At 35.4% G+C, this 72,089-nt stretch overlaps 2 protein-coding genes across 14 annotated transcripts in view; one reads left to right on the forward strand and one right to left on the reverse strand.

Moving 5' to 3' along the window:
* The first annotated feature begins 8,469 nt into the window (after positions 1–8,469).
* LOC144451988 (phosphoinositide 3-kinase adapter protein 1-like) lies at positions 8,470–41,562 on the forward strand. The gene is made up of 16 exons (XM_078142934.1): positions 8,470–8,734; positions 23,448–23,897; positions 27,459–27,589; positions 28,390–28,546; positions 29,223–29,495; positions 29,962–30,158; positions 30,722–30,869; positions 31,101–31,220; positions 32,088–32,282; positions 33,465–33,631; positions 35,449–35,650; positions 36,351–36,379; positions 37,568–37,625; positions 38,485–38,561; positions 39,359–39,765; positions 40,718–41,562. The coding sequence occupies exons 1-16, from the start codon at positions 8,719–8,721 to the stop codon at positions 40,938–40,940; spliced, it is 2,850 nt and encodes a 949-aa protein (XP_077999060.1). The 5' UTR covers positions 8,470–8,718; the 3' UTR covers positions 40,941–41,562.
* A 13,528-nt stretch (positions 41,563–55,090) lies between these two features.
* The window catches only part of LOC144451998 (rap guanine nucleotide exchange factor 2-like), a 53,417-nt gene continuing 36,418 nt past the window's right edge, over positions 55,091–72,089 (reverse strand). For 2 of the 13 annotated variants that reach the window (XM_078142963.1, XM_078142959.1), the window contains 18 exons: positions 71,968–72,089; positions 71,039–71,147; positions 69,216–69,468; positions 68,472–68,685; positions 67,739–67,975; positions 66,775–66,951; positions 65,879–65,978; positions 64,910–65,121; positions 64,327–64,473; positions 63,774–63,935; positions 63,383–63,491; positions 62,882–63,064; positions 60,758–61,054; positions 60,289–60,435; positions 59,596–59,754; positions 59,126–59,236; positions 57,637–57,681; positions 55,091–56,506 (listed from right to left, as the gene is read on the reverse strand). The exon at positions 71,968–72,089 is cut by the window's right edge and continues 10 nt beyond it. In XM_078142963.1, the coding sequence (XP_077999089.1) occupies positions 56,481–56,506; positions 57,637–57,681; positions 59,126–59,236; positions 59,596–59,754; positions 60,289–60,435; positions 60,758–61,054; positions 62,882–63,064; positions 63,383–63,491; positions 63,774–63,935; positions 64,327–64,473; positions 64,910–65,121; positions 65,879–65,978; positions 66,775–66,951; positions 67,739–67,975; positions 68,472–68,685; positions 69,216–69,468; positions 71,039–71,147; positions 71,968–72,089 (2,810 nt within the window). In that variant the 3' untranslated portion in view covers positions 55,091–56,480. Of the gene's footprint in view, positions 56,507–57,573; positions 57,682–59,125; positions 59,237–59,595; positions 59,755–60,288; positions 60,436–60,757; positions 61,055–62,881; positions 63,065–63,382; positions 63,492–63,773; positions 63,936–64,326; positions 64,474–64,909; positions 65,122–65,878; positions 65,979–66,774; positions 66,952–67,738; positions 67,976–68,471; positions 68,686–69,215; positions 69,469–71,038; positions 71,148–71,967 lie in introns of all 13 variants that reach the window. The other 11 variants (XM_078142966.1, XM_078142961.1, XM_078142962.1 and 8 more) reach the window with 11 other exon arrangements.

Below are 72,089 nucleotides of genomic sequence, written 5' to 3' on the forward strand. Positions count from 1 at the left end.
ATCAAAATGGCTGACATTTTTCTAAAAAATTTTAGTAGTTTAGTCTAAGATGGATAGAAATAGGTGAAAAACAGTGACAGTGTTATTGTAGCATGATTCAATTTGGAAAGGAGTATAGTTAGTAAGGTTAGGTAACTCTGGTGTCTGGTCTCCTAGTTACATGCTAAAAATCAAAATGGCTGACATTTTTCTAATAAATTTTAGTAGTTTAGTCTAAGATGGATAGAAATACGTGAAAAACAGTGACAGTGTTGTTGTAGCATGATTCAATTTGGAAAAGAGTATAGTTTGTAAGGCTAGGTAACTCTGGTGTCTGGTCTCCTAGTTACATGCTAAAAATCAAAATGGCTGACATTTTTCTATCAAATTTTAGTAGTTTAGTCTAAGATGGATAGAAATAGGTGAAAAACAGTGACAGTGTTATTGTAGCATGATTCAATTTGGAAAGGAGTATAGTTTGTAAGGTTAGGTAACTCTGGTGTCTGGTCTCCTAGTTACATGCTAAAAATCAAAATGGCGGACATTTTTCTATCAAATTTTAGTAGTTTAGTCTAAGATGGATAGAAATAGGTAAAAAACAGTGACAGTGTTATTGTAGCATGATTCAATTTGGAAAGGAGTATAGTTTGTAAGGTTAGGTAACTCTGGTGTCTGGTCTCCTAGTTACATGCTAAAAATCAAAATGGCGGACATTTTTCTAATAAATTTTAGTAGTTTAGTCTAAGATGGATAGAAATAGGTAAAAAACAGTGACAGTGTTATTGTAGCATGAATGAATTTGGAAAAGAGTATAGTTTGTAAGGCTAGGTAACTCTGGTGTCTGGTCTCCTAGTTACATGCTAAAAATCAAAATGGCTGACATTTTTCTAACAAATTTTAGTAGTTTAGTCTAAGATGGATAGAAATAGGTGAAAAACAGTGACAGTGTTATTGTAGCATGAATGAATTTGGAAAGGAGTATATTTTGTAAGGTTAGGTAACTCTGGTGTCTGGTCTCCTAGTTACATGCTAAAAATCAAAATGGCGGACATTTTTCTAATAAATTTTAGTAGTTTAGTCTAAGGTGGATAGAAGTAGGTGAGAAACAGTGACAGTGTTGTTGTAGCATGATTCAATTTGGAAAGGAGCATAGTTTGTAAGGTTAGGTAACTCTGGTGTCTGGTCTCCTAGTTACATGCTAAAAATCAAAATGGCGGACATTTTTCTAACAAATTTTAGTAGTTTAGTCTAAGATGGATAGAAATAGTTGAAAAACAGTGACAGTGTTATTGTAGCATGATTCAATTTGGAAAGGAGTATAGTTTGTAAGGTTAGGTAACTCTGGTGTCTGGTCTCCTAGTTACATGCTAAAAATCAAAATGGCGGACATTTTTCTAATAAATTTTAGTAGTTTAGTCTAAGATGGATAGAAATAGTTGAAAAACAGTGACAGTGTTATTGTAGCATGATTCAATTTGGAAAGGAGTATAGTTTGTAAGGTTAGGTAACTCTGGTGTCTGGTCTCCTAGTTACATGCTAAAAATCAAAATGGCTGACATTTTTCTAAAAAATTTTAGTAGTTTAGTCTAAGATGGATAGAAATAGGTGAAAAACAGTGACAGTGTTATTGTAGCATGATTCAATTTGGAAAGGAGTATAGTTAGTAAGGTTAGGTAACTCTGGTGTCTGGTCTCCTAGTTACATGCTAAAAATCAAAATGGCGGACATTTTTCTAATAAATTTTAGTAGTTTAGTCTAAGATGGATAGAAATACGTGAAAAACAGTGACAGTGTTATTGTAGCATGATTCAATTTGGAAAGGAGTATAGTTTGTAAGGTTAGGTAACTCTGGTGTCTGGTCTCCTAGTTACATGCTAAAAATCAAAATGGCGGACATTTTTCCAATAAATTTTAGTAGTTTAGTCTAAGATGGATAGAAATACGTGAAAAACAGTGACAGTGTTATTGTAGCATGATTCAATTTGGAAAGGAGTATAGTTTGTAAGGCTAGGTAACTCTGGTGTCTGGTCTCCTAGTTACATGCTAAAAATCAAAATGGCGGACATTTTTCTAACAAATTTTAGTAGTTTAGTCTAAGATGGATAGAAATAGGTGAAAAACAGTGACAGTGTTATTGTAGCATGATTCAATTTGGAAAGGAGTATAGTTTGTAAGGTTAGGTAACTCTGGTGTCTGGTCTCCTAGTTACATGCTAAAAATCAAAATGGCTGACATTTTTCTATCAAATTTTAGTAGTTTAGTCTAAGATGGATAGAAATAGTTGAAAAACAGTGACAGTGTTATTGTAGCATGATTCAATTTGGAAAGGAGTATAGTTTGTAAGGCTAGGTAACTCTGGTGTCTGGTCTCCTAGTTACATGCTAAAAATCAAAATGGCGGACATTTTTCTATCAAATTTTAGTAGTTTAGTCTAAGATGGATAGAAATACGTGAAAAACAGTGACAGTGTTATTGTAGCATGATTCAATTTGGAAAAGAGTATAGTTTGTAAGGCTAGGTAACTCTGGTGTCTGGTCTCCTAGTTACATGCTAAAAATCAAAATGGCGGACATTTTTCTAACAAATTTTAGTAGTTTAGTCTAAGATGGATAGAAATAGGTGAAAAACAGTGACAGTGTTATTGTAGCATGATTCAATTTGGAAAGGAGTATAGTTTGTAAGGTTAGGTAACTCTGGTGTCTGGTCTCCTAGTTACATGCTAAAAATCAAAATGGCGGACATTTTTCTAATAAATTTTAGTAGTTTAGTCTAAGATGGATAGAAATAGGTAAAAAACAGTGACAGTGTTATTGTAGCATGAATGAATTTGGAAAAGAGTATAGTTTGTAAGGCTAGGTAACTCTGGTGTCTGGTCTCCTAGTTACATGCTAAAAATCAAAATGGCTGACATTTTTCTAACAAATTTTAGTAGTTTAGTCTAAGATGGATAGAAATAGGTGAAAAACAGTGACAGTGTTATTGTAGCATGAATGAATTTGGAAAGGAGTATATTTTGTAAGGTTAGGTAACTCTGGTGTCTGGTCTCCTAGTTACATGCTAAAAATCAAAATGGCGGACATTTTTCTAATAAATTTTAGTAGTTTAGTCTAAGGTGGATAGAAGTAGGTGAGAAACAGTGACAGTGTTGTTGTAGCATGATTCAATTTGGAAAGGAGCATAGTTTGTAAGGTTAGGTAACTCTGGTGTCTGGTCTCCTAGTTACATGCTAAAAATCAAAATGGCGGACATTTTTCTAACAAATTTTAGTAGTTTAGTCTAAGATGGATAGAAATAGTTGAAAAACAGTGACAGTGTTATTGTAGCATGATTCAATTTGGAAAGGAGTATAGTTTGTAAGGTTAGGTAACTCTGGTGTCTGGTCTCCTAGTTACATGCTAAAAATCAAAATGGCGGACATTTTTCTAATAAATTTTAGTAGTTTAGTCTAAGATGGATAGAAATAGTTGAAAAACAGTGACAGTGTTATTGTAGCATGATTCAATTTGGAAAGGAGTATAGTTTGTAAGGTTAGGTAACTCTGGTGTCTGGTCTCCTAGTTACATGCTAAAAATCAAAATGGCGGACATTTTTCTAATAAATTTTAGTAGTTTAGTCTAAGATGGATAGAAATAGGTGAAAAACAGTGACAGTGTTATTGTAGCATGAATGAATTTGGAAAAGAGTATAGTTTGTAAGGCTAGGTAACTCTGGTGTCTGGTCTCCTAGTTACATGCTAAAAATCAAAATGGCGGACATTTTTCTAACAAATTTTAGTAGTTTAGTCTAAGATGGATAGAAATAGTTGAAAAACAGTGACAGTGTTATTGTAGCATGATTCAATTTGGAAAGGAGTATAGTTTGTAAGGTTAGGTAACTCTGGTGTCTGGTCTCCTAGTTACATGCTAAAAATCAAAATGGCGGACATTTTTCCAATAAATTTTAGTAGTTTAGTCTAAGATGGATAGAAATACGTGAAAAACAGTGACAGTGTTATTGTAGCATGATTCAATTTGGAAAGGAGTATAGTTTGTAAGGCTAGGTAACTCTGGTGTCTGGTCTCCTAGTTACATGCTAAAAATCAAAATGGCGGACATTTTTCTAACAAATTTTAGTAGTTTAGTCTAAGATGGATAGAAATAGGTGAAAAACAGTGACAGTGTTATTGTAGCATGATTCAATTTGGAAAGGAGTATAGTTTGTAAGGTTAGGTAACTCTGGTGTCTGGTCTCCTAGTTACATGCTAAAAATCAAAATGGCTGACATTTTTCTATCAAATTTTAGTAGTTTAGTCTAAGATGGATAGAAATAGTTGAAAAACAGTGACAGTGTTATTGTAGCATGATTCAATTTGGAAAGGAGTATAGTTTGTAAGGCTAGGTAACTCTGGTGTCTGGTCTCCTAGTTACATGCTAAAAATCAAAATGGCGGACATTTTTCTATCAAATTTTAGTAGTTTAGTCTAAGATGGATAGAAATACGTGAAAAACAGTGACAGTGTTATTGTAGCATGATTCAATTTGGAAAAGAGTATAGTTTGTAAGGCTAGGTAACTCTGGTGTCTGGTCTCCTAGTTACATGCTAAAAATCAAAATGGCGGACATTTTTCTAACAAATTTTAGTAGTTTAGTCTAAGATGGATAGAAATAGGTGAAAAACAGTGACAGTGTTATTGTAGCATGATTCAATTTGGAAAGGAGTATAGTTTGTAAGGTTAGGTAACTCTGGTGTCTGGTCTCCTAGTTACATGCTAAAAATCAAAATGGCGGACATTTTTCTAATAAATTTTAGTAGTTTAGTCTAAGATGGATAGAAATAGGTAAAAAACAGTGACAGTGTTATTGTAGCATGAATGAATTTGGAAAAGAGTATAGTTTGTAAGGCTAGGTAACTCTGGTGTCTGGTCTCCTAGTTACATGCTAAAAATCAAAATGGCTGACATTTTTCTAACAAATTTTAGTAGTTTAGTCTAAGATGGATAGAAATAGGTGAAAAACAGTGACAGTGTTATTGTAGCATGAATGAATTTGGAAAGGAGTATATTTTGTAAGGTTAGGTAACTCTGGTGTCTGGTCTCCTAGTTACATGCTAAAAATCAAAATGGCGGACATTTTTCTAATAAATTTTAGTAGTTTAGTCTAAGGTGGATAGAAGTAGGTGAGAAACAGTGACAGTGTTGTTGTAGCATGATTCAATTTGGAAAGGAGCATAGTTTGTAAGGTTAGGTAACTCTGGTGTCTGGTCTCCTAGTTACATGCTAAAAATCAAAATGGCGGACATTTTTCTAACAAATTTTAGTAGTTTAGTCTAAGATGGATAGAAATAGTTGAAAAACAGTGACAGTGTTATTGTAGCATGATTCAATTTGGAAAGGAGTATAGTTTGTAAGGTTAGGTAACTCTGGTGTCTGGTCTCCTAGTTACATGCTAAAAATCAAAATGGCGGACATTTTTCTAATAAATTTTAGTAGTTTAGTCTAAGATGGATAGAAATAGTTGAAAAACAGTGACAGTGTTATTGTAGCATGATTCAATTTGGAAAGGAGTATAGTTTGTAAGGTTAGGTAACTCTGGTGTCTGGTCTCCTAGTTACATGCTAAAAATCAAAATGGCGGACATTTTTCTAATAAATTTTAGTAGTTTAGTCTAAGATGGATAGAAATAGGTGAAAAACAGTGACAGTGTTATTGTAGCATGAATGAATTTGGAAAAGAGTATAGTTTGTAAGGCTAGGTAACTCTGGTGTCTGGTCTCCTAGTTACATGCTAAAAATCAAAATGGCTGACATTTTTCTAATAAATTTTAATAGTTTAGACTAAGATGGATAGAAGTAGGTGAGAAACAGTGACAGTGTTGTTGTAGCATGAATGAATTTGGAATAGAGCATAGTTTGTAAGGCTAGGTATAACTCTGGTGTCTGGCCTCATACAAAAATGTAGTTACATTTGTACATGTTTAAAACGAAAATTGCGAACATTTTTGTAATAAATTTTAGTACTTTAGTCTAAGATTGGTAAAGGAAGGTCAAAAACAAGGAAAGAGTTGATTTAGAATCCACCAGTTTGGAAAGAGCTTGTTTTGTCAAGAATGATAGCCCTGTGAAACTTACAAGTGTGTCTCTGAATTGTCTTTTATATGCTGATGAGTCTCTACCACTAGAAATTAAAGTTGAGTTGCAAAGTTGTTTATTTAAATTACATTATTTTGTACAAAGTAGAAAATAATAATCAACATTAAGAAATCAAGGTCATATGTAAATACAGGAAATCCAAATTTTATTTTTTATAATTTTACTCTCGACAATGTAAGCCTAAGAGAATACTGTTTTCTTGGTATCATTATTTCTTCTAACAGTAAATTTAAACAAAACCTCAATAACTTGAAGTGTAAATCCACGAGAGCTCTCTTAAGTTCATGTATAACTATTTCTTCTAACTAGAGTATTTCTGTTGATGTGGCTTTAGATCTCTTTGATTGTTTAATTGTTGCTATTGTGACTTACAGATGTGAAGTTTGGGGTTATGAAATTGAGAAATTTTCAGATTCTTGTTGATGTTTTTTTTTTCTTTTTATAGATTTCTACTTTGGGTTTCTTATAAGATATCAAGATGTGGTATTGTTGGAGAATTAGGTCATTTCCCCACTAATTTCACTGTAATTAAACTTCTGTTAAAGTATTGGTATAGATTAATTGTCGATGGACAATTTATTGTGAGCAGCCTACATTTGTTCTATGTGTTATTCAACATGGGGTATTTATATTTTATTATTAGAAACTTACTTGTTAAATATAATGAGAACAGTGTGTGGTCAAATCTTTGCAGGTTTAATTATACTAGGAAGGTTCATCATAATTTTATGACTTATGTCTAGAATTTTGTAATCATGGTACAGGGAATTACATAATGACATTAGAAGAAAAAAGTACTAATAAAAACAAAATGAGAACATTTAGATTATTTAAAACAGCTTTTGGTTTTGAGAAACATCTTCTGCAAATTAAAAATCCAGTTGGTAGAAGACTAGTGACTAAATTTAGAATTTTGGATTATAATATTTATATTGAGTTGGGGAGATGGTGTACTCCTAAGATTCCTGTACATGATGAAAGAATCTTTAAATTTTGTCAAATTATGCGGTAGAAGATGAATTTCATCATTTCATGCTTTATTCTCATTATACAAATTAAAGAAAGGCACTTATTCTTCTTCTTTTTCATTAGATAATTCAAATTTTCATTCAGTTTCTGCATATTTTGACCTCAGATGATAGACTTCCTCTTGGAAACTTTCTAGTCGATGTAAACAGTGCTCCATCAGTTGGTTAAAAGAATATATTTTAATCATTTTATTTCTGCATGTTATTTTTGTATGCTTTACCATGCATGTAAAGATTGACTGACTGTAGACACAGCTGAGAATACAGTACTACTACCAGTATCAATGTCTGTTGTTAAACTTCATGCTAGTCACTAGGAAAGCTCAGAAAACTGTCTATGTATACACAATCTTGCATGGTTCTCTTCAAAACATCGTTCATTCCAACAGCTGTGTTTATTCAAAACTCATTATATGGCCCATTTTAAACCCACAGAATGTTAATTGTACTTGTGTCAATTGCTTTGTACATTGTATTTTGAGCATAAAGATGCATTTATAATCATGTACGCATAATAAATGTTACACCTCGTTATCTTATCTTTATCTGTGTTTATGTGTTACAACTCAGAGTGAGACAATGCATAGGGATGGGTCTATACTAGCGACAAACACACTACTTTCTAAACTGCATGTCCTGCTTGATATTACGGGAAACGTTTCTGACAATGGAGAATCAGTCCCTTGTGACGTGAGCTAAGATTCTATTCAAGAATGCTATCTATGATGATCATACAAAATAATGACGTTATTTGGGTATATACAATATTCAAAGTTATCGTTGCCGGCGATTGCTCCGGAATATTCAGCTGCCAATATTGATTGTTTTGTATTACGGTCGAAATAGAGTAGAATATTGCCATCATGGAATAGTGTATACTTATTAGCACACAATTACAAGTTGTTGTGATCCAGACACACGCATAGTTTTTCTAATAATAGTGACACATGTACATTTTTGTCGATGAAAGAACAGGGGTCAACTTACCGTGAAAGTTCGCACCTCTGGTTCGCACTTGCACTACGCTCTCGCGATGTATACATCTAGACTGGAACACAGACAATTCTCTGACTTGAAGGAGCACTAGCACTGCACGTGAAGTACAAGTGACACATGTGCATGATGTGAATAACTATATACACAAACAAATTGTAACGTGTGCAAAATGCGCAGGCGTAAACCCGAATATGTATTAAACCAGACACAGGCGTTGTTTACCAGTCACATGCGTTACTGGCAACTCTCATGTCTGCAAACTCGACAACGCGCGTACTGCCTCTATCGAATGTGCACTGTGATGTTGAACCCGGAAACTTGATAAGAGTTTTCACACTACTTCCTCATCTGGCTCGGCGATGACGGAATCAGTCTATCACCAAGTTAAAAGCTTCGCCTAAATCATGAAAGACACTCGAAGAAACAGGAAAACTATTTTTCAGTCACGTTTTACATAAATATTCAGAAAGTGACAAGGAACGGATCGGTGGACGTACCTGAGGCGACGTAACCGCTGGGATCGCGAGGATACGGAAGCTCGTCACGGGGAAACACGTATACATAGTAATTTTATTATTTTATACCAGCCATGGACTCGTCAACAGGTGAGTGTCCATACGAGTGACTGCTCTGTTTTCTTCCGTCCTGTTTTGTACCTTTTTGCATTTCAGACAACAACTGTGCTTGGGCGAACTGTGCTAACGATTCGACTGAAGTCTGTACGCACACCGTCACGTATATTTCATCATGTCACGGGGCGGTTCACATTTGCAGCCGGCCAGGGATTTAAATTTTAACCCACAAGTTAATCACAAACAGAACTATCGGAGCAATAGTCTTGTAATAAATTTTAGTACATACGCGCTAATAAGTTTTCCCACCATTTAATTCCATGTTACTTTAGAGAAAGTACACTTTCAGAAGGCAGAATGACGCAACTATAAATTTGGCACAGGAATAAATTGTCGGAATGACCAGTCACCTCAGACGTTTTGCCAACTTAATTCAAATATGCCCTTATTCTTCCACCACCCGAGTCACCTCGATGAGCTATAGTATTTTGATTAAACAAAAATTAAAAGAATCTTTCCATCCCAAAATTATCCGTCATTGAAATGCTAACATGTCCTAAATTCTGAAGTCCCTGGTCGATGGTCTAGCAATGCTAGTACACGACCGCGTTTGGTCCGCCACCGATCGCTGATCTATTATGGAGTCATTATCATGATTATCAACGTAATGTTCGATACGAATGAATTACCGGCCAACCAGAGAATGTAACTAACTAACACTGGCCAGTCCCTCGTTTCAGCATGAATGTACTAGTTTATCTCCCTGATACATCCATGGTTTCACCGACGTGATACTTCAATGGTTTCAATGACATTTCAAAATGATTTTTCGTATGGCCTCCAGCTCGTCAAACGCTTTCACTGTTTAGTTCTCATTTTGCAGATAGCTCTCCGGAGACGTGTTGGAGTTTTCTGAACATGTATTTCCAGAGTGGTAAACTTCCACGTTGAAACCCCAACCAACACAAACTAAAATTAAAATTCAGAATGAAAAAACACCCGGTTCTCATTAAAATTGTGACATCAAAGTTGGATGAAAATAGTATGGTAAAAGGCCAGAGATTTATTCCAGGTTCTAGGGTAGAATCCTTGTGTTGGAACAATAGTAACAGTCCCCATATGACTGGATTTTAGTATAGACAATGCAGAGAGATGTCTATGATTCTAGACCACCTAGGTGCTTGCATTTATATTACAAGTATAAATGTTATCTTATCAATGGAACCATAGAAATATAAAACAAAAGCAATTTTTTAGTCTGGGTCAATTATTTCTATATATAGCTCTGCTAGACTACTGTGTTTTTTTAAGTTAAATTTTAATCCCATGCTGACCTTTAAATTATAAAACACTGCATAGTAAATTAAAGTACTGCTGTATATTAGTCATCATAAAACATACCTTTGTAAATATTTATTTTGAGCAACTTACAAGAACATGTACCATATTATATAAGAAAGGTATGCCATAATTTTTTTTTTAAAAATATGAACAAAAAAGTAGTTAAAAATAGAAGCATATATGTCTGCCATTTATTTTATTTCCTACCTTTGTAAATATTTATTTTGAGCAACTTACAAGAACATGTACCATATTATATAAGAAAGGTATGTCATATAAAGACTTTTGAAAAATGTGAACAAAAGAAAAAAAGCAGATCTGTCTGGCATTTATTTTATTTTGCCTGTGTAATACTGTGTAATAATATGAATTTGAAAACTTTGGGTAATCATTTCCAAAGGTTATCAGTACTTTTGTTGGTATAACACTCAAAACTGAGGCCATGAAATGGCCCAACTGTCAACAGCACAGATTATTTAGACACTCCAAATAATATTTTATCTACAGAAAATCATAGATGTCTGCATGGTGTCGAAAAATGTGCTCAGACACAAAGTTATGTCCGTGCTGCACTGGTGACCTTTTTTGACTAATTTTGCGCCAGGGCAGACTTTTTCAAGATGTTTATTTTTAAAATTATATGTATAACACTTATAATCTGACAATTTGACAGAAAAAAAATAATTAATTGATTGAGAGTGTCACATCTTTTGCAATTAAATTCTATCGACCTGCCAAGTTTGGATGTCTTATGTCTTATGCTTTGCTAAAACTATGAACAGTTTGTGACTTGGTAGCTTGTAAGAATTAAGTTATAACTTTACGTTGGTGCAGAACTGACATAACTCTGCATGTCTAAACAGGACATGACCTTTTTTGACTAAATTTGCACCAGGACAGACTTTTTGAAGAAGTTTATTTTATAAGTATAATGGATAACACTTATAATCTGACAAATTGACAATCCGACGGAAATAAAACCCCATTTATCTATTGAGAGTGTCAAATCTTTTATCATAATATTCCATTCATAAAAGTCAGTTCAGTTTTGAAGAATGATAAATCTCAGAGAATGTCAAGATATTTAATTTAAAGTTATTCTATGTGTCGTGTTTGTGATGGTTCATAATTATTACAGGAGAAATGAAGATGCCTTGGTTTTTCACTCATGAGACACAGTTTCTATGCACGCTTGCAAACACACACACACACACACACACACACACACACACACACACACACACACACACACAAGCAACACAGACAACTTCAAAGGCAAAAGAAACAGTTATAAAGGTGCCATGCACAGTGGGGATGTAGAAGTAGTCAAGAAAGTAAACAGTTGAAATTATCAAGTCCAAGTGAAATTATTTCAGCAGAAGCATGTTTGTACTGTACTGTAAAAGAATAGCAATGCCTTATCACTTTTCAATGTGATTGGGTAAAGGATCCTGCTGTGTGTGTTGTCTCTCCGGTATTGTTAACCTAGCCTCGAATTGATTTGTGTCTATCTTTGGCTTAAAACATCATGTCACATCAGTGAAACACCAAAGCAACTTTATTTCTCCTGTAATACGTTTGCGTGTGTATGTGTTGGAGTGTGAACCCATTGCATCAAGTTTTGGATTAAAAAATCTCCCTGTTACATTGTAACATAGACCCAATAAACGGTAAAATTACTTCAAAAGTGGTGAAAACTGATGATCGATGAGGTCCTCATTGAACGCATTTTACATGATTCATTAATTTGCATATTATTCTAATGAAGGTCATGTGATATTTCTGTGGTGTTTTTGCATTCAGTAAAAGGTGAAAAAATGATATAGCATCGGAATTTGGACAAATTCTGGGAGTAAAGATGTCACACATTTTACTCTGTACTTATTTATTTATAAAGAAACACAATGTGGTGACAAAAAAGAATCATTTACTTCCCGTCTAGATACATGGGTAAAATATGATAATGAGTGTATCTCTGTGTAGGTGTAATTGTCTTTTCCAAATAATATCATTAAATCTATCTGCTTTGAAATTTGGGAAATTTTATGAGCTAAATTTTTATAAAAATAGTAGAGATTAAACTTTCATTAGAAATGATTCATTTTAAAGGAAACATAAAATAACAAGTTTAGGAAATGATATATTTTCAGGAAATCATCATACTGATCCAAAAACAATGACACATTCAGAACAATGGCCTGTTGTGTTTTATTGATGCATCATATGTGACCTTTGACCTATCCATAACACTTGATATCTGTACTGGTATGGTTGATATCTCTGCATGATGTGTGTGGTTTGAATTATGTGGATGTTTGGTCTGGCTGGTTTATGCAAATCAATCTATGAATATTCATAAACATATTAATCTTATTCCAAACATATTCCATGTCAGAATTCTACCTTATCATGCTTATGTAAAGATATCTGTCTGTTTATAGTCCCCAAGACCTATAGAAGTCTTTGTTAGCATACAGCAAAGATGCTGTAAGTAAATACAGTAGAAAGTAAAAAAGAGGCAAGTTTAATTCAATTCCTAATTTTGTAGGACATGCATCACCATACAATTAAACTTACAGGAACAGGCCTAAGATCTCCACACCCCCCCCCCCCCCACCCACCTTTTGTGCCCTAGACTAGAAGAAAAGGTGATTCTTAATGTTTAACAATTATCGTGAACACTTTCATCCATTCAGTTTCTAGGAGGTATGTTCAGGAAGTTTTTCTCTAAAATAAAAAATTCATTGATTTAATACTACATATATATTATATATAAAGGTTGTAACAAATGTCTAGAGTTTTTTCAATAAAATTCTTAATTCTTAAAAGTCTTCAGATCCTCATATAAATGTGAAGTTTCTGAAATAATTATTGAATATTAACATTGGTAGATATCCTTGGAATTCTGTGGTCTGTAAGGAGACGTTTTAGTTAGTCGCTGACTTAGTATCAGTTGACAATAAAATCAGTTTGCTTGGTTACTCAGCCTACTGCTGACAAGATTATTATCCTTGTACTTGGTATCACCTCATCTTGACTACTTCATAGATATCCATCGATATCTACAAGTCTTTTCAGGCTGTATTAGTCTAGAAACAATATGTGTGGGCTCGTTTTCTACAATTTCTCTCTCCAAGTATTGTCAAATGGACAAATGCTACTGATTAAATCTATAGCTATATCTCCTGCTGGGGAAAGGCTGAACAGCACGTGTCAGTAGTATGCCATCACACATTCTGACAGGCAGTTGTAATTCAACTAATTGGTGACTTCGTTCAGTTTACCACAAACTCAACCTCCAGTTTGATAATATGCCACATGAAAGCATGATAACTTCTGTCAAGTTTACACCAACGCTCTAAACTACCACTGTCTGTAATAAAACAGAATGTCATGTTAGAGAAAGCCATTTGACTCTACGCTGGAGAAAGTCAATTCGTAGAAATTGAGCCCACATGTAGTCTGCAGACTAAGGCTGTATTTGCTGACCAAGTATGGGTTGCCCATGATTAAAATCAGCTGTTTCATGGTAACCACTGACACGCATTCTCTGAGAATTCTATTGTTGTCCTGGTCAATGATCTCATCTTGAACACTTCCATATCCATGTTGGAAGTGGATCTAGTTTCAAACCTGATAACCATAAATGTTGTACGAAAACTCCTATGATAACTGTGTGTCTTAATAAATTGATATGGTATACTCAGGGTTTTGACACACGTGCTTGGGGGTGTTGTCTGTCACTCTACTTTCACAAATAAAGTAGAGTGAAGGAGTCTAATTACCTCCCTAAGTATATCCCGGCATTTATACCTCATATACCTGAGTATACACTTGCACTCGTACATCATATACCTAAGTATATATTGGCACTCATACCTCATATACCTGAGTATACACTTGCATTCGTACATCATATACCTAAGTATATACTGGCACTCATACCTCATATACCTGAGTATACACTTGTACTCATACCTCATATACCTGGGTATACACTGGCACTTGTACCTCATATACCTGAGTATACACTTGCACTCGTACATCATATACCTGAGTATACACTGGCACTCACACCTGAGTATTCATACTTCATATACCTTAGTATACAAGTTCATATGTCATATACCTGAGTATACACTGGCACTTGTACCTCATATACCTGGGTATACACTGGTACTCATACCTCATATACCTGGGTATACACTGGTACTCATACCTCATATACCTGAGTATACACTGGCACTTGTACCTCATATACCTGGGTATACACTGGTACTCATACCTCATATACCTGGGTATACACTGGTACTCATACCTCATATACCTGGGTATACACTGGCACTTGTACCTCATATACCTGGGTATACACTGGTACTCATACCTCATATACCTGGGTATACACTGGTACTAATACCTCACATACCTGAGTATACACTGGCACTCATACCTCATATACCTGAGTATACACTGGCACTCATACCTCATATACCTGGGTATACACTCATGCCTCATATACCTGGGTATGCACTCATACCTCACATACCTGAGTATACACTGGCACTCATACCTCATATACCTGAGTATACACTTGCACTCATACCTCATATACCTGAGTATACACTGGCACTCATACCTTATATACCTGAGTATACACTCATACCTCAGTCAAAACAGCAAGTTTCACCAAAACACAACCTTGCATTGCAAGATTTTGTGTTCATGGACCAATCCTGCATCCCTTTGTATACAAGTTTATCAGTATTGTACTGCAGTGCAAATACCAGTAATCTAGAAACTAGGCCATCTGACCTGACATACTGGCTTGAAGTCAAGTTGTACAACTAGATTAGAATAGAAACGAAATGGCAAGCCTATGGGCTAAAATACCACGCTGTATGTGTACACATCAGTGTAAGAAATCACCAGTTCATATATGTATGTAATAATAACTATAAGGAGAATTTGAAATAGTCCCCAATAAATAGTGAACATCGTAACTTTGTGGGAGTATTCTGTTAGAATTTTTTATCTACTTTTTGACAAGGTAAAATATGATGTTTGTACCAAGTGAACGTTGTCAAATATTTGACATTTCAACCTGATATATAATATATTGTAAAAACACCTGACCTGTCAACTGCATGTTAGTCATTGTCTGAAATTCATGGTGGGAGTTTTTAGTAACCTTGTTTTAGACATATCTAAATTAACCAATATACAAAGGTGATGGCAATGCTACAAGCATAGAAAAAAGACCGATATGTTTGCTAGAATGGAGTTAAACTGTAGGAAAGATTTATCTAAATTAACCAAATTACAAAGGTGATGGCAATGCTACAACCTATGAAAAAACACCGGTATGTTTGCTTGAATGGAGTAAACTGTAGGAAAGATTTCTAGTACGCAATGACAAAATTTGGTAAAAAGAACTGTTACAAACAAAAGCCAGTGTCTCTGATGTAGGGTCATGCAAAACTTTTGTCAGTTGGTTTATGTCTATGGAAAAACTAAAACTTAAAAGTCACATTCAATTGCATTCTATCAGTAAACAGAGTTACAGATCAAAGTTCCTGTGGTGTTTATACTTTGATAAGTTACCAACACTAATTACATTGCATGTCTTTGCATGAAACATGTCTCATTCCTGCTTACCATGAGCAAGCAAACATACGCAAGCAAACAAACAATAGTTTTTCCGCTGTATATACAACAATAGGAATGGATAAGCAATCGTAAATCTAAGGTTTCATGAGGTTAATCTCCTAAATGCTAGCCTTTTGTAAGTTGAGGGAACAAACACAAACAACCAACCAAACAAGCAAATAAGGACACAAAAAAACAAATACATATATACACAAACAAACAAACAATCTATGTGAAAACCTTGTGTCCTCCTTCTAGATCAGAAATGCAGTAATTCTACTAAAAAAATGGTTCTGGTAATATCTTATTGTAGGTGCAATGACATGGATTTTTTCCTTAACTGGTATGTCACCTCCCCACCTACGTATGTAGTAGTGTCCATATTACAATGGTTTCACAGGCTTTAGTCATGTTAATGGAATATGTAGAAATCATTAACATATCTATTCCTCAGACTGAGCTTCGTTAAATTTTTCTTTTCTCCACAGTTGAAAAAAAAAAAATAGTTTTTTGAGATAGTAACACCAAAACAAGTCTCTTGGCTATAGTCTAGGTGATCATACATGATTGATCAAGTATATCGTCAAAAACTCAAATTAAGAATAAAATTCACTATTGAAATAGTTTAAGTTCCAATCCCAGTGGCAGTTACTGGGGCAGTAAACAGTAATGCCTGGTCGTTTTTTTTTGTTTCTGAACAAAGCGGAACAATGTGGCACAAAAAGTTTGTGATTAATAATGTCCTCCTTGACACAGAAATGTCAAGATGTAGTGTCGTAGTCATGAAGGCATCAAAACATAGAAATAAATCATGTGAGATGTTACAAAGTAGAAGGAACAAGATGAAATTAGTTCAGTAAAAAAGACTCAAAACATGGAGTGAAAATAGATTAAATAGTTAAATTATGTAAAACATAAAACTGTGTAGGAGACTACCTACATTTAGACAAAATGACAAAACAAATATCAGTTTTCAAATGAATACCCCTAAATTTCGTGATTTTCTTTTCATGATTTTTTTACTGAAAATTTCAATAATTAGAAGATCGTTAAAAGTTTCTTTTCACATTAAATTTGTTTTCGCTGTTCTACCCTTTTTTCATCATCGTAAACAACATGTTTTATGATCTCACTATGGCAACAATATCCTAGTAGAATGGTCCTCAACTCAACAAGTGGTTCTTGAAAGTGAGAAACTTATTTTGGCTCATACAAATTTTTTTATTTTTTTTTAAATCTCACCAAAAGTTTGTTTGCTAGATTTCTTTGTGTATATATCTCTTTTCAAATACACATTTAAATGTTTGGGTTATTCAATGAAAATTGGTTCTAAAGTCCTCGCAAAAAAATTTTTTGATTCAGTATGTAACTTTTTTCTTTGTTAGGTGATATTACTCATCGTGCTATGACTTGCAAATTAGTGACCAGGATATGAGTCAGATTGATTGTTCAACTTTGAAGATGATGTGATTGGAATATTTCTGGCAATTAAATCCGCCAATTAATATCTCTACATGTACTGAAATGGGTTTAGTATTACAGTTTCACTGATGGGACACAGTGGGTTGATTTTTTTTTTTTTTTTTTTTTTTTTTTTTAGAAGGAAAAAAGAATACATGACAAAACAAAGTACAAACAAACCACAATTTTTTTTTTACACAATGGATGATTGCATAATGTCGCACAAGCTCAAAACCCTCCCCAAATGGTTTGAAATTTCCGGCATTCTGACTTTAATTGTCATTTCTAAGTCATTCAGACAGTTAAAGTATGATTACAAATTTAAATTATCACCATACACTCTTATTTTTTAAAGACACTTTTTAAAAAATTTATTTGGCTGACCAACTGACCGACCGACCAATCATTTTTAAGGTGGTATGATATGAAACATAAAGAAATTAAGTATAGGCACACATATCTAGTGGACAATATCCTATATTTGGAGCCATATTCATTTTTAAATGCAGGACATAGATAGGTGTAGAAGAGGATTGCACTGATTATTGGCTATAAGAACTAGTGATTAGAAGATTATAGAATTACTGCAATCACTTGATTACGTAATTCACTTGGAAGTAGGTACTGCATTGTTTACTACTACTCTGCCAGTCCATGGATGTACATGTATTAGTGAGTCACTAATACATCCATGGGCAGTCGAGGTCTTGGTGAAGTTATAGACACAAACTAAAACTACTGTTAAAACATCAAAAATCTATTGAATGGATATTGGTTTACGTCACAATAGGGTGGCATTTCTGATGACATCCATGGTCTTGCAGAGTACATTTTGGGGACTTCACAATGTTTACACTATCTTGATAATAAGGTGATTACATGTATATTTGCACAACAAGGGCACCTGTGACTATCACCCACTTGTTTAATCTACCATATTGAAGAACAATAGTTTTAGTTTGCATCTCAGTGTCTTAGCAAATTAAGATCTTGATTGCCAGAGTGATTAGCATAGAGTCAAGCCATGTGGGGTTTTTGACTATCATCTCATCCCCATTCTCACAAACCAGAGTTATTATTTCTACCACTACATTTTGAAGGCTCGTGAAGAACGTTGCCATAAAACAGGCCATGGTTTGCGACGATGCTCATCCCCTAACCTTAAAATCCATGCGGATGTTGATTTTAAATTTTGAACAAAAATCAAAATCCTTGATAGCATGGACTCTAGGTTACTCATCCCCACAATCCCTGCATGACTTGACCATTACATAATGAACCACTGAACTCTTAATGGGGTAGTAACATTCTGAAACCCCCCCCCCCCCACCACACACACACACATACACATACACACTTCCTGATTTTTTTGCAGGAAGATTAGAATTACCCCAAGTAATTACAAATTTGTTTAACTACAAGTTAATGTGATTGTCGTGATAGCAATTAGACCATGGCTAGATAGGGAAGAAAGCCAAGAAGGCTGTTGTCTATGAATTACTATACGCACTATAATCATCTCCACCTGTAGATACAGTGATGCAGAAAACAACTTCACATGTATAGTATTAAACTAGACCACAAGACTTTAGTAATCCCTTGTAGTACTCATGTACTGGTCCAGTCTAATTCTAGAGTCAACAACTCTGTTTGCTTGGATAACATGCTTGGTTTGGTGTTGAGTGAACGGTAGTCCTGTTGCAGGCAATGTAATTTGGGACTTGATTCTGACAATTGTCTCTCCCCTTGTGGGTCACGCATGTCAGTTTATCTAGTCCAACCTGTACGCCGATTAAGTGATCCTTTTGAAATCCTGATTCCTAACAATTCTTCCTATTTTAAAAGTTGTGTATGATGATGCAGCAGAGTCCTTCAAACCTATGGAAGTGTCGACGACATCATTCTTGTAAGCTGGAGTAAATACTCCAATCATTAAAGTTGGTAGCATGAATTAGCATTATTGTGAATAGGCCTATAGTAGTTTACAAGGCTATTCAACTTTCAGAGCAGTTGCCTGAAAATGTCATAACAGTCTGCCATTTCATTTGGTAACAGTTAACAGTAAGGTGTAAAACAAAATAGTCCACATACCAGCCATTTTTGTACTTAATTACCAGTATAAAGTACAATATATTAAACATGACAACATCAGAATGTTTACAATGGTAAAATCCAAGATTTGCACCCCCCTCAAATTCGCCCAGGGCTTGTAACACTCAATTTGAATGCTAATTTATAGTCTGAGGGTTGGAATTTCCGATAACAGAGGAGGAAATCTGGTAAACTTTCCACAGAATCCTAGTAGGTGTAGTCAGACTATAGACATTGCTATTTGACTTGACATACTGGATTGACAGTGAATGACATTTTCATGCCAGATAGCCACATTTCTGGACTAGCTAGTACAGGTCGAGTACCACTTTAGTGGGAAACCCCAGTAAAACACCTTGGAAACTGTCAAAAAGCTACAGCAGTACTTCAGTTTTATGGCCATTTTACCTACTTATGATTGACAAAAATACTTGGTTATCTACCATGGCTTGACAGTCATTTCTCATAATTGTAAACACAAAAAAATCATGGTACTTATTTTTTTTCTCTAGAATGCAAAGAGTTTTAATAGATCTGAAATTGTTTTTTTTTGTTATATTTGTTTCATGAAGAATAACTGTTATTTAGTTATTATACTTGCACTGTTGTGTGTGTATACTAGTGGTATATGCTCTGCATTGCAACACTGAAAACATATTGCATACCTGTATGCAAATGATATGCAAATGAGTATGAATGGACATTCCTTGTAATCGTTGATCACACAGTGGAAATTTGATATTTAGGATTAAAACATAGAACCCCGTGCGGTGTGAGTGTCAGTGTGGGTACATAGGGGTATTTGCACACCATGTTTGCAGTGCTTTCTGCTCTACTTTCACTTGCTATACTCGTGAAAACATGGCCACAGAGAACACTGCAAGCACTCATACCCCGAGTACGCCACACACGCAATTACATGTCATGGCTTAAACCCATCTATTAAAAGTAAATCATTTTAAATCCAAAAACCAAAAGCGAATTGATTCGAAGTCGTTACTCAGTTTTCTCATGAGGAACTGATTTACCTGGATTGATTCGGTTTTAATCAGTTTTGAAAGAATTGAGGTGGGGACAAGGTTTTACAGTATTTGCGTAACCCAATATTTATATATACATTGAATGTGTCTAGTAGGATGAGCAATCTTCAAATATGAAAAAACCACAACAATGCAGAAAAACTTTTAGAACTGAACTATGCCCCTTTTAAAGGCTAGGGTTTCAATCCCAGGTTCTTGCATCATTGCCATTGGAGCCGCAAAGATTATACAGGATCATTATTCTGATATCCTGGACCAACTTATTTTATAGCTCTGTAAGACGACTATTTTTCACACATGAATTTTAATCCTCGTCTGAATTGGACTTTTAAAGTTTCAAGGACTGTCTAACAGCAAGACGTCTCTCATAGCATGGGTAGTCTCTAACACCTCACCACTCCTCATTCTGATAACTGGCTGTTTATAGTTCAAGCGTGACACTGGATAATGATAAAGAAAGGTGAAAGGGAAGGTGATGTTATGCAGTCGACTTTCTATAAAAGGTCTGTGATTTGTGTAGACATCACTTTGCATTATCTGCATGTGAATGCAAATCCTTCAACAGGCCTATTGGCAATTCACTGAATTAGCCGGAAATACAAAGTCAGCTTGATGTGTTTTTGAGGCATCCCTCCCTAGTCTGCTAGTGCAGTTTAATACTGTGCTGTGTTAATCTCAGCTCAGAATGTTCAGGGTTGGCTGAAAGGGTGTGACCACCACGACACTGTCATGATATCTTGGAAATACCAGGATCCATCTTGGAATTACCAAGATCTTAAGAAGGAAAAGGAAAACATCCCATCATCAATTCTTTACTGGCATTAAACAAGGAAAGAGGTGTAGGAATGTATCAAAAGAGAATTTTTGTTTTTCAAAAAACGATAGAATTTAATGCTTTTTTTTTGTCAAGGGTTGCATAGGTAAAATTTGCTTGAAATAAGTTCTTCAGGTATTCTTGGGGTTTCCAACTAAACCTGTATGATCAAATACAAGGTATTGAAATATATATGAAGCTTAATTAAAAATATACCATAATTTTTCTACATTTAAGTGTTACTGGGGTTCCCATCCAAGTGATGGTGAAGGCTGCTGCACTCTATAACTGTTTCAAGTTTTACCAGATTTCCACTCTCTGTTACCAGGGTTACCCATCAAAAGTATGGTACAAAGTGTGGAAATCCATGAAAGTTTACCAGATTTTCCAATGTGGTTCCCCATCATAATTTTGGTAAAGGCATGCAATCTATAGCAAGTTTTACCAGATTTTTCAGATCAGGGTCCCCGGTAAAATTATGGTAATGGAAGTCCAAGTAGCATATTTTCTATAATTGTTCCCATCAAAATAGTAGTATTATTTAAGGCACACAATCTGTATGCAAGCCTTACTGGATTGCATTCTATGATTCTAGATTCTTAAAACCTTTGAAATTAACAAAAACTCTGAAAATAGTCTTTAGAAAAGTCTAAGTTAAATGTGAAAATAAAGCATCAAGAAGTTGAGTGTTCGTTCTAGGATTTCATGATTGGGGGGCATTTTCGCCCCTCAATGCAAAATTAGGGGGTCCTTTCATTATATTTAGGCGCCAGTATAAGCAACTATGTGTAGTAAAAAAAATTAACTTACATATCACTGTTTTCTTAAAAGTATATTATAAAAGTACATTTATGCTTTGTAATGACAATGACTTAGGAATCATCCTATTGTCATAAGGAAATTGGTAATAATCTTTTATTTGCTCAATAGAGTTAAAATGTTCGGTGGCCATATTGGATTCTAAAATGACAGCCATATTGGATTCAGCCGCCATATTGGATTCTAAAATGACTAAATTTTGACATCGTTTTGACCTCTATGTCAAAAACATGTATGGTGACACCAGATTTTTTTTATTGATTTTTAATAGGTTGGAGTTTTTTGGGACAAAGTGACAGCAAAATTTTAAAGATTTTATTTCTGAGGTGCATCTTACATTAATAATATCTATTTTATAACAAATTAGCACTTGTTTAAGTATGCATATATCTATTTCATATTATACCACTGTGGTGGTTTGAAATATGATACTTTCAAAGTTTCACTATACCTTGTGAATCTCATGATTAGTTTCTGTTTCACATAGATGTTGAATCACTGTAGATAATATTTCACCTATTTCTGGTACATTGATATAAGCTTATTAGCTTAATGATTGTCAGAAAGAATTATTTGCTGTTATTTCCGAGATGAACATATTTTTCATTGCTTCTGAGCTGAACCACCTTCCAGACAAACTTTCCAAAAGTTGACATAATTGACCAAGCAATGAAGATACTGCCCATACAAACAGTAGAATTATGGTTTATTTGAAAAAAAATAACACATAAACTATACAGTTGTGCTACAACACCATTGATGTTTAATATGTGTTTAATGTGTTTTTGTTTTGACTTGAATCAACTTCTGAGATAGGGAAATTATCAAAAGTGCAAATCCTATAAAAACTCCAGCTTGGCCCAGATCTCGACACTTAAGCGATTCCAGTTGAAAATGTTGTTTGCCAGATTATTATGCCATGATAGGTAACAGTTCTTTGGGCTAGGTCAAGATCTGTTGTGGTACTACTAATCTAAGGCCAATGTGGGTGGCATCTGTAGCTGTGACAGCAGTAGGTGTGCCCCCTTCCACCCCCCACCCCCCAAAAAAGCCACAACAAAACACAAAACAAGCAAACTAACTCAAAAAAACTTGACAAGAACACACATTGGCTCTATAAACAAACAAACAAACAAACAAACAAACAAAAACTTTTATGGTTAGCTTACCATGTGGTGAACTTTAACCTTTTTTATTTTATTTGTAATAATTTCATGTATTCTATCACCGTAGTATGTTTATTAGTGTTATTATTAATGTAAATATCTGTTGTTGTTTGTTTTTTTCTCTTTAGAAGTTTCCGATTTTGTGTTATTTTATTTGAACAACTGCAGTCACCACAGTATGATATGCAATTGACACTTTTGAAATCGAGTGATAGACTCGATTAGTTTTCTAGTCTCTCACCCACAATTTTAAATTGTTTTCCTTTTTGGATGTTTCTGTTTACTTGTTATTTGTATGTTTATCTCTTTTGTGGGAAATGAATTACAATTCTGTTGACTTATGTCTTCCTGTTTTTTATTCTTTACAGGTGATTCTATGGATCTGAGTATTCTCTTTGTAGACGACGGTATTAGTTGGTGTGAGTTTCTTTGTGGTCAGTTCTCACAATACGACAACGTCAAGTTGTTCTGGGAGAATATTACTGAACTACCACTCAAGGAGCAAGCTGCCAAAACAGTCAATAGATCAAAAGCGCAAATGATCATTATCACCCCACAGTACATTGATAATTGTAATGCCCTTGTGGAGGACCTTCTTACAAATGTGATTGTTTTTCTATGTGGTGTGGAGAATGATTCAGAGGAGACTGCTGTACTTGAACGAGCTTTATTGAACTTCAAATCGTGGTATCAAATATCTGCAACAGAAGACTTGAAAGACATTATATCCAAGACCTTTCGGATTATTGATGGTGTCAACATAGATCCAGACTATGTCCCAATTCCTTCCACAGGGGAAATTGATTTTGGCAAAGTGGGTAAGTAAAGCAAAATGGACAACATCAAATTCATAGCAACCATGCCCTTGCCCATAGCAACTATTCAATTGAGGCACTTTGAGAGACAAACATGATTTAAAAAGTTGGTCAGAAAATGTCTCTAATATCGTTTTCAAAACTACACAGCTATCCCTAGTAACCATGCCAACTGCTCAACCGAAGTGTTTAGAAACACAGATGATTATTAAAGTGTCATTCAGAAAATGTTTAGGTCATCACAACATAAAATCCCTAGCAACCATGACCATAGCAACTGATTCACTGAAATGTTTAATGACAAATATGATTATACATAGGTAGGTAGTAAAATGTTTGACTGAGTCAAACCACACAATTATCTGTGGTAACCATGACCATGTCCATAGCAACTGGTCAACTAATGCATTTTGGAGACAAATATGATAATGGATAGGTCATAAATGTCTATTTCAAAACAATTAAAAAAATCATAGCAACAATGAAAGACCTTGCCCATAGCAACAGTATTGCATCACCTGTGGGTAAACACACTGTTTATAACTGTATACATGGTAAATCAAATTTAAAAAATATAAAAATCAGCGCCCTCAACGACAATGATGATTTCAACCACTGACTAACATGTCTGTGGTTGTCTGGTTGAAAAATGATACGCCAGCTATACCAGTACAGTTTTTAACATGGTGACAGATTCAACCAAGGTTTCGCACAATATTTAAACTTGTCACTACATGCCTACAGATAACATTGACCACATACATAAAGTAACTGATACAATGATTATGTCTTTTTACAACTGACCATTTTTCAGTGAATATATCTCTGTTACTTGATGAAAAAACATGCCCCAGTTGCACCTAGTACAGGTTAACTAAAAGCCAGCATAATGCATTATTAAGTAAAACTAAAAGCAAAATTTGAAGCCTTTTATTTCTAAGGTGCATACTGTACATATATAATAAACCAACATTCTTAGTATCAGTAATACAATATATATATACATATCTTGTTCTATTGCATAGTTTGTCCTGTATGCATCTGTCTGAAAATGAGATGACCTTGAAAAAAAAGCCATTTTGTTTTTGGTGGAGATTCTGAATTGACACTTTTTGAATCTTAAACTCAACAAGACACGCAATATTATATGCGAGTTTTAAATTCAAGTGGCCATATGGATGATGATTGAGTATTTATTTTGGGTTTTTAATTTATAAAATAATTTGATCATGGTGTCCTACTTGAATGTACAACAACATGGACTTAAAGTCTGTGTTTGTAACTTATTGCATTGCCAAAGGTAAAAGTGTGTAAAAAGTTTGTCATTGTATGTACAATAACAAACGTTTTACACATTTATTAATCTTTTGCAAAATATTGAGTTGCAAACAAGGGTTTTGGTATATATTTCACATTGATTTTTCAAGTAGGACGCCATGATAAAAAAAAAATTATTATAAAAGTGCAAAATAAATACCCAATCCTCATCCATATGGCCACTTTATCTGTTCTGTTCATGTACTTGAGCCAAAATGTTTATACTCTGTCATCAAAATTCTGGCTTCAGGAGAGCTTCACAAGAACAGGAAACCCTTTGTGTAAACAAAATCAGACATTTCTAGGTTTCAAGAATTTTAGCATATATTATGCATATAGTTACTGCAAAGGGACAGAAAAGGGGATTCCCCAAACCTAGCCCTACATTGTATCTGAGTAATGATGTCATAAGTATGCATTCAGATTGGATAGCTTCCTTGTCAAAATGCAGGGAAGTCGATGGCTCATTTCCTCATCTCAATCCATGCCTTAGCGTAAATCGGTATATAGTTATATGATTCAAATAAAGCAGAAGTTTTATCCAAACTTGGACTTGTCCTTTTATTCAAAGGAATGGGCTATGGTTTGGTGGTGGCTATGGGGGTGGGGGGGGGGGTTGGGGTGGGGGTGGGTGGGAGTGGAGTGTACAAGCATTTTATTTAGAGCTAAATTGATCAGTGTACTTAAATTACTGTTGAACTTGAAAGTACATGAAAATTAACACAGTGTTATAAAACTTGACTGATTGTCTCAACATGTCTACAACCAGGAAGGACTGAATTTTAAAATGAACAAAAAGAGTAAAGATAAACGTAAACATGGTCTTACAGGGAAATTGAAGTTGACTTGGCATTTCACTCATGGGCCATAATGTTGTTGACATAAACATAGACACATTTTAACACCAGATTAATATAACAGAGACATCACACACACAAGGATCTCTTATCAAATCAGTGATAACCATTGCTATTCTTGTATAGTGAAGTAGAAACAGGCTTCTGCTGGAATAGAACACACAGACTTGATAATTTTACTTGGAAAATGAAGTTGCCTTGGCATTACGCAAATGGGACATTATATGTTTTACATTGTAGACATTTCAACTCCAGACTAATATAACAGAGGCACCACACACAACAGGTTCCCTTAATACTGAATCACAGTCATAAACATTGCTATTCTTTCACAATGCACTGGACTTGATGGCTTCAATTGTTTATTTTCCAACTGATTGATAATCAGAATGTTAACATTTCTATTTTTATATCCCTACTGTGCATGGTAAATCTAGAATTGTTTGTTTAGCATTTGAAATTGTCCAAGTGTGTGTAAAAAAAAATATGTCACAGGAAGGATTTGCCAAGGCAACTTCATTTTCCCTGTAATAGTGTTTGCTTGTACGATGTTTATCAACATGACACAATGTAAAAAATTCAAAATTAAAGTCTGGAAATCCAACAACCATGCTGCGTGTATGGTACTAAGATGTACAAATTTAAGCGAAGTGATAAAACCTTTACCACAATTTGTTATAGAAATCTGTTAAATGATATAGGCTATATTTTTACACATTAGCAAAAGACTTTCAAATAAAATGTAAGCAAAGTGCAACTTTCAGAAGACAATTAAAGGAAGTAGGTTTGGCTGTTAGACATGTAGGTCGGATTGGTGGACATTTGTTGGAAATCAGATAAAGAACATGAGAGTATGTTGCTATTAGTATTTGTTGTATCCGATTTCAATATGTGCCCTGCCACATGCAGAAGTCAAAAGCCTCAATTTCAATTGCAAAACATCACACCTCCCATTCCAAGAGATTAAAATATTCAAATATACAAAAATTATGTGTCTGTGATTGGTCAAAAATCAAATCTGCGTCTTTTCATTGTCAAAAGCTTAACTTTCGAATACAAAAAAATCACATCTGCCAGTTCATTGGTCATTGGCTTCACTTTCATCTACAAAAAATAATCAAACCTGCATCTTTTCATCGGTGAAAGGCTTCACTTTCAATACAACAAATAGAATCTACCTCTTCAGTGGTCAAAAGCTTCACTTTCGTATCTGCCACATTTAGAACTTGAAAACTTTAAGTTTCAAATGCCAAAAAATCAACAACAAAAAACCATTCAGAGGCCAACAGCCTTGCTTCCAAACACAAAGCATCATATTTCTGCATTTTCACAAGAGAATCAAGTGCATTTATTACAAATACTAATTTCTATTCTTTGTATATTTTGCCAGGAGAGACTGACGATGATAATGATGGTGGCTACATTGAAATAAAACAATTTGAGAAGGAAGTGGAGCAAGACTTTGTAATACAGCCAGATAAATACACAATGCTCATACAGCCAAAGAAAGTCATATGTGGGGTAAGAGTAAAATGTAACCCCATGACGCATGAGTCCAAGTGTGGCCAGTGTGCCCTCTAAGCCAATTTGATGCACCACTGACGCACATAATTTCTAGTGACACACCAAAATTTGATGTTCCCCTATTTCTTCACAAGAAATGCTAGTTTTTATCATTTTGACCCAGAACAACAAAATTTGGCTATCATTAGAAGGCGCACTGAGTGTGGCGTACTTGTGGTATTTGCATGAGCGCTTGCAGTGTTCTCTGTGGCAATACTTTCATGAGCGAAAGTGCAGCAGAAAACACTGCAAGCTTGTGAGTTCTCCTGAGCGCCCTCAACCGGTTATCCTTCCTCGTCCCCACTCACCATGAAAAGAGTCCTTTTTCATGGTGAGTGGGGACGAGGAAGGGTTGCCGATTGTGTGCACTCAGTAGAACTAACTCATAAATAATTAACAAGGTAGTTTTAGTAAAGTTGGTTTATCACACCACCAAAGGAAAAGTTAAAATTGATTTAGAAAAAAACAACACAACACCAGCTTTTCAAATCATTACTTTTTTACATATTTACATATTTTAAAAAGAAAAAAAAGGAAATGATAAACAAAAAATAAATATTTGTAAACAATTATGGCCAATCCCAATCCCCTGTGCATGTAAGTCACTTTCATCACCTAAGTTCTGATTGATGCCAGCTCCAAACTCAAATTTGTGAAAATGAATGAAACCAGCATTTTTTTTTACTGTGAATGGACAAGGTATCTTTTCCACATTAAGTCATGTCTGTTAGAGTTGTAATGATTCTATTTCATTTCAGTCAAAGGAACCACTTTTAATAGTCTTCAAGGCTGCAAATCTGACTGATACAACAGCTTACTATAGAGTGAAATTTACAAACAAGAAGACTTCCATAGAAAAGGACATGGAAGGTGTAAGAATGAATGATTATTGCCTTGCTGTCAGAACTCCCCCAGGTATGTTTTGACACCAGCCCAACTCTTAGAGATGGAATATGTACTTTAATATTAGTTTTTCTCTGCATTTTGCATACATGTATGTTTGTTTTTTCTCTACATTTTGTATACTTTGCCTTTGTTTTTTCTCTACATTGCGTATACTTTGCCTTTGTCTTTTCTCTACATTTTGTATACTTTGCATATTTACTTAGGAAAAATTACGTGACCAGATTGCATTTATATGTTACACCTAAATACCATGTTTGATTTCATTCAATTTGTAAGTGAGGGTAAGTATGCTTCAGTAAGTAGAATACTATGAGTGATTTTTCAATATGCAGCATAAATCTTGCTCCGAAAATGTATAAACTCAGCTTGTGCCCCTTTAAATGCAATGTAAGACAGTGCACTTATAAATAACACTGAAATGGTGTTTTATTGATTTTAAGTGAAAAATACATCTTGAAATTTTAGACTAAAATGGATGAAAATGCCAAAATAATGTTACAGAGAGATTTGGAGTGGCCAATGTGCACTTGAGTGTCAGTGCAGACACTTTAGGCATTCACACTTGTACCGTGGTGGCGTTTTCTGCTTCAATTAAACATGGGGCAGAGAATACCACATTCATGGAAATGCTAGGCCACACTTGCACTTGTTTGTCATGTGGTTCTGTCCTATTTTTTCTCCTTAGATTATCCACCTGGCAAGGTAACCGTATCTGTCTTCAAGCAAGGTGTCTTTAGCTGTCTTGGGGAGTGCCGTTTTAAATTTCAGGATAAATTACAACATATATCTGAGATGTTGGCAAAGACGACAAATCCGATAGAGTTACTGTCCCAAGCTCTTGATATATCTCCCATGGATGTCAACAAATTGGATGAGGTATTGACTGCCAGCTACAAGAGGTCAATGCCCTTAGAAGGTTTAGACAGACTGACTGCTGTGAGACACGAAATTGAAGCAGGTGTGTTGGCTACTGTCAGATATAGGGAAAGGGGGGAAGAACTACTTCTATAGTAGAATATTATATCAGAATATAATACTCTTAGGCTAATACTTTCAGTATGTGTGCCTATCTGGACATTATTGCATGTGATATGTGTTTGATGCCTTCTATATGTATGTATGTATGTTTGTGTGAGTGTGTGTGGGTGTGTGTGTGTGTGTGTGTGTGTGTGTGTGTGTGTGTGTGTGTGTGTGAGTGTGTGTGTGTGTGGGTGTGAGTGTGTGTGTGTGTGTGTGTGTGTGTGTGTGTGTGTGTGTGTGTGTGTGTGTGTGTGTGTGTGTGTGTGCGTGCGTGCGTGCAACTCAAAGTGACAAAGCCCCCTTAGGTCACTCTTATTTTCCTTGGCTGAACGAAGAAAAATATTGGGAAATAACATCTAAATGTCACCATCATCAACATGTTCCAAATTTGTATTTTCCTACAGTGGCAAAGACCAAAGAAACACCAACCCTGATCCACTTTGCTGCAAAGTTTGGACTTCAGGATCTGACTTCACTTCTGATGAATTCTCCAGGAGCTCTCATTGCCTTTGAGATTACAAATTGCAATGGAGATTATCCCAATGACATTGCTAAAGAAAATGGACACTTTGGACTGGCAGACTTTCTAGAAAGTTTTGTGGTAAGACAATTCATTTTTTACCAGTTAGTAATACTCTCTTTTTGATATTTAAAGGCCGGGGTTTCAATCCCAGGTTCTTGTAGATTAGGTGGAGTTAGATAAACACAAGCACTGAATAGGACCTGTTGTGAGGATTATTTTGATCGTAAGATAAACACAATAAAGAAGGTGTGAGGGAGTAACATTCCACTGCCTCTCACAGAAAACTGAAAGACAGCTTTGGGTGATCCTGAAATGGACCTAACATTATGGATTGTTAATCGCATGAGGGGGACTATTACAATGTCCGTCCATCTGTCTGTCCATCCATCTGTCTGTCTGTCTGTGCATCCATTAGTCCAAAATATGTAATTTCTCTGACATGCAATATTAGATTTCTTTCAAACCTGGCACAAAGGTGACATGTCATATGGAACATATGCACATCACTTTGTTTTGTGACATATGTAAATTTGACCACATGGCAGCCATATCTGTAGTAAAATAAAATATTTACAGCAAAAGTGAAAAACTGTAATACATAGAGAAGTTATGATGAAATGTTTTTTCATCTTTCATTTTAGGAATGTGGTGCTTTGATGGAACAGATGTTTGGTCAGCGAGTAGTGTATGATCAAATAGGATACCAAGATGGAGGAGGCGTAGGAATAGGAGGAGGAGGAGAAGATGAAGGACTCTACATGGTGATGAACCCCACACGTCAAGGATATTGTAAGTATCCTTCTGTCAAGCAGTCATAAGTGAATGAATGAAGCCTGTGTGTCTATTATACTTTATACTAATTTAGGGGGTGGTCTATGCAAACTCCTTTGATGAAAATTTGTTTTTTGTTTTAAATATGTACAACTTGGCTTGTGTGAATGTTATATCCTGCCCAGGGGTATTTTTGTACTTGTTTTAATAGGCACACAAAGTTAATATTTATTGATTTTTATATTTCAGACAACATGGGGCCACAGTTTGCAGGAACAAGAGAAGGCCATTATGATGTACCTTTTATACCGATACCAGCAGATCCAATCATGTTCATGAAACCTGAAAAACTTAAAGAGTTAATCACAGGTAAGTTATTTGTGTACGCTGTCAACCATTGTATTAATATTCGTTTATTCCCAGAAATATAGTTACATTTATAACAGACATTAATGATCATACATAATACCAGGAAAAGGGGGGTTAGAAGTAGTTGACTATCAACTAATTGAGTCCAACCCCCTGTAAACATATTTTCAAGTTTAGACAAAATATGAATGTTTGAATATTTAATTTAATCTTCGTTTAATCTTCTTTTCTTTTTGTAAGAGTAGCCAAAGTTGTTAATTATTAGTACGCCGACCACCAAACATTTAGTGGTCTGAGGGCCTAAACACAATATGGGCTGTCAAAATATTGCATCAATTTAAAAAATAAGTTGCACCCTACCATTCATGTTTCTACTTATACCAGTTACAATACATAGATACAATCACAAGCACAGAACAAACATGCAAATAAATGAAAAAGGAAGTGTTGAGTTGTCTACTGGTGACGAAACTAACTAGAAAATTGTAGATGTTGTTTGTGTCTTTGTTTGAATTCCGACCTGCTGTGAATATTCCTGGTATCAGTATTCCTTTGGAATATTTAGATCGTTTCTTAATAAAGTCACCATGTGGATGAGAAATGGAGTTGATAACTTAACTATTACTTTTCTACTGGAAAAAACTGGCAGTGCGAAATGTACAACATAGATCAAGCCTGTGTTCGTACTACATTAATTAAGTCATTTTATCTAACTAAACAGTTTAAAAAAAATTTCCAGTTGCAGCTAGCGCAGGTTTAAGTCAATTTTCGTGGTATGTAAGGGTTTTCATATGCTTTGATAATCCAAGCAATTTCATGATTTGATCCAATGTTTTATCTCTTAAATTCAATTTTTTTTACTTTCAGGAGATGAAGAGAACATTGAGAATATCTATGATACCTTGCCACAGCCTGTTAAGGCCAGGTCTGCTGGAAGATATGAAGGCTTTCAACCTAATGTCGATGATGATGATATTTATACTCACGTTCAAATACCATTTCAGCCTTCATGTACAACTCAGCGAGAACCATCAAGGAAAAGACGTGAAGATGATATACCAGGTATGTTTTTTAAGAAACTTAGGCATTCCTACCAATTCAGTGAGCTGATTTATTTATTTTGTAATTAAAGCAAATGAAACAGTATACTTAAATGAGTGTAACACATAGCGAAAGTGCTGTACTTCAGTGTTACTTGTTGTATTAGCAATTGAAACAGTATACTTTTACACTTGACATGAATGCTATAAATGAGTGTAGCAAATAGAGAAAGTGCTTTACTTCAGTGTTACTTGTTGTATTACCGATTGAAATAGTATACTTTTACACGACATGAGTGCTGTAAATGAGTGTATCACACAGAGAAAGTGCTTTACTTCAGTGTTACTTGTTGCATTAGCAAATGAAACAGTATACTTTTACACTTGATATGAATGCTATAAATGAGTGTAGCACATAAAAAAGTGCTTTACTTTAGTATTACTCATTGTTTTAGCCATTCAAAAAGTATACTTTACACATGATATGGATGCTATAAATGAGTGTAGCACATAGAGAAAGTGCTTTACTTCAGTGTTACTTGTATTAGCAAATGAAATGGTGTACTTTTACACTTGATATGAATGCTATAAACGAGTGTAGCATAGAGAAAGTGCTTACTTCAGTGTTACTTGATGAAGCTTTTCACAACAGAGGCCCTGTTATCACATACATGTGTAATTTACCACATCGAACAACAATAGTTGTAGTTTGTGTTTATCACTGTAAACTGAGACCTTGGTTGCCAGAGTAGTATTTGGACAGTATAAACTGTTCAGGAATATGTAGTAAATTAACATAATATCACTTATTTATATATCAGTCGATCATAATACAACATGCCATAGCAATCACAGTAAAGCATACAAATATAACATACAGAAATAAAGTGAATACAATACAATCCTTTAGCCAACTGCTGGAGGACTGTTTACATCAACAAGAAATTTTCCAAGAGGAAGTTTATCATCAGAGGTCAAAATGTGCAAAAATTTACTTTTGTCATTTAAGAATGAAAATTTGAATTATTTAATGATAAGAAGAAAAATGACTTTCTTTCATTTGTATAATGAGAGCAGAGAATTAGATGATGAAATTCATCTTCTACCATATTTTGACAAAATTTACAGAATCTTTCATCTACAGGAATCTTAGAAGTAGACCTTCTACCCAACTCAATTTGAATATTATAATTTCTATACACAGAGGAAGCCAAGATAGTTCTGGGTGGATGTAGTGATGCTCAACAAAAACTGATTGATATCCAGAAACAGGTTAAAGAAGGAACACTGACAATTGATCAAGCTGTTCACTTATTTGAAGCATTCAAGCTAAACCAAAAAGATAAATTCCTGTCATTCAAGAACCAGACCGTAAGTGTGATTTTTTGTTTATCAGAAAATTATAATTTCAGATTTGGTGGTAAAGTTCGTCTTCTAAAGTGATTGTATTCCAGCAAGTTATAGTTTGAGACTTGTTTAGATTGAAACAGATTTGCATTCACTTTCAAAAATAAATAGACCTGACACACATACACACACACACACACACACACACACACACACACACACACACACACACACACACACACACACACACACACACACACACATATATACACACATGTGTATACACACACATGTATACACACATATATATACATATAATTACATACAATTATATAAAAACCTTTTTTATTTCATTACATGCTTTCAACTGCAGACACATAAACCTGTTTGTGTCAGGCACCCTACTTACTTTGATAAGTTGCGGTTTGTGTACCGTCATCTTGAAACGGTAACTGTACTCGTTTTCTTCTTGCCAAAAGTTATTCCCACGCACCAAAATTCATAAGCAGAACAAATGTTATTGAACACTGTTGTGACAGACTACAGAGATAGTCATGTAATTCGTCATCTGGTTTGTTTTTAAAATACAGTGGCCCCCTCGCTAAGTCGTGGGTCATGCTGTCTTTCGGAACAACTGCGAATTGTCATGATTCGCGAGTTAATGAGCATATGTGCAGAATCACAATGCAAATGAAACAAAACAAAAACCAAACTAAAAAAATGGGAGTAACAAAAACTTGGATCCGAAGTGACATCTGTGACTTAGCCGAAACCGTGAGTTAGTGAGGTGTGAGTTAGTGAGGGTCTGCTGCCATGGTATAACTGTGAATCACATAGTGTTTTGTATTAATTCACTGAGACTTCTTGACAGAACCATGTACATGCATGTACTTATGATATGAGATTTGTATGCATGTACCTATGGTAGTGTTCAGTAAAATTTCTTCAGTGTCAGATCATTCTGTTGTGTACTTTCCTCTCTTTGGTCAAGAATTTTGTGACATTTTACCCTAAAATGATAAACTTCCTTTTTTGTTTGTAAGTAAACAGAATTGCTGGATTGCATATTTGATAGTAATCTCCCCAGACTTTGGTCATGATGAATTTAACTTTTTTTTTCAAAACTGCAGGATTTGATTGCTTGCTTTCAAATTGATATTTGTAATTTATGCATGTTGATTGGATTGGGTTCATTCAGATATGTTAATTATGTAATTTATTCAGTATTTTCCTTTTAGTATAATAATTATTTGGTTAAAAAGCCTGCACTACTATGGACTTCTTATCTGAAACTTAATCATGCACACCCATATACATGCATACTCACACACACACACACACACACACACACACACACACACGCACACACGCACACACACACACACACACACACACACTCACACTCTCACACGCACACACACATGTGCACACATGTACACACTCATATGTGTACACACACATACACACATACACACACATACACACCTACACACATACACACATGCACACATACATACACACACCCACTCATAAGTATATACACATATACACACATACATGCATACATACATACATACATACATACATACATACATACATACATACATACATACATACATACATACATACATACATACATACATACATACATACATACATATACATGCACACACACACACACACACACACACACACACACACACACACATACACACACACATTTCTTCATACTTACATACCACACATGTCTTACTTGATATTATAGTCAGGAGAAGGACGTACAAAACTGAAATAAAGAACAAAAATGTGACATTCATTCTTAAATCATTTGTTTGTCATAGGAATTTATCTCGGTTGCAAAACAAAGTTTGATGAAGCAAAAGGAAGAATTTGAAACTAAAAAGCAACAAGCAGCAGAAGCACCTGCAGCCGAGGCTGATGTGGAGCAGATGAGGGAAGAAGGGAAAGAGGAGGAGAAAACAAGCTGGCAGGGTCTGCAGAGGAAAATGACATGCAAACCAGAGATGCTGAAACGAAGAAAAGGTAAATGATGTATGCTTTACAGGAAAAGTTGCCTTTAGTACACTTGTATTGATTACTGCTATCAACTTAGAGGAAAAGTCCAGTCAGACTTATTTCTGTCTTTAGTACACTTGTATTGATTACTGCTATCAACTTAAAGGAAAAGTCCAGTCAGATTTATTTCTGTCTTTAGTACACTTGTATTGATTACTGCTATCAACCTTACAGTATAGTCCAGTCAGACTTATTTCTGCCTTTAGTACACTTGTATTGATTACTGCTATCAAGTTAAAGGAAAAGTCCAGTCAGACTTATTTCTGCCTTTAGTACACTTGTATTGATTGCTGCTAGCAACTTAAAGGAAAAGTCCAGTCAGACTTATTTCTGCCTTTAGTACATGTGTATTGATTACTGCTATCAACTTAAAGGAAAAGTCCAGTCAGACTTATTTCTGTCTTTAGTACACTTGTATTGATTACTGCTATCAACTATGATTTTGGGTGCAAAAAATAGCACCTTGATAATTTATTCAACTTTGAAATCTTGTAAAGAAGTCCTACTGCACTTAACATGTGTTTGACCAATTTGAGGATTTCTTGCAAGGCTTTATGGGAAACCTCTGTTGATGGCATCACATTTACTGTAATCTCTTGACAAGAGTCATAAATATATTTGATGAACACTTTCCTGATATTTCATTTATTTTTTTCTTTCACATTAGGCTCTAGGGGTTCAAGACCACCATCTGACGTAAGGAAACTTTTTTATTTTTGTAAAAAAAGCAATCATTTTGGGGATCTAGCAAAGTGTATCCCATGCACTACTCTTATTAGCCCAGACACTTGTCATTGGCTTGTAATCCAGCGTTCTGACATTAACGCCAAGCACTATGAATTTTTCTGCACCGAAAGCATCGCTGGATTTGAAATGATCGTCATCAGCTTTCTTAAAATCCAATTGGAGCATTAGTATAACCCAGTGATGTCATTGTGTCCACACATGACTTATGTTTTCACTGGAGGGGAGAGTTAGGTTGTAAACAGAACCGTTTGAATTAAGTAGCCAGTTACAAGTGGCTGTCTATGCGTGACAGGTTACTACTGACATATACCCTGTTGTTAACATGATTTATCTGGTGCTAAGGTGCCTCAGCCATATTAACATGATTCATCCGTTACTAAGGCTCCTCAGCTTTAATACCATGATTCATTTGTTTCTGAAGTCCCTCAGCCTCATCACAATGATTTGTTCGTTACTAAGGCCCCTCAGCCTTATGTCCAAGTGCTGAAAACCCAGTGCTGTCACCAGTGATATATATAATGTATATATGGGTATTGAGGTGATAAGGCTATGCAGTATCACAAACACAGCATAACATTACATGTACATCACATTCACAATCAACATTCCTTATCACAACTTTCTCTGTTCTGTTCTGTTCTGGTCTGGTCTGTTCTGTGGTCTCTCTGTGGTCTTTCGTTATACTAAAAATTTATTTCTATTTCCCCTCTTTTCCTTGCATAAATGCAATCGTATTATTTTGAATTTAATTCCTATTATTATACCTCACACACAAGCCAAGTTGAACATGTTCTGACAAAGAATATGGGATATATATCATGGTTGTTCTACGTAATAGCAACTAGCTTCTACACCATTGGTCCTACAGTGGTCAAAATCTTTTATTTCCCATAGAGTAGTTGGCAGCCATATTGGATTCTTATGTGGGCTAATTGTGATATCATTTTACACAAATTGTACGGTGACCCCTCATTTTTTTTCCTGATTTGAACTGATTTGACATAGAGTTTGAGTTTTCGTGAACAAAGTAAATGAAAAAATTAAACAGTTTATTTCCGAGGTGCATGCTATGTTCAGAAATATTGAACGAAAAACCAGAGAAATATTTAATTTTTGATATTTGATTTTGAATTGTAGGAATGTCAGAGTCCATTCCGTAGAGGTGACAGACTCAGTACAGACAGTACTAGTAGCAGTGAGTAAAAGTCTTTATGTGATCCGTAAAAAACCTGAATGAATGTTTCATTTCTCAAATCAAATTGACTTAAACAGTTTTGTACTTGATAAACAGTAGGTGTCAGATCCGAATCAAACTTTTGTATTCATACCGAAACTTTTATAGCATGAAACTTTCATAAGCAGAGTATTTTAATATTGAGAACTACAGATAAAATGATGTCGGCTTGGTGTTTCACTCATGTAACATGGCATTTAATACACACCCTCAGACAACTAATGCAAAAGAAACAATTACATAGGTGCCATGCACAGTGGGGATGTAGAAGTAGTCAAGTTGAAATGTTGATTATCAGTTAGAAAATAAACAATTGCAGCCATTAAAATCACCAAGTCCATGTGTAATGTTTTCATTAGAAGCCTGTTTTTACCGCACTGTCATAGAATAGCAATGCTTATCAGTGTTCAATGTGATTGGGCAAAGGATCCTGCTGTGTTTATTGTATCTCTGAGTCTAGAGTTGAAATATGTCTATCTTTGTGTCAAAAACGTAATGCCCCATGAGTGAAACACCAAGCCTACATCATTTTAACTATAATGGTCTTAAAATGACTCCAAAAGGTTTTCTTCGAACCCTTGTGTAAAGATAAAAATGTAGTATCCATACTGGAAATTTGTTTGGATAACACAGAGTGAACAATTCAATTGAGAAATAAAGGCAATCAAATCATCAGAGAGTGTGTGAACTTGTTCTGGAAAATTCAAAGTTACATTTTATGTCACGAATCAAAATTTTTTTGCTAAATACATAATGTTTGAATTATCACTATATCTGTCCACAACCTAGCAGATGATGACAAGTTTTGTACCTTTTTTAGGTGCCTCTTCAAGACATAGTCGTGCAAGTATAAAGAGCACTGACAGTGGTTTGTTTGGAAGTGATGACATGAAAGAGGTGGGTTCCAGTAGCAAGGGCAAAGTTATTTTTTTAGACTACCCAGTTCTATCCAGTTCCATCCAGTTCTATCCAGTTTCAACCAGTTTTGTCATGCGATGGATACATGGTGTGTCAAAATAAATGTAAACCAAATGGCCTTGGGTCTAAACTGGTTTTGGCCAGTTTCTCTGAAGGGAATAGTAGGCCGAACCGGTATGAACTAGATATCCTTGGTCATAACTGCCTTGAACCAATCAGTCATACAAATGTGCACCTGTAGATGTGAAAAATTTAGTGTCAACTTGCTCCTTTGAGTGTACTATAATGTTATGTTATGTTGTATAATATTAATAATGGATTCCTACAACTATCATCAAAACCTGAAGTACCACACCACTTTTAATAACACTAACATTAGCATGATCCAAAGCCTCCCTATCTTGACCAAAACTCAAACCCTCCCAACTGAACCACCTAACTCATTGATCTATTGATCGTCTCTCGCTTCAGAATCATTTCTGCTGCTCTCACTTTCAGAATAATTAAACTCACCACCTTAGCCATCACAAGCACTAAAAAGAAGAAATATGCTGATTTTGTGAATCTTCATATCACTAACTGTATTGCTAGCAAGAAATACCACATCATAAAATAATCTTCACCTAAATCAAGCTATGAACATAACCATAGAGTATAATATATTGACATTTTTATTTTGTACCATGACTGTTGAATCTGTCCGAGGTGTTGTAATTGTGGGAAAATAAGATTTTCTAAGCTGAGAATTTTTTTGTTTTTTTGTTCATCATTATCAGGAGGAGAGTACAAATCAACAGTCACAAGTTCCCAGACGACAGGGTAGACGTCCCCAGCCTGTCGAACACCGGCTGTCAACCAATCTAGAGTTCAGCAAACAATATCTTGACAGACCAGTGCCTCCAATACCAGGAAGAGCAGCTGATGTGATAGATGATTCTGACTTCCCAAGCTTACCTCTTCCCCCTACACCTTCCACAGGTCGGAGGGACATTGTAGGTCCACCGCCAGTTCCTAGTCACCGGAGGGAATCTTTGACACCTCCTCCCCCACCCCCAGTATCATACGGAGTGAAGGACGATGTACAAGGAGATACAAACCCTTCTACTCTTCCAAATGTGTATTCCCCTGCACCTACTGTAATTCGCCAAGAAGAACCACCAGAACCTGCTCCCCAACTAGTAAAGTAAGTAGGAATCCTGAGTGGCAACCTTGCCAGTGGTTTCCACAAGGCCATTTCGTTGTTTTCATGCTTATACTGAATATAAATATTAGTTACTGTAACAATACCTTGCAGTACTGAATTCAGAGTATAAATTATTCATCAAGTCTATTTTGGATGAGTCACTTGGCTTTCTTCAGTGCTTCAGTATGTTGCATAGGAGTCAATACCTAGAGTGACAGTCCAATAAAGTGAGGGGGTGAAGTCCAGTAATGTGAGGGGGTGAGAGTTCAATAAAATGAGGGGGTGAGTGTCTAATAAAGTGAGGGGGTGAAGTCCAGTAATGTGAGGGGGTGAGAGTTCAATAAATGAAGGGGCGGGTGTCTAATAAAGTGAGGGAGTGAAGTCCAGTAATGTGAGGGGGTGAGAGTTCAATAAATGAAGGGGTGGGGTCCAGTAATGTGAGGGGGTGAGAGTTCAATAAAATGAGGGGGCAGGAGTCTAATAAAGTGAGGAGATGGGAGGCCAATTAAGTGAGGGGGGGGGGTGAGAGTCCAATTAAGTTAGGGGGGTGAGAGTCCAATAAAGTGAGGGGGGAAGTCCAGTAATGTGAGGGGGTGGGAGTTCAATAAATGAGTTCAAATACCCCTGAGTATTAAACCACACAGGCACTCTTACGGCGTGGGATTGTTATCCCGAACAACAAATTTCCGTAAAAATGACACTATGTGATCACGTGCTTTTGTGTGTAATGAACATTTGTGTCCTCATTTGCATATCATTTGCATGCAGGTATGCAATAATATTTTTGGTATTGCACTACCATGCAAATACCAGTAGTATGTGGGTGTACCAGTGCACGTAATCTCTAGTACATAATTATGTTATATTGATATCTATAAACTGGCATTTTCATACCATATACTAGTGACATTAAGTATTATTAATATATCTTTTTGCATATTTTGAATTTCAGGATACCAGGAATGACGCCATTTAACGCAGCTTTTAAAGCACAACTTGATAAGGCCACAAGGCAAAGACAACAACCTGCCCAACCCCAACCAGTTGCAAAAGAACCAGAACCAGTAGCTGTTCCACCAGAATCTGGGGAGGCATATGATGATGTATTGTTTCCACCCAAACCACCACAACCTAGACCAAGACCAACACCAAGACCCAGGCCCCCTAGAAAGTAACTGTTATGTATTTGGGATACTGTAGACAGCTAGCAGGGTTTGATTTACATCTCAATATATGAACTCTAGGTCCTTGCATTAATCATCTGTATCAGTGAATCAGTGAATCAGTGAATCAGTGAATCAGTGAATCATTGATAACTAAAGAATTAGATAGGATCTTCAGGACCAGGTTTTTTAATATGACTCTGCCATGACAGTTAGCTAGGATCATTAGTTGAGGACTAACTTTATTTTTAACATGTCTCTGCCATACAGGTTACACTAGAATTGTTAGTTCGGGACTAACTCTTTGCTAGAGCTCTGCCATAGGCTGTAAGGATTATGGCCATTCTTTTGTGTAGGGCCAACTTCAACTCTACCAGCCAAATGAACTATTTACTGAAAAACACTTTTTTTTCTAACACTTTTATATCAACCCTTCCAGTACAAGAGAATTGTACCAGAAATACATAGATTTTGAATTCTTTATTTTATGTAAAAGTCATCATCTAGTGCACAATCTGAGGGCAGTTGATATTTATTTATGTGAAGTATATCAGAGTATTGTTGCCAAATGCAAATTTTATGCTAATGACTCATTATCAAAGGAAAATATTCATCGACTTCTGAGCATGCATTGTATAAAGTTGTACATTGTTGCAAGTTCTCCCAAACATGCAAATTTTATGCTAATGACTCATTATCAAAGGAAAATATTCATTGACCTCTGATCATGCATTGTATAAAGTTGTACATAGTTGCAAGTTCTCCTAAACATGCAAATTTTATGGTAATGATTCTCATTATCTATGGAAAATATTCATTACCCCTCTGATTGTGCAGTATTTTAACTTGTACAGCCACCTGTTCTCCGAAATATGTAAATTATATGATTTATTATCAATGGAAAACTTTCATCGCCCCCAGATTTTGCACTGTACTTTAAAAATAATCACAAAATATGAAAACTTGAATATTTATCCATAATTTAGATTGAGTTTTGTAACTTCAGCCCAAAATATTATTGACCTGCGAGGAAAAGTTACAGAAATCTAAAAAAAATTGTCACGGTATATTTGGCGGGATTTTTTCCCCCTTGCTGGGAATTGCTCCCTGCAATTGCTAGGTATTGAAAAAGCGTTGAAGGTAGTGGTATTAAAAATAATACAGCATTGTCTAATTTTACAACGTGGTCTGTAGAAAACAAAGAGTTGGACTGACCTGAATCTGCAGTGGTTTAGCAAGAACCTATAAACTGTAGCATGAAAAACAGTAGATTTGATTGGTAGTGAAATTTGACTCCATACTGTGTGGATTGACCATCAGTTTTGCCAAATAAAAAAAACACCAGTGTTTCCAATAACCCGACCGACCCTAGTTTAAGCTGCCGACTGTAAACATTGTTTACATGCAAAGAGGTAAAATTATGACAATTTACTTCTATTTCGCCATATATTTGCTTGCCAAAGTATCTTCGGTTACTTTTTTCAAAATCTCTTTCCAGAGAGAAACGATGTCATTTCAGCCTATAACAGTACAGTCTACATATTGTGTTTGTCTACTTCTGAATCACATAATTGTCTTCATTTACTTCTTTTACACCTCATCAACTGTAACGGAAGTATTGTGACCAATGAGTATCTTGTCTTTGGGTCGAAGTAATAAAAAATTAAAAAAATTAAAAAAAATTTAAATGTAAAATCAAATCCCAACCTTCCTATTTTCTTAAGTCATGTTATCGGAGACAAACGTTTTATTTTTATTTTTGCCTTATTATCAGCATATGCAGAATTTTATTTATATCGTAGTAATAGAACAACATCGTCAAATAATCATGAAAAATATATCATTGAAATTCATACTAGTGAGTTATTGATGTCTACCAAGTAATAACTGATCTAAAAAAAAAATTTAAGGGGGCAGAGTTATAATTTTCAACAAACCCACATATACAGTATCATACTATGAAACCTGATATTTGACATTATGCAAATTCTTTTTCTTATTTCATGGTGGAAAGTGAAATATAAGGAAAAGTAATCATCATTAAAACATCATGTTAGTTATTACCATATTTTACATCAATACATTGCACCAGACTTAAAAAAACAACCCCACACATATTAGGCTCTAGAAACAAGTTGCAGACCAAAAAATGACAAAAATGTGTAGTCCAGAAAATATCGGTAGTACATTTTTATCGACTTTCGGTTTTGAAAACGATCTCATGTCTACGTTCTACGTGTGTGTTATGCCATTGTTATAGTTGCTCTAACTAAGTCACAAATGATATTTTGTTGTTTTAAGAACACATCGAATAAATAGAGGAAGTCGTAAAAATAAAACTAGTCAGGAAGTGAAAGGAGAAGTGACATTTTTATGAACTTTAAAGTTTCTATGTGATTATAAGATGCGGTTTGTGTTGGATCTGTATTTAACGTGGTCTTTTACAGTGGCCTAAGCTGAATTTTGAAGTTTTTAAAATTTTTAAAATTCAAGTAAACTATGCTAATATTATGCTAATCTTATGTCATATTGTACAACCCATAACACTAAAGTAAAGCATTTTCTGTATGTACCAAAATCGTTTATATCATCCATATCAAGTACAACCCATAACACCAAAGTAAAGCATTTTCTGTATGTACCACAATCATTTATATCATCCATATCAAGTACACCCCATAACACCAAAGTAAAGCATTTTCTGTATGTACCACAATAATTTATAGCATTCATATCAAGTACAACCCATAACACTAAAGTAAAGCATTTTCTGTATGTGCCACAATCATTTATATCATCCATATCAAGTACAACCCATAACACTAAAGTAAAGCATTTTTTGTATGTACCACAATCATTTATATCATCCATATCAAGTACAACCCATAACACTAAAGTAAAGCATTTTCTGTATGTACCATAAACGTTTATATCATCCATATCAAGTACAACCCATAACACCAAAGTAAAGCATTTTCTGTATGTGCCACAATCATTTATAACATCCATATCAAGTACAACCCATAACACTAAAGTAAAGCATTTTCTGCATGTACCACAATCACTTATATCATTCATATCCCGTGTAAAAGTATACTGTTTTATTTGCTAATTGACTACATTAGAAAGGCCACATGCTAGGCTTGTAAATAAACCAATTGAAACAGTATACTTGATGTGAATGCTATAAACGAGAGTAGCACATAGCGAAAGTGCTTTACTTCAGTGTTACTTGTTGTATTAGCAAATGAAACAGTATACTTTTACACTTGATATGAATGCTATAAACGAGTGTATCACAGAGAAAGTGCTTTACTTCAGTGTTACTTGTTGTATTATTGTATTGTTTGTAGTTGATGGCATGATATCTTCAACAATTTAGTATATGTACACTAAATTGTATCATCCAGTAAGCCTGAAAACCAGGTTTGTTAATATGTATAGTGTAAAGTAATGGTTGGTATGCTTCATTTAGTAGAATATTGTAGTTACCTTTTATTGTACGGTAAACATTACCCCCCCCCCCCCCCCCCCTCCCCCCAACTCAACTTACGCCCCCCATATTAAAACCGCTATCATGTGGTCGAGTAGGTGTGGAAAACTGACTTACTATAGACTAGTTGTAGTATAAATACCACAAATACGATTGATTCATTAGTTATAAAAATTGAAGTTTTATCTTTAGAAAGGAAATTGTGAAAAGTTAGAGATATGGCTTTAAAAGTTAAAATTACTAACATTTACATGAAAAAAAATGAGAAAGTTACAGATGTGAGATGTTATTTGAAAATTTTAAAAATGGAAAAAATATTTTCTAATTGCCATTGGAGTCTGTGTGCTAAAATATTACCTATGTGCCTCTAACTATATTTTGATAACATTTTAATACAACAATATAGTGGCTTTCTTTCCATTTTCATCTAAAAATGTCTAAAATAGTTTTTATTTTTGAGATATGATGCTAAAATCAACGAAGTTCAAGTTTAATAACTAACAGTTATGTTCAAAGTGCCTGTGAATGTTTACTCACGTTGATACTCCGTTTCGTGGCAAAGTAGTGGCAAACTCTACCACTAGGGGGCGCTGTGTGTGTTATGCAATAATCAAAATTGGAGCATTCAATGCCTTACTCAATACTCCACTGGGATAAAAATCTCAGTACACTTATTACTTGATCATTCCTAACCCTTGACCTGACTTGATGTTTGGTCTCAAAAGGGGACAAAACATTTTTTTTTTGTATAATTTTTTTTGGCCTACCAAAAAAAACACGATAGTGCAGTGAGGAGGAGTTTTTAATATTCAGACATTGCTAAACTAATTCTCAGTATTTTAACTTGATTTATCAAAAAAATCTTTGATTTCAGAATTTTATAAGAATTCTCAAGTGGATGAGTCAATTAACTGGTTTTCTGAGATTTTCAAAAAATATCTGTAAGGATGTATAATTTTTAATCAGAATTTTTACAGTTGGTGTTAATTTTAAACTTTTTCATTTCTGTGAGCTGGAGGACATATTTAGTGGATTAGTATTACTTTCAAAAAGTGAAAATGTATAGGAAGAAAGTATAGTAAAAAGTGTGTAGTACAGAAATATTACTACTCTGGCAAGCGAGGTTTCGGCTTACTAAAATAGACACAAACTAAAACTATTGTTGTGACATTTTGTTATATACTATTGAATGGACTTAGGTTTACCTCACAGTAGACTAAGATACGTCGTGACGTTTCTCCCTCACTGACCTCTCACACTAAGGGGTTGGCCGATGTGTGAGGGCGCCCCGTCACGCATACCTTACAGACAAAACTCACAGTAGAATGGCATTTCTGATAACTTCCACAATCTTGACAATATACATTTTGGGGACTTCCAATCTTTACACTATCTTGATCACAGGGTGATAAGATTCATGCAACAGAGGCACGCCATCACCCACTTGTGTAATCTAGCACATCAACCAGCAGTAGTTTTAGTTTGCGGCTGTCTTAGTAAACCGAAACCTCAATTGCCAGAGTAGTATACATAGAAAGAGTTTGTATTCAGTCTTGCCAATGCAAATTATACAGGTTATACATTTGTCTATAGTACATCTGTCGTTTTATTGAAATACAAATTTTGGGGGGTTTTGAGTGAAAATGATAGAAATTGGGGAAGCACCTGGTACCACAGTGAGGGGTAAGGAAATGTACAATTTTAGTGTGTTACAAGGAATTGTTGTATGTCAGTGGCATGTCAAAATGGCTTAGAAGGCACTGTGACACTGGTCGCTGCATAGTAAGCACTAATGGACAAGGAAACACCAAATTTTGGAGCATCAAAAAGTAGTTATTTAATCATGTAGGTATGAAAATGGTACTGTGCATGCTGTATAGTGTGTGTTCAATGGCTAAGTTATCAAAATTTATGTGAACATAACCAAATTTTGTTGTATTTATTTAGAAAACCTGAATATGTAAATGAAATGAATATTCATAGGCGGTCATAAATATGCATATCTACTCATAAATATCAAATTATTTATGTGTAACAAAATTGTCTTCCATAAAATTGTAAAAACACGCATTTGAATTTTGTTCCAAAGGCACCTGTAGAAAATATATGTAATCATGAATATTCATAAGTCGTGAATATGCATATACACTCATGGATATCAAATTAGAAATGTAACAATTATTTCATACATAAAAAGTACAAACCTTTAATTTGAATTTTGTTCAATACGCATTTATAGAAAATATGTAATTAAATGAATATTCATAGACAATCATGAATATTCACATTTACATATAAATATGTGTCTGAAAGCATTACTTATTAATACGTGTCTGGCGAGCAGTAGCATGTATATGTATGTATAATCATTAAATATGCATGCCTGGTCATGAATATGTAGTGTTTTTGTATGTCCACGAATATATTACCTAATTATGAATATTCATAGGTAATTATGCAGTCATATATCATGTGACTGGTGTTTGACCAATGAATTGAGTATATTACTCAAGACTTTTAGCTTTTCTCCATATTGTTATGGTTATACATATGACTGAGGGAAGAAAATTTTTTTTTTTGCATGAAAAGAATTTTTCTCAGTCAAGGGTATAGAATAGTCAGAAATCTTATGTTAGTTTTGACTAGTTTTAATTAATGTTTGATGTGAAATTTAAGGAAGAACAATTTGTCAGTCACCTACCTAATCATGTTTTTTTTGCACATTTTACAGTTGTTTAAATATCATGAACAAGGTCATTGTTAATTATTGTGTTGTTTATTCTCTAACCTACATGCATACCCTTGAATCAAACTCCCAAGATTTCCATGTACTTATGAAGTATGCCCTCACATGGTCATAAATTGCCATCATCCTGCTATTAACTGACCAATCAGAAAGCTTCTTTTATACCAGTCAAAAACCTGTATCATTTTGAAACATTTATGGTTTTTTCTTACCCAATACTATATACATGATTATAGATTCACCTTCCTGTTGGTTTCTTTGTAAGGAATCACGTTATTGGGCAAGATCACCCGATTTGGCAATACACAGTTGTTCGCCACCAATCAGGTTAGCTGTGCCATGCTACTTGAGGTCCTGTAATGTCACACCTCCAGCTGGACTAATATATACATAGCCCCCATCATTGACTTAATATACAAGTTGTAAAAAATTGCAGTGATGTATCTTTGAAACAAGTAGAGGCTTCTCACAAGCACTGTTATAAAACAGTGGCAGCATTTTTTTCAAACTTGGGACCAATAGCACAGCAGCAGTCATCTGTAACCTAAAGAATACCTTATTCACCCCCTATGATGTGGTCTAACCCTATTGTTTCCAAGCTTAGGTAGAAGCTATAAGCTGGAATGTAGGGGTGGGAGACTCAAAAAGAAGGCATGTTCTCTTTCAAAAGTCAGCCGTACTGAGGCCAGGTCAAAGGTCAAGGCAGTATGACTGATATTAATCTGTGTATGTATATTAAAGATATTCAAGAAACTTTTTTTAACAGTTTCTGATTTTGGAAATTTAAATTCCCACCTCTGCTTGGAAGAATGGAAGCTGTTTAATGTACATCATTTTTGTTGCTTTCTGAAATTGTTTGAATGTTGTTGACTCTTAACTAATCAGAGTGTTGACAAATTTAGTTCTGGTTCACAGCCAATAGTAGTCAAGAATGAATATCACATGTTGGTCACATGACATGACACCATTTGACCAGAGAACGTATTTACAGTGTGGAAACGATAAATATCAAACATAAAAAGATGAAAAATAACTGACAACTCAACACTTTCATGAAATAATGTCGTCTCATTGTAGTTTACAGACAGGTTCTGAAATGTAAACTTGTAGTTCTTGTAATGTCTTTTCTGCGTTTGAAATTTTCAGTGTATTACAAAGTCGTACAAAGAATACAGCCCCCCCCCCCCCACTAGATAAAACATAAGAATTAGCAGTCATCCTCGGTAGAGGACGCTATACTAGGATATTCAGATAAGACTTGTTACAGTTGTCTTGAAGAGAGGGGTCGACACACTACAATATGTAAGTTCTGTCAATGTACGATTTTGCAAGTGAAAAGTACATGTAACTTTTTATACTCAAGAATAAAATATCAAAAAAATTGTGTCTCTATGTATGTATGTATGTATGTATGTATGTATGTATGTATGTATGTATGTATGTATGTATGTATGTGTGTGTGTGTGTGTGTGTGTGTGTGTGTGTGTGTGTGTATACTTCGAATTTGGCGAGATTTGTGGTCTTATATTTTCAAGAATGGCTTCTTCACCAGCTGCCACAATGAACCAACAGGATGTTAATAATTTCCCATTGAGACAAAGGACTCGGCGTTGTTTAGCCATTCAGTGTTGCTCTCTCATTTGCTTTACAACTTAACACATTGAGTCTCGTCTAGCCAATCAAATGAGATCATTTTGGTTTAACAGGTGCAGGTGGTAGCATTTATAATTACATTCAGGTGTGTATTTGGGTGTAGCAGCATCGTGTCTCGTGGTCTGACATAGCAGTGGAACCGTCAATAAAGTGTTCTTCCTCGTCACATGGAATTATGCCGCCCCAAGAAGTCTGTATGGAATATTTCCTATCTCAGGTCGATGTGTAGATGTCGACGCTGAAGTCTTGAAGATTACATTGTAAGTTGACCGAGGTACAAAAGTAAAGGCCTTCCGGATTCTCCCTCTGCATGGGTGACAGCACCAAAGTTGAAGAATACCAGAGCACGCTGTCCACTCGCAAAGGGACACAATGGGATGTTTCTGTACGGAATGGATGGTGAGTATGCGTACAACGAAATTCAAAGGTTTCACAGTGTAGAACTAGTACGTTAACATTATCAATTTGTTTCTGTTTTTACTGGAACTTTAGATCCACATGAACTAAATTTCTGGCTGTGTGTAAATTTGCAAGTAGACGGCAAAATGGTCAACGCTATCCACCCGCCGACCATTTGCGCCATTGATACTTCACCAACATTTATAATTTATATAATAGGCATGATTTTTGCAATTTACTTTTACACATTTAAAATATTTGGTGTACGTGCTGCAGACGAGCATTCGTCTTTAACCGTTGATCAAATCTCAGTTCGTCGTAATACCACTGGTGAATTCGAAAACAGACCCAGGGTGGATTCCCAGGGTGGTATCGGCCGGCGGGCCTGGTGTGTAAGGCCAATACTATACACTGCCAACCCCAGACTCCATTTCAGAACTTTTGACCAAAAACCCTCTTTTAGACATTAATTTTGGAAGTTTTTAGAAGGTCAAATTTTAGACTAAAATTCATGTACGTTTGTGGTAGTTCCATATTAAGGAAATGGTGGATTGCAAAATGTAGTTTTCACTGTTATATTTTCCCCGCAGTGCAGTAGGCAACATTTTTTGGCCAATTATGACGCAGTTACGTATGATCAGCAAAGTTGCAAATAATGTAGAGTGGACTCCTTCAGCTCGATAAAATTTAAAAACAAACCCCAATTTAGGCCAAGGGCTAGAAAACGTACCCCGAATGGCGGCACATATACGTATAACCACCCCCAGTGAATTATATCGCAAATCAGGGCAAACGTTTAAAACCACCAAACATTATACAAAGTCAGAAAATCCACGCTGTGTAGTCAAGTTTTGTGACGTACATGTCATTTATTATTACAAATATAGGCCGATGTATACGTACAGAAGATCTTTAATCTTAGCAAAGAAGGATGGCATGGCAGTATTAGATTCTCCGAATACAAAGTTGGTGTCCACATCTCTTACAACGTCAACTACAAGATATGTAAGAAGGTTGGCGCCATGGGATATCATACAGGTCAAACAGGAAAAGGTACGTACAGTATACTTTTTATTATTTATTTCAACTGATATCGTGCCACAAACTCGGCTTGTAGTCTCGTCCTATTCGCCTCGAAATGTAAGTGAACTCTGGCTGCAATAATTGTAGCATTTGTTGTGATTTTGAGGGATTTGTCTTCTGTTTTTGTGCTTTTTTCCGTACATGTATAAATTGGAAGCAAACGTTACAATTCCTGCTGGGCAACCGGGGTGGGGGTGGGGGTGGGGGGGTCTGGCGTCAATATAATCATAATGCGATTGCTGAACTTCATTTTTGCACTTCAAACCAAATTTCGACACAAAATTTTTACTCTTTCAATGATAACAACTTTGTATTTACTACTGAGATGTTGATAAGTTGATAACATTTTTACTTCTAATGTGAGAGATGGCGTTTGGTTTCTGGTAGTATTTTAATGTGTAATTAATATGTTTTTACATTGCATTGATCATATAGTGGTGTCAACGCTACAGTTTTCATCATAGTTTACAACTTTATAGCATATTTAATTGTTTGATGTCGCACTTCCACTTGTGAACATTCATTTGCTCCAAATTGTTCAAAATATTCGTAAGAAAACCAATTCAAGGCTTAATTTCTCTATCCACAAGCACATTTTCTCAACAAAAACTCCCGCAAAACCCTTTGCACTGCTCCAATCCAATGTCACTTTGATTATTCATGTTCATCCTGGTACTCTGCTCTTACCACAACTCTCAAAAAGAAACTCCAAATTGCACAAAACAAAATTATCTGGTTCATCCTTTCTATGGAGCCCAGATCACACATAGGTGCTGATAAGTTTGATGCCCAGAGTATGTTGGGTGTCAAGGGCAGAGTGAGCCAGCTACGGCTTAACCATGCTTTCAAAATATACAATAACTCCAGCCCTGAGTATTTATCCCACCAATTTACCTGCTGTTCATAATTATGGTACTAGGGGAATTAAGTAGTTACAATTTTCGTCAGACAAGGGTTAAAGGTGAGGCTGCTAATACATTTTGGGTGCTAATGCCATTAAGGACTGGAACAATCTACCAGCAAACAGATATCACAAAGAAATGCCTTTAAAAAAGCGGTCATATCATAACTGTTCGGTAGACTAAGGGATATATACTTAAAACAGCGAGTTTATTCGTTATTAGTTTGCCTCCACGTTTTCCCTCTTTCTGTTATTCTTTCTCATTCCATGTAAAACACCTTTGCTAATCCTGCCACTTTCTTGAATCAGTGTATGGACCCCACTTGAAACAAGTCTTTGACTGTGGGTTATCCAATTCGGTAATTCAACAATTTGTACCAGTTTTTAGCCTCCCTCGTCTTTGCCATTGGGGGGGAGCTACTACATTGGGTCTCCCATCCATCCGCCCATACGCGGGTTTTTGTCTGTGTCTACCTCTGCCGCAAAATATGCATGGGCTAATTTCAACCAAATTTTCAGTAAACATCAAATAATATCTTGTGTATATGCACGTCAATTTGCCTTTCTTGATATATGCAAATGTGACCAAATAGCAGCCATATAGTTGTAGTTGAATATCAATATTTACTGCGTAACTAAAAAACTGTAATACACTGGCATGCCATTCAAGTGTTTACCCTCATGTTAGCAGATACATGCTATATTTGGATACCTCGACCTTTGACCTTCAGGGTCAATTATCCAAATCAAACCAATTCCTGCCTATCACAGACACACTGTAGTGTTTACATATTGCTAATTTCTTTTAAATCATGCTTTACAAGTAATAGTGAAGAAAAGAATCATAACACAAGTATTATTTTTGGTGCTGACATCACTTTTAGTGAATGACTGCCATATTTTATTGTATAAAATCAATATTTACTGCATAACTCAAAAACTGTAATATGTAGAGATATGTAGAGACTCCATTCAAGTGTCTACCCCAATATTATCAGGTGCAAGATATTTTTGAGACCTTTGACCTTGACCTTGAGTTCCAATTGGCCTTTCCAAAATTTGCCATCATTGGCCCATGGTGGCGCTCTACTTCCTGTCTGTGTGTACCTTAGGGGTATACATGGTATACGTTACTCAGTTAATCATAGAGCACTGTTACTTTCCTCAATGTCTGAACAATACAAAAAACATCCCTGATTTACACTTCTACAGAATACCAAGAGACAAAGCTATTAAGAAACTGTACAATGAGGTGATGATACCCCCAATTTGGGTGAGGGTACTGTATTCTCACTTTCCTCTTCACAGTCTGCAATGGCCTATTCTAAATATCCAGCCAATTCCTGCATATCACAGACATACTGGAGTGCACGTGTTTAGTAATATTGCCAATTTCTTTGAAATCATGTTTACAAGTGATTTTGACAAAAAGAAGAATACACAAGCATTGTTTGTGGTGCTCATGTAATTATCCTGATAAAGCTGATGTTGGCTACTGCTATGTTGGATTCCATCCGTGTCTACCTTTCAAATACACATGGGCCAATTTCAGTCAACCAAACTTTCAGTAAACAGCAAATCGTATCATATACATATGCATGTAATTTCATTTCTTGACTCCCGCAATAACATCCAAAATGACAGCCAGTTTTGTTATAAAAATTCACATTTAATAACATTGGAAGCTTATAGATAGACTTTATTTTAGTGTCTACACCCATGTTATCAATAACAAGCTTTCTAATGACACCTTTGACCTTGACCCTCATCTTCAATGTCAAATGAATAAAATACATGAATGCAAGAAAATAGGATTAACAATATTAAACCCAAGTTACAACTTGAAGAGAATCTCTTCTTGAAAGCCTTTATGATAGTTGTGAAATAACAGTTTTATTTTTCAACTGTTATCATTTCAACTTATACAGGCCACAAATTTAGCTTATAGTCTGTTTTGTTTCTAAATTGCTATTGTTGATACAGGCATCAAATTTCAAATACTACATTTATTTATGATTGTAAACTATTCATATCTTCTCACAAACAAAATTTTTATTCAAACAGGTGACACAAGGAACCATCCTGTTCGGACAAAATTTGACGACCAACTCATAGCAGAAAGGAGAGTCCATAGCACCTTAGTGGTTCGGGGTTACAAATGTACAAATGAGTGATGAACAAATGAATGCTGTGATGCATCACAACCACTGATGCGGAAAGAAATGCAGGTAAGATCCTACCCTATGTCTTTCAGAAAGTATCTCCTGTGAGACTGTTGAACGTAACACTGCAACGAAGGATTCCAAGATTGTTGAGTCGTCACCAGTTAGGGGTTAGATCAATAGTGCAATGTAGGATAAAAAAATAAATTCTTTTACTGTGGGGGTGGGGGTGGGGATGGGGTGGGGGGTTTGAGCCATTTTAGTTCTCAACCTACAAAATTGACTTTACTTTCAAATTAATGGAATCTGTTTTGTACCCCTAAATACAAATATTTCTAAAAGATGCCAAATTGAGAAAAGGAAGAATTTTTGCGATAGTAAATGCATGGCACTAAAAGAATGATTTTTTTACTCACTACATATAGTGGCTTTATATTCATAGCACTACATCCTGCATTGATTGTGCAGTTTGAAACAATTTTGGCCAACTTAGAAGGGGGGGGGGGAGAATCTGAGGCCCAACTAAAGAAGTTTAGTTTTTTAATCCCACATTGAACTATTGATCTCGTCCCTTACAATATATGTAGTCAAAGATAACATGAAGATTCAAATTTTGATTCTGTGTCTTGTATGTTCATCATATTGACTGCAATGAAATGAATTTCATCTTATTTTGAGCTTCTTTAGTTTTGTTAGCTGTGTACATGTACATCTGTGAGATTGTTCCTTATTGACTGGGCTTTTCTCAATTGAATAATAATGTACCAGTGCACAGTGTAAATTCTTTACAAAGTGAACCATAGAGGGCGCCCTACTGCTGAGTGAGTGAGTGTCGGACAGATTGACAGATATCATTTCTGGTAACAGTCTGGAGTGATAAGATGTTCAAGTGACACAATCTCAGTTTATAAGCTATTTGACAAGAGTGAAAATACTTGCATAAAACCCACACTTTAATGAAGTATAAATGTCGGTACCAATACATGCCACTTTCTAATTCACAGGACATCTCTGTCGATTAAACTTCACGTCCACGAGGTCTTCCGTAACTAAACGACTGGGGAAAAATCCATCAGACCAATTTCCTTTGCATTTGGTGGGGATCTTGCTGGGTGTCAGGAGGGACAGGTGTTGAAATCCAGATTATGCAGGTGAGTGAATGAATGGTTCTTTGTTGGTTTTAAAAAGTAGGGCTTAAAAACTACCTGGTGGATTAGGCTGACATTTAGTTGGGGGATCAGTGGGGAGTGTATAGATGAAGGATTGATCAGGACATTAGATCTGCATTGTATACAAATATGGAGGAGAAACAATGATTTTGTCTGATCCAAAAACTAATGTGGGAGAGCACTCCTAGTGGCCAAACTATACAATCTTTTGTTTTTCATAATCATTGGCATATCCCAAATGCTGAACAGCACTCCTAGTGGTCAAACTATACAATCTTTTGTTTTTCATAATCATTGCCATATCCCAAATGCTGAACAGCACTCCTAGTGGCCAAACTATACAATCTTTTGTTTTTCATAATCATTGGCATATCCCAAATGCTGAACAGCACTCCTAGTGGCCAAACTATACAATCTTTTGTTTTTCATAATCATTGGCATATCCCAAATGCTGAACAGCACTCCCAGTGGCTAAAACTGTAAACTTGTTTTTCCAAAATAAACAGGGCTTGCATCAGCTACAGTAGAGTAACAAAAACACAAACACACAATAGAATATTTTTGAAGATTTTTTAAACTTTAATTTCATCTTCTAGAGATACTTTGCATGCAAACATTGGAAGTATATACATGTTCCAAGCACACATCGACGTATTTTAGTAAACTAGTGCTCCATTTTCCACAATATTACTAAAATATATATAACAATATTTTGTGAAAAAATATGTAGAGTAGAACATATATTAATTAAATATTCCCATGTTAAAAACAAATGCAAAAGATAGTTTTGGAAAAAAAAAAATTTCAACACATTTGAAATATAATTACATAACAAAGAATGAAGACATAAACATAATTTATTCACAAATATTGCTGAATATGGCAGTTGCTGAATAACTTACAAAAAAGTCACAAAAACATTAACACAATATAAACTCCTGATTCACGCAACAAGATTAAAAAGTTCATGATTTGATTCAGGAAAAACATCGTTCAGGAAATTTCATCATGGTAACAGTAAACATGATTTGAACAATATAATTATAAAGTCACAACTCTTTATATTTACAAATCGTTGACAAGACGTCTTCTAAAGTCACATTTAGCTGCCTTTACTCTGTACAGTTGAGTATTGGGGTTGTCAGATTTGACCTTTGACCTCACGGCAGGGAGACAACATTAAGTATATCTTGTTTTCCACAATTTTCAGATCATGGAATTCCGACCTTTGACCTCACGGCAGGCAGGCAGACTACAGTAAGTATATCTTTTACGTTTTCCACATTTTAGATCAACTGTTGGACTTTTCTTCTGAAATTCCGACCTTTGACCTCGTGGCAGGCAGACTACATTTAGTATATCTTTGATGTTTTTCCACATTTTAGATCAACTGTTGGACTTTTCTTCAGAAATTCCCTAAAATCTGTGTCATTTCAATTATGTGGTCAAAATATAGTTCATATACATTACTAGAAGTTTAGGAAGAAACTTGAACTTGAAGCACAAACGCTGGACATTTTTGAAAATTGTACAATGAACATGGAAGCTAACAGATCTGACATGTCGTTTTCATGAAGAACACACTCCGTATTGTCATATACAAACATCAAGTTTAAGAATGGCCTTCCTATTTTGATAGCCCAACAATAGTATATAGCCAATAAAATTGCACAATCAATATCACATGACTTCGGTATCCAATCAGAAGTGCCAACAATGGTAGTCAAACTATTTTGTAACAGGTATCTATCCAATCAGATTTCATGTAACAAAACTGGTCCACTGACATCACGATCAATGTAAGCGAATCAGAGACGATGTTTCATCGTGATACTGCTCCTGATATGATAAAGTAGGGTCATCGATATAAAAAAAACAGAGTAGGAAGATACAACATCAGACTTGCTATTTACATATTTACAAACAGTTCCAGAAGTTAGCATTCATTATACCACCGACACCTGCTCTCCATCTGTGGACAGGAAAACAAAGAGGTCAGAGGTCAGAATAACATTGAATTCTCTATCACATCAATTGCTTCCTTTCAGTGTAGAAATATTCTGTACTTGTTTTAAAACACTGGTAACAGCGTCAGAAAATCAAATATCGTACATTTATATAAGGCCTAAAAAAAATTGGTTGGTTCCGGTTACCCAAATATTTTTTTTATGTATTAGAGAAAAAAAAAATTGTGAAGTCTCGCGAGAAATAGTGGATATGGAAACTGACTTGAAAAGGCAATATAAAATTGTACTTCTGATGGGAAGAAACCAATAACACAGAGACCATATGGAAAATGTAACTACTTGAACACTCGCATATGAAAAAAAAATCTATTCTAACATTGCACCTAATTGGAACCACACAATTTTTTTTAGGCCTAACTAACATTTTTTAATGTGTATATTTAGATCTAAGTGTTAATTTCAGTATCTATGAACTGAATCCTTTCTTAAATTCCTATTTCTACAAGTTTGTAAGTATCAATACTTGTATACTTGTCAATGACTTCTGTATCCTAATAATGTTTCATCTACAAATATACAAAGATATTCACTTTCCTACATTTCTCCCTTTGACATAACGTATGCATAAATAAACGCACATATATTAGCATGTACAAACATACACAATATACATATTAGGCCAAAAAAAAAAGAATTGTTTCTGGTCAGGACATTTTGGTTGAAGTGGTAAGACAGTGCAATTTTTTAATTATTTTTTAAAATAAATTTTCAACAAACCTGTCACTCAATCTACCATTTATGGTACTTACTCTTCTTTTATTTAGTACTTTGGGGCAAATGTAATTTGCTTGTTCAGGATTGGCTCTGCAGTTGTCTTCACTGAAGTAGTTATATTTGTGTCCCGGGTCGGACAAACACACAGGTTAAGGGTATTTAAGTGATGTACATGCAGACCAGAAACAATTTTTTTTTTTGGCCATATGTATATACACACATAGACTGACTGATACACAAGCAAAGATGCCCACATACAACACACAAACACAAACAGGCTTTTGTGCCGCCATCTAACCATGTTTCTGGCTGTCCAACTGATATCCCTACTTCTCTTTCTCTGCCTATCTCTTCCACCCACCTTCATCGTAGTAATCTTGTGGTTGATTATTTTCTTCAGTAGAACCTGCAAAACAATTTATGAACAATGAGTTCTGATACTAGCTTTACTTTTTACAATCATTACTGAGGTCAAAGTTGAAAGGTCAAATAGACAGAACATCAGAAAAAGATTCAATCAGGTGTTCTCATTAGTGTGCGTTTACTTATTTAGCTGCAAGTATTAAATTACCGTTCACAATTAAATCATTACAAAGTTAAAATTACATTTTGAACACAAGATCTTTTCTTAATTGTTACATTCAAACATCAACAGGGCACTTCAGGGATAAAATACCTATTCAATTACTGATTTAGAATCAAAATATTATGTAGTATCGTACGTAGTTCATATTTTTAACTCTGAAGTCAGGTGACTATCACCTGACTATTGAAATCAAAAGATTTTCACTTACAACTCTGCTGTGATTGGCTATCAAGAGTCAGGTGACTATCACCTGACTACCCTGTGGCTAGGTGAAAGGTCATGATCAAGAAGCTGAGTACGTCCAAGGAATGTTGATGTAATGAGTGATAAATTAACTAATTTATGTCAAACTAAAGTACGGTATAAATTTCTGGCTTTTTAAAAACAAATTTGTTATACACCTAGTGCCCTTGTTGAAGTCTGAAGTCTTTATTTTCACACAAGTTAGATTTCTTCATATTTAGTCCATCCAGCCTTATTGGATAATTGTCACTGACGACCTCTGTGACCCAAGTTCAAAGGTTACACTACAGTAAACTACATTTTTGGCAGTGTGCAGGACAATCCATGAGCACTTGCTGTAATGAACCATTCTAGAAAAATTGTGAAAGTCTTTAGATTATTTTGATTCATAGTTTATCACTGTATTTTCAAATTAGTCACTTTATATTTTCTAGATTTCAACTGCAATAACATTGTCTTCATAATTTACAAAATGAAATTTTGAGTTACGTCCAATTTCATCCGTTTTTTGTCCTGTTCAGTTCTTTAAATTCTACAATTTGAAAGAAGTATGCTATTTTGAGTCAGACTGGTATACTACGACCTTTGACCCATGTGCCATCAATAATACAAGTACTGTAAAATATTATGGGATACATTTTGGTGAGGGGTCAACTTTAAAATCTTACGATTTTGCAAAATGTCATGCACTTCTTAATATACAATAAATAAATGCTGAAATGAAAAGTACTGAAAAAATATTGCCATGCCAAAAAATGGGTAAAAATAAAAATTATCTGGTAAATGCAATCCTTAACTTTCATCTTCCTGTTGATGTACAAAAGTTTAAGCGTCATTTTTTCCTTATTTGTGTTTCTGGTTAAAATTTGATACAAATTTCTAATTCTAATTGTTATCCTATATGGGGAGATTCTACAGTGGCTGGATGGTCAAGAACATGAAGGGAGCCATCTAGAGTTTGAAGAGAGAGAGGTTACAAATAAGACAGAGGGGTTAGTGAACCCGCTTACGCTAAACGCACCTATACATTGTGTGATATTCTTACGTGATCGGGCCGAAGTAGCCACGTGATAGTCTGGCGGTTTGGGTGGCCTCTTCATTTGATTGTGTTGAGGTTTGTATGGACTGTTTGCTGTACATGGGGGAGAAATTACACTTTGTGAGACATATTTGCAGACTTTAACACCTTAATTCAGACAGAGACAGAACCAGGAAGCTAAGAATGCAAGAGTTAGATTTCACCCATCACCTTTGAACTACGACCTTTAACCTTTTTTTTAAAACCTACACCTTAACCCCTATGGTAATGTGCAGAGGAAGCAGAAATTAATGGAAGATTGCATGCATCAACAACAAGCAAATAAATATTCCACAGGCAAACATAAATATCAAAAAAAAAAAAGAATAAGTTTTTAAAAAAAAGCAAGCAGTAAGCATGTAGTTCAGAGTAGCAGGGAGACCCACTGGTCCAGTCGAGTCAGTCCAACCTACCTAAATTGGCTGTGGCGGTTTGATAGTCGGGGGGCAATGGAAGGTTCCCAAGAGGAGGAGGAGGAGGGGGAAACTTGTTTCCATGGTGATAAGCTGGCCTTGGCGCAAGATTGGTCGCTGGCTTACGATTGAAAGTTGGCGGGGGTGATAAATGCCGGGCTGTGAAAACAAACAGAAAGCATCCATTACGCAACAGAAATTCACACCGCAAGCTTAGCCTTTTTACTAGAATGATAGCCACACACACACAATGCTTAGTTTTTAGCCACACAGTAACATTTTATGAATTATACCTTTCCACCCCTTATGTGTATGACAGTTGGTAGAGTCTGATTGTATTTTCTATAGGATTGGTCCAAGTGGTTGGTAAGTAGGGGTGGACAGCACTGACTTTGATAGATGAAGCAGAATGGAAACCTAAATGTTTTGTGTTTATCATGGATTTGACATATTCTCGATAAAAACCCCAAAAAACGTTTTTAAAATATGTTTTGTACTTCAAACAATAAATGCTCATTGTAACTGAATGTAACTGTGATTGATTTGCGCAGTTGGTGAATGACTGGAAAAATGGCTGTTTAGGGCGAGAATCAGCCAATGGAATAAGCCTTTTCGAAACTGCTCATGGTTTCAGTGACATGATAAATGTAATGTGATTCGTATGGGAAAGTGTGGTGGTAATGGAAAGCATACCTCGCAACTGGTGTCGATGTTCTTTGACTGGAGGCGATGCTGATCCGACGGACGAAATGCTGCGACTATCATAACTTGAAGCACCACTGTGAGCTGAGTCAAGACTTGTTGTATCATATGAACTAGTATATGACGACCTGGCAGATCCTGGAGATAAAGACAAGAACATGATGTAAAACACCAGGGGAGTGTGTGTGTGTGTGCGTGTCTTCATGTGTTCCAGAGGGTGTAGAAAGAGTATGATAGTAAAATGAGAATATTCATTGGCCTTGCATCATAATGAAATGAGAATATTCACTGGCCTTGCATCATGCACTATATACTCTGTATGATAATGAAACGAGAATATTCAATAGCCTTGCATCATGCACTATATACTCTGTATGATAATGAAATGAGAATATTCATTGGCCTTGCATCATGCACTATATAGACTAGGTGGTATGCACAAGCTTACTGCATCACCTACCTCCAGGGAGATGTGCTTTGATTCTATCAGCTGAATGAGTATCTGAACTTCCTATACTACTGCCTGCACTCCCAACACCGCTTTCACTCGTATCTGTCTGCGAGCGCTGTAAACTGGGCGGCCTACGTAGCTGCTGCCGTCTCATTTCTGGTGGAGAATTTGATGGTGATGATGTTGGCGAAGCATTAGCACTTTTTGATGGTCTGAATATGTTCAAAGTACCTTTACTTTTCATACGTTTTTGTCCCTCTTCTGACAGAGCGAGAAGTTTTCTCAGATTTTTAGGTGATGTGGCCCCTGTGTACGGGAAAACGTTTCCCAACAGAAATGTTAATTTACAGAAAAAAGGAAAAGAAACCAAAAAACAAAAACAAAAAAGTTTAATTTTTTTTTTTTTTTTTTTTTTTTTTTTTTTTTTTTTTTAACAAATTAAAGTTATAAGAAATAATAATCAAAATAAGAAGTAAAGAAAAGAACCAAAGCCACACAAACTACGGGAAACTCGCCACTCATGGTTTGCAAACAAAAACGTCAAAGCATGCTGAACAAAATGAAAACTAACGAGGGGGGATTCAAACCGTAAAACTAGTGATCTAACTGGGAACTACAAAATGACGCACTATTTTGTCAACGTGTTAATGGTACCTCAACTCGGCTAGTTATTTTTAATTGTTAAAGTTAGCATTTTTTTTTTTGTGTCAATGTTAACTTCACACTACCACACATTTAGTGAGTTATGTTTATATTTTAGTTGTGTTATTTATTACAAAAGAAGTTCTATATTCTGGATAACAGAAAGTTTTTTTACTCTGAATACAAAGTTCAAGATAATTAAAGTTACGGAAAGACAAAACACTGATTGGACAGATAGGTGGTGATGCCATGAAGTTAGATATAGATAGAGTTGGGAATGACAGAATAAGACATGAATGGGAAAGGTAGGGAAATTGATGATGTCAAGGAGTCGGACATCGATATAGTTGGGAATAATGGAAAAGACATGAATGGGAAAGGTAGGGAAATTGATGATGTCAATGGGAGATGGAACAATGGGAAGGGACATGGTGATAAAACATACACACATAGGGAATGGGAAAGGATACAATGGAAAGGGACAAGGGGAAAGAACATACGGAATGGGAGAGGGAACAGAATTTCTTAAGAATCTGAAAAGATGTTCTGAGGGTAGAGAGGAGACGGTATGGACTGAAATGATTGATGGAATTAGAAGAATCATACAAGGACGACAGACAAATATGGAGTTTACAATCAGACGGTTACACATAGTACTAGAGTGAAACGACATGACACCACAAATCAGTGTTGTACAGGTTTTGTTGGTAACATAATTACAACAGAGTTTGTAGAAGGATGGAAAACTGAACAGGTGACATAGACAAGACAGAACATAGTGGACATTTACAAGAAGTTACAACAGAATTAGACATTTTAACATGCATGCATGTCAAAGAATAAACAAGAAAGATGCTAGCTATGTATCCCTTATTCAGAGTTTGCCGAGTTCTGAACAGCAATGTATCAATGATGGGTGGTGGAAAATTTATTCGAAGGTGCTGGAATGCCAAACAAATCATACTTTTTGTTATGTATGCTGTACAATACAGTGCAAGTCACTTTCTGACTTCGCTGGCATCAGACTGGCTCAGTGCTAGTACAAAATTGACAGTAGGACCTCACTGGCAGGTGTAAACAACTGGAAGGGTTATTGCCTGCATTAGCCAATTGTTTGCACCAGGCTGACACTGGGCTAGCTCAGTGCTAACACTAACACCAACACCTAACCAGCAGGTGCTACTTACAAGTTGAAATAGTGGCTGTGTGAGCTCGCTGGGCTGGCAAATCAGAGAGGGATTCTAAAGTGGCACAATAGGCACTCTTGTTTGGGTCTGTCTGCACAATGTTTGATATTTTAGTAAGAACTTATGTCTTTCTCAATAAATATAGACTTGTTCACAGCCACCAAAGATCTGTCATTGGACATTGCTAATCATTGAAAAACACAACAAACTCTACATAAAGAAATACGATAGTTGAAACTCAGATAGAGATTCCAGATCAGGTACAGTTAGGAGAAAGTTAAGAAAAGCAGGACAGAAATCTCACCAAATCTTGTCTTAGGTTCGTCGGGAAACGTCATTCTCTTGGATTGTGTACTTGATGTGGTGCTTGCAGTTGAGCTTGTAGATTTTGTTTGTGTGAGAGATACTGTACTTTCTGCCAAGTTTGGCAGGGTGTTCCTTCTTTGTGAAGAAGCCGAAAGATTTGCTGCACTAAGAGGTGGTTTATCTAAATTTTGAAAGTGAAGAAAAAAATGACACAGAAGTTGTCAAAAACCAGCACCAAACTGTGAAATAAAGATTAAAAATCTTACTTGTTGTCGAACTTCTTTGTTTCATACAGATGTCCATTATAACTTTTTGTCCCTTTTTTTCTTCTAAAACGGTCCACTGCCGTATAATTCCCGTCTATTTTTGTTTTACTAGGATGCTGGCTAATCATACGGATACAAAAGTTTCTAAAATATTACACAAAATATAATTCTGCTTTGATTCAGTTCAGAAAATCAAACATGGTGGACTGTTTTGTTTTTCAGTGATGACCAACCTGCCGTGACAGCGCCCTCACAGATCATAGACAGCTTCATCAGGTCTTTTTCATCTTTAATTACTTTGGTGTTAATAATGTATTCCTTCACCCTTCTGACCATTTGTGCCTGTAAAGATGAATAAAAAGCAACTTTGTCATCCAAAATTCAGTTTTATGTTACAAAATTATGAAAAACTTCACTAACAAATTCAATGGGATGACTGAAATTTGACCCTGAGGTCAAATACTTAATGCCATAGAGGTCTCCCTAGCCCTCTATGTTGAGTGTTCTCTCCCATGCAACACAGAGGGCACCCTCTACATTGAGTGCTCGGTGATATGATCATGTAACGCAGTATGCACACTTGCTTAAAATTCATTGTGTAAATATAAACTCAAATAAACATACCTCTTCCCATATTTTCTTAGGATTTGGTAACGTTGAATTTCTTCGACTGTATGCCTTTTTCCTCTGCGCAGCCACTGCTGGTGCCGCTACGGCACCGAGAACCGCCAACGCTACACTTGGTGCACCGAGAGTTGTTGTACTATCAAACATACTTTTAGGATCCTGGAAAAGCAGACACAGGAAATGGATGTAGTGTGCAAAGTTTAGTAATATTTTTTTTTAGGGGGGAATTTATTTTGGCTGCACATCAAAATGTACTTATTTTTTTCTTCCTGAAGGCATTTCTAGGGGTTCTGGAGAGTCATTTTAATGATTTCTCATCATTTACATCATTGATTTGAAAGATTTGAAACTGGTGGGGGGGGGGGGGTACTTGCCATGGACATGCATTGCCTAATGGGAGTCAACAGATATGCATAATTATGCAAATAGGACATAAATATTCATGATTTCTGAATGCCTACCTACCATCTTGAAATAAAACAGTCAACTAATTAAAATTAACAAGCTGCTTCTACTAACTACTGACGCAAGATAGAAAATATTTGCTTACAAAAAACGATGATCCCATTCTACAGATGTACCGAACTTCTTTTGCTATCATCCGAAGTTTTTCAAAATTAATGAGGCCATCCACAATAGAATCATTGCCAAGATGAATAAATGTCAGGTCTTTCTTAACCACTGGGAAAAATGGAATCTGAAACAAACAAAATATAACAATAAAATTACTGTAAACACGTGTGTACTTGTGGGCGAGTGACAATATATATGCCACTGTGTGTGTGACTGTCAGCATGTCAGTGTTAATGTGTCACTGTGTGTGTGTGTGTGTGTGTGCGTGTGTGTGTGTGTGTGTGCAAGTGAGTACAGCCATTGGTCAAATTTACAAAGTGAACTCACAACAAATGGATGCACATTCACAGAATTGACTATGACCACATTTATAAAATTTGCATATTATACATGCACTTACAAAAGGTGGAAGCACTTTCTTAGAGTTGACTAAACTAAGACCATTGGTCAAATTCATAAAATGTTACATATAAATTAGTTTACAACAGATAGATGCATATTCTCTGTGTTGACTTAGACCATTGGTCAAATGTATAAAATTTGCATATAAATGAACTTACAACAGGTGGATGTACATTCTCTGCGTTGACTAAGTTCCTATACTTGGACATATTTCTTGATGGGTCCATGAAGTCTTGAAGATCGCTAAACATCTTGGTGTACTTTCCCGGTAGTTTGTCCCAAGTCGCTCGCAATCTTGATACAGCACCATGGCCTAGCCCACTCAGGATTGCAAACATTGAGTTAAAGTTTTTGCATTCTTTACAATGCCCTGTGAATAAAGAGACCAAACAGAAACTTAGATCAACAGTAGTTGAACAATATCTCATTCAATTTAGGTACACAGAAAATACACCAAACATTTACTAGAAAAATTTTGATCTGTTTAAATGAGCTGAATTACTTGTCTACTAGTTATTGATGGTACTGTAAACTTCAATCTCTTTTACAACCAATGAAAAAACACCAGTGTGTTTACTTGAAGGATGTGAGCCAAGGAAAGAAAGCATCTCCTGTATGTACCACAATCATTTATAGCATTCATATCAAGTATAAAAGTATACTGTTTCATTTGCTAATTGACCATTACAAAGGCCACATGCTGGGCTTGTAAATAAACCAATTGAAACAGTACAGTATACTTTTACACTTGATATGAATGCTATAAATGAGTGTAGCACAGAGAAAGTTCTTTACTTCAGTGTTACTTGTTGTACAACCGACAGCGAATACCTCTGATGTAGGTCCACGCGATGTTTTTATCAGTTTGTTTATATGTGTAGAAGTTATGATGTAACAGTAACAGTTATACTGAATGTTATAACATATAGTGTACTATCAGTAAACATAGTCATGGGATACCAGCTCCTGTAGTGTTTATGGTTTGATAAGTTACCGACACCAATATAACAGTACATGTCTTTGTATGAACCTTGTCTCATTCCTGCTTACCATGAGCAAGCAAAAACACCAGTGTTTTTTCCATGTTGTATCGCAGTAATCCAGTAAAGTTGATAATTCTTACTTACTTGCTATTTTAATGAATTGTTTGACAATTCTCATTCTCTTGACTATATTTGGTTCATTGCAGATTTCGGTAACCACCCAAAACATCTCTTGGTCAACAAGCTGTGAAAAAAACCCCACATTCAGTAAAAAAATACAATATACGATGTGTGAATAGGCACTCTCTGTTCTTGTTCATTTTAAGAATTAATAATATCAAGAATAGGACAATACTTGAGATGAGTGTATATTGAAATGACAACAGACTAGACTGTTGGTCATTTTAAATTATGGCTGAGTGAGTAGAAAAACATAAGTTTTTTGGTCATATTCTCTTCAGAGTTGGACTACTTCGGTGAAAAAAGACATTAAAGGTATACTAGCAGCAACTGGAACACTTTTTTTTAAACTGTTTTTTTAGATATAATAACTTAACTCATACTATAATATACCCTGAACAGTATTGAATCACCTGTGGGTAAATATATTGTACAGCTGTACACATAATATGGTACTGTAAATCCAATCAAATTGAATTTTAGGTCCATACCAAAAATTCAGCAACCCAATGCAACAACAATTTCAACATGTTGTTGTACTACTTCTGGATACAATGGACACCTAATGAGCATGTACAATGTCTAATTATTGGCATTTCCATAATTTTCAGTGAATTTATTGGTGGTTGTCTGATCAAAAAAATAATACTCCAGTTACAGCTAGTGTAGCTTTAAAAACGTCTAAATATCAGTGTTTTTGTTGGGGCAGTGAGTAAGTAAAATCTACCTGCAGTGATTTCCCGGTATTTTTACAACCATTCCCATCCACTACAAGTCATGGAAATCTATGAAAGTTTTACCAGATTTACCCCCTTGGCAAAAAAAAATAAAATAAAAAAAATAAAAAAATGTGAACTTACTTCTTCAAATTCTTTAAGTTTCTTAGTGCCATACTTTGATTTGATCTGCCATAAATCCTCTACGTACTCTGTCTGTTCAATGGCTTGGAAAATGGTGAAATCTCTTAATGTTAAATGTATTGCAACTTCCATGCTATTGAGTTGAAGGAAAATAACTTGACTCTCTTTTAAAAGTTCCTGCGGATAAATAAATAAAAAGTTTTAGAGTCATTGTCATGTAGACTGAAATTTCATCGTTGTTAACGTAACACAAATGTCATTGCATTTACAATGAAATTCAAATGACCAGTGCGAAAGGAATAGACACAATTGTGATTTTCAAGATAAACTCAATTGATAAGACCCCTGTATATGAACAATTACACTTGCTGGAATGTCTGATTCGAACAATCAATGCCACGTGTGGTATCTGATAACAGAAGGTCGTAAAATACAACATGCCAATATCTAGACTGAGTGAAGTTGACCTTACTAGAAACACTATTTTTATAGACAATTTTGCAATACAATGGATTGAACCTTTAGACTGAGATTGAACACAAGACATCTATTTTATGACCTCCTGTTATCAGATACCACACTTGGTGTTGATTGTTTGAATTGAACTTTCCATACACATATTTTCTGTCCCTGGGCAAGATTTGAACCATGATTTGTGCCTCAGTCAACCCAGTTGTATAATTGGGGACCTGGTAGGATAGAGATTGCAATGTGAATGCTTTAATCCTAAGCGCTTATAAAGGCTGCAATGGATTGTATGCTCCCCAGGGAGTTGAGGAAGTATTAAGGGCTGTTGTGTCACCACTGATCCGTGCCAGGGGTAATAATTGTGAGTGCCTTGATCCCTCAGGAGGAAAGGCACATTATAAATTAACATATTATTATCATTATTGACTGATGCATTTTTCACAATTTTCAGAGTGAATAAGAGAATTATTGACTGATGCATTATTCATGTACTCACCACAGCAATTTCATCTGGTATCAGCTGCTCTGTAGTCATATTATTTTTCAGGTAATATCGTCCATTTAGGTTTATCCTATCGGCAAGATTATCTAAATGGTCTGGCAGTCGTCGCTGTTTTACTACACCTTCTGAAGCCACGGACACCTCACACAGTGAGTATTTTCCAAAATTATGGTTGTCGGTCAACCCAAATTCTCTCATTGCTAACATGACTACTTCTCTCGCTGTTGTCTCCTGTATCATAGAGAAGACAGGGTCAATAATGTACTTATTACCCTAAGATGGGGTCAACAAACTCTGCCATTGCTAACATCACTACTTCTTTTGTTGCTGTCTCATGTATGAGAAGACAGGGCAAATAATGTACTTATTACCCTAAAAAATGATCAACAATGAAATCAAACGTGTATTATTTCACCCAAAAGTACTATATTACCCCAACACAGCATACATAATATCACAATAATTTTTATATTATCTCACCAAATAACCTACATATTAACCTGAAGAGAAGTCAATAAACAAATCATAGAACAATAATTTGAATATTACCCTGTGGATCAATAATCTAAATATTACCATGGAAACAAGATCTTTGAAGAATCACAAGGTATCAATTTGGATATTACCCACTGGACCAATAACCTTCAATGTCGCTCAGAAAATGGGACCAATAATGAAATCATATTTATATATCACTTTTAAGTTAAGGAGATAAAAAATTTCCTACCTTATGTACAAGAAAATATTTACAAGTTTGATCGGCTTTATACACTTTGACAACATTGTCTGGGAACTCGGGACGGCCGTTCAACGATTCATAATTTTGTGGCGCTGTCAGGTCGGGGTTACTATTACTCAAGAGACTGCTGGGTAAACTGGAAACACTTGTCCGTTTGCCAGGCATGCTACAATCATCCTGAGTTCTGTTAAGTGTTGTATCACTGAAAGAAAGAAATCAAAAAGGTCAGCTAAGCTCTTGATTGGCCAAATCAGTGATATGCACCATTTATTTTTATTGGCTAAAGTACTAATAACTTCAAAACAAGCCAATAGGCTACTGTGTAATGTAATAGAACATCTGTCTTTGTACATGTACCATGCAACAGTCATTTTGATTGGCTGAACCATTTTAATAACTTCAAAACAAACCAATAGACTACTCTGTAATGTAATAGATGATCTGTCTTTCTACATGTACTGTGCAACATCCGCTTTGATTGGCTAACAGCCAACAGACAACAGTTTGGTATTACATCAATTGAGATTTTTAAAAATATATGACACACTTCTTGATTGGCTAAAAGTTCTTCATTCCATGATAGAGGCTTCTGATTGGCTATCACACCTTGAATACTTTAGCCTGCCACACATATTTTCATTACCACGACTACTATTAATATGGAACGATTCTCTTGATTGGCTCGGAGTCATATCAATGCGAGAGGGATCATGATTGGTTATTTAAACTCACCTGCCATGCATGTTTTTATTTGGTAGAATACTCAGTTTTGCCATCGCTCTTCGTATCCTGGCTTTATGTCCTAGAGTAGCAAACCCTTTCTTGTCTTTGTCTTTACTCTTTATTGTTGGCGATGAAGGGACAGTGAGTGTCGCAGCAATGTCAGGAATGGACAAGCGCCCTCTAGGGTTCGACTGTAAACGTGCTAGTTCTCGGCTCATTCTCCGATCTGGATTTTCAGGTGTATTAAGCATCTCTTTGAAGGCTGTGAGAGTTACACAAATGGGTGATTAAAATTACAGAATTGACCACTGATAAATGAATATCACTACAACCCCATCTAGCCACCCATGAGTTTTAAGAGTTTTGACTAAAAATCATACTTCTATACCCCAATACACATACCATTACATACAATACTCGCTTTGCTTTGCAAAATCTCACAACTAGATACCAAAAGTAGCACTTCCCCCAAATATCTACACATTTAGTCTAGTGGGGTTTTAAGTTGTTCACACACACACACACACACACACACACACACACACACACACACACACACACACACACCCCAGGGGTCGAAATAATGGCCTTTTACTTGCCCTGGGCAAGTGATTTCAAGGCTTGGGCAAGTTGTTTTGAAAAGTACTTGTCCCTAGTAGGGCAAGGAGAATTTCTTATGATTATTGATCAGGGACATGTTTTTGCCTGTGTTCATGCTGTACTTATCAGACACTGCACATGTCTGATAGGACTTTGGATACATTGTATAACCATGGTGCCAACAAGTCTGGAAAATTATAACATTGTAGCAATATTGAGATGTTTTTCTTGACTGACCACTATTCAAAACAATCTGGACCAGCTGTCCTTGTACTTTGTTTACTCTAACAAGAAAACATACTTGGAATGACCAGTGACTCATTGAATATTGTTCATCAATAGTAAATTACAGCATGATTTTTCAGGTTTTGGGTGTTTGAATCAACTGCAAATTTTACAACAGTCATTTTATTTGAAAATACTACTTGGAAAATATAAACAAATCATACTGGGAGAAAAATAGTTGGTGTGGATGAGGAAGGAAAGAAAATATATTGACATGGTGGAAAAGGAAATACTTAGAAAGATTTTACATCAGTGTTGAAATAAATGTAAATTTTTATATTGATAGCTTATGAAAGTGCTGAAAAAATTATTTTAACAACTACTTTTTACAAGTGAACAAAAAATTGTATGCTATGCTATAGTATGAATATTAATTAGGCCATGAAAATTAATATTATTTAGGACACCTGTTTATTGTGGAGAGAACTTTTCAGTACCCACAGAAACTTTCAAAGTGACATTTTTTGATAATAAACAAAAGAAAGCCCAATCAATCACAACAGTGCATTTGTAAGCCACACAAAAATACCCCACTATTTGGAATGGGCAAGCACTTTTTGATTTGGGCAAGTACTTTTTGTTTTCTACTTGCCCAGTGGACAAGCGAATTTTTTTCATTATTTCGACCCCTGCACACGCACACACACACACACACACACACACACACACTTCACAATTACATTACCTAACCATAGTTCAGTTGTGCTAAAAAGGGCAGTGTACTATCAAAAGTAGCATTTTAAGATTCAAGTCACTTTGCTCTCATTTTCTGCTGAAGTAGCAACATTTCAAACTCTTTTGAGAAAAACAGCAGCTGGCAGAAGTACAACTAAAATTTAGTCTGCTACAAAAAAAATGACCCTATGCAATTCTTCTGGCTTACTGATACCAATGCAAGACCCTGGGTATGACTCCCTGGCCAAAAAAAAATTGATTTCCAAACTCACCTAACATGTTAGTTTTTACTGTAATTGATAGATGAGTTGTTCCTCGAAGCACTTCTAATGCTTTAGCATGGGATGTCCTTTCAAAATTATGGCCATTAACTTCTAAAATCTGTGGAAAAATGGAATTGAAGTTGTAGATATGACACCTGCCAATTTGTACTGTGCATACAACCAATGTCATCAAAAGTTCTAAACCTAGGGTGTCCACTGAAGATGTATGGGGTTTCCCAGCCTGTTGCAGAGCGCCCTCAACATACAATATCACATAACTTTTGTTTTGTTTTGCATTATTATCAATTAAAATCCCACAAGTTATTTCTAAGTTTTCAGTGTTTGTATTTCAATCCTTTAAACACTGTGATGATTTTGTGAAGAAAAACAGCAATTAAATGTGGTCAAGTTTTTCTTTTCTTGTGTCTTGTAAATATCTTATTTTTCTCTCTGAGTAAAATTGTACTTCTTTTGTGTGTCATTGGCTGAGGCCTTAACACTTGAAACTGAGCTGGAGGGGGTTGAAGATTATGAAACAACAGAGATAGGTAAATATGGAACAAACTAACAAAAGAAATGGGATGGCAGGACAGAACATAGAAAAACGTTCAGATACAAACAGACATGCATAGACTGACAGACACATCAACACAGGCTGACAGAGACAGACACACAAAGACACATATACATACATACATACATACATACATACATACATACATACATACATACACACATACATACATACATACACACACATACATACATACATACATACATACATACATACATACATACATACATACATACATACATACATACATACATACATACACACATACACACACACACATACATTACATACATGCATGCACATATGTACACATATACATATAGACAGACAGAGTCAGTTAGATAAATACATAAATATCACATACTTGGTCTCCCCTTCTCAAACCAACTTCTTGTGCTCTGGATCCCTTTTCTACTTTTGAAATAAAAATACCGCAGCCTCTTTCACGTCCACCTAATACTGAAAAATGAAGTACTGAATCTCTTG

This window comes from Glandiceps talaboti, chromosome 22, assembly GCF_964340395.1.
Source record: "Glandiceps talaboti chromosome 22, keGlaTala1.1, whole genome shotgun sequence".
Classification (NCBI taxonomy): Eukaryota; Metazoa; Hemichordata; class Enteropneusta; family Spengelidae; genus Glandiceps; species Glandiceps talaboti.

Bases quoted from the DNA above. Each gene is read 5' to 3' on its own strand.
- LOC144451988 (XM_078142934.1), top strand. The intron at 23,898-27,458 runs GTAAGTAAAGCA...ATATTTTGCCAG, and splicing joins AATTGATTTTGGCAAAGTGG to GAGAGACTGACGATGATAAT. The intron at 39,766-40,717 runs GTAAGTAGGAAT...TTTGAATTTCAG, and splicing joins CCTGCTCCCCAACTAGTAAA to GATACCAGGAATGACGCCAT.